The sequence below is a fragment of the Eurytemora carolleeae genome, unplaced genomic scaffold (assembly GCF_000591075.1).
Source record: "Eurytemora carolleeae unplaced genomic scaffold, Eaff_2.0 scaffold21, whole genome shotgun sequence".
Lineage (NCBI taxonomy): Eukaryota > Metazoa > Arthropoda > Copepoda > Calanoida > Temoridae > Eurytemora > Eurytemora carolleeae.
In genome coordinates, this window is record NW_019396207.1 from 118,056 (window position 1) to 190,144 (window position 72,089).

The 72,089-nt window shown below is 32.6% G+C and overlaps 2 protein-coding genes across 2 annotated transcripts; both read left to right on the forward strand.

Moving 5' to 3' along the window:
• Positions 1–7,313: 7,313 nt before the first annotated feature.
• On the forward strand, positions 7,314–25,435 carry LOC111698156 (patched domain-containing protein 3). Its single transcript, XM_023468414.1, has 15 exons — positions 7,314–7,418; positions 8,831–8,932; positions 10,040–10,086; positions 12,090–12,192; positions 12,982–13,088; positions 13,563–13,593; positions 15,437–15,481; positions 16,033–16,123; positions 16,844–16,909; positions 18,412–18,488; positions 21,641–21,747; positions 22,879–22,970; positions 23,770–23,805; positions 24,624–24,743; positions 25,395–25,435. The coding sequence occupies exons 2-15, from the start codon at positions 8,840–8,842 to the stop codon at positions 25,433–25,435; spliced, it is 1,056 nt and encodes a 351-aa protein (XP_023324182.1). The 5' UTR covers positions 7,314–7,418; positions 8,831–8,839.
• Positions 25,436–26,419: 984 nt separating this feature from the next.
• LOC111698175 (patched domain-containing protein 3) lies at positions 26,420–45,477 on the forward strand. Its single transcript, XM_023468434.1, has 22 exons — positions 26,420–26,474; positions 27,261–27,296; positions 27,400–27,472; positions 28,793–28,927; positions 30,413–30,484; positions 31,424–31,561; positions 32,686–32,808; positions 32,924–33,281; positions 33,640–33,751; positions 34,112–34,173; positions 39,297–39,369; positions 39,952–40,011; positions 41,233–41,355; positions 42,280–42,324; positions 42,513–42,557; positions 42,618–42,656; positions 43,243–43,300; positions 43,509–43,582; positions 43,888–43,929; positions 44,220–44,264; positions 45,003–45,117; positions 45,336–45,477. Exons 2-21 carry the CDS (start codon positions 27,280–27,282, stop codon positions 45,115–45,117), a joined length of 1,809 nt encoding a protein of 602 aa, XP_023324202.1. The 5' UTR covers positions 26,420–26,474; positions 27,261–27,279; the 3' UTR covers positions 45,336–45,477.
• Positions 45,478–72,089: the final 26,612 nt, after the last annotated feature.

Below are 72,089 nucleotides of genomic sequence, written 5' to 3' on the forward strand. Positions count from 1 at the left end.
TTATAAATGCTCAAAATTTCAAAAATTTGTGTCCAAATGTTTTGATTTTTGTAAAAGTTTGAAAATGTACGAAAATTTTATTAAACCCTAGAATTGTTTTCATTATTGTACAAAGAAAAGTTGCTCACATTTAGAGCTGCACAGTTAAAAGTTAAAATAGAAGATATCAATGTCAATGTTTCAGCATTTACGCGCACTCACGTAACAAAACTAGATTTTCTTTATAAGGTTAAATATTAACAAATTAGAAAATAAAAACATATCCCTTCTTTAAAAAAAACATCACGGCATCGAGAAATCAATTTTTTAATTTATTATAGATTTTTGTTCTTACAATTTATAGATTCACTAGGGAGATTACTTGTGAAAATGCTAGAGAATAAATCATTTGATTTCTTTTATAAAATGTGGTCGAACTTAGGTTCTAGAAATAATTTAGCACACTATGCCGAGAAGTTTATTATTTGACGTTTTTTATGTGATCGCACGAGAAAAATAAAATGATGCAGTGGTGTGCCTTCCCTCCCTCGCTCTTCGCCCAAGTTTTTAAGCCTCCCCCCCCCCGTACAAATTACTTAGTACGCCCCTGAATATATTGTAAGCCACCTCTGATTGCGACCCTAGCCTTCTGATTGGAAGGAACAAAGATGTAATGCAAAGAAAGTTATTTCAAAAGTGTACGCATCTTTTGTACTGCTGTGTACTGTCTCTGGGCGGTAATGTAAACACAAGACGGATGTTACAGCCTGACATGGGATCCATCTTTCACATAAAAAAATCAATGAAATATTCTGGTCATAGAAAACTATTATATGAATTATCAAAATTATCAAATTTAATGCTTTTAAGCTCCTCGGATACTAAGCGAACACTGATATGATGCATTATTCTTGTTTACAAATTCCGCCCAAGAGAACTGGTTTCAATATGTACGCAGAGTATAATTCACGGCCGCAATTAACTTTCCTTGCATTACACCCTTGGGAAGGAACAAATATTAAGAAGCAATATTTCAATTACGCAGAAGGTGGAACATAATAAATGCGTACAATAAAGGTCGGTCAATCGGTGTCGGGTGTTTGTGTATGTGTGTGGGATTATTGCATTGTAGATCTGTTGGTCTCAATCAAAGAATTATAATGTAAAGATATGGTATGTCAAAGGTTTACGCATTTTTAGTAATGCAGTGTACTGTCTCTGGGCGGTAAAAAATAAAAATCAATGAAATATTGTGGTCATAGGAAACTATTGTGTGAATTATCAAAATATTAAAATTCATTATGCTAATTGCTTTTCTCCTCCTCGCACACTAGAAGAATAGTGATGCATCATTTCAATTTTTTTACAAACACCACCCAGAGAGAGCATGGTTTCAAATGTGCGCAGAGAATACGCAACAGAGCAATTAACTTTCCTTGCACTATACCTTGGTGTCAATTAATTGCGTTAACCTCGTTCAACCGTACGATCACGGGTCACGGTGTACTCAATCTGAGCAAAAATATAAGTGTACTGAGTATTTTGTGCAACACGTAAGTACATATATGTACACTGATCATAGTGTACAGTCACTCAAACTCATTGAATTCCTCTTCTGAGTTTGATATTCGTCTTTTTCGAGAAAATTTCGAGGAAAAGCTGAAGAGTGAAGTGAAAGCAAACACGGATGTCCTGTGAGTATAAAAATTTTAATTGGTAATTTCCTAGAGAACGATTTTTGGACAACCCCCCCCCCCCCCATTCCTATCAATTTTGTACATGTGGAAAAAATGGGTCATGTGGCCACAGCGCCCCGCCCCTTAGCCTGTCCTATAGTCGCGGCGCTCGGCCCCATAGCTTGTCCTAGCCGTAGCGCTCGGCCCAGAAATTGTCGTAATCTAACCTAACCCTAAAATAATAAATAATGATAATTTTTTGCTTAAAATTAGTGGTCATGTATAAACTTTATAGGAGGGGGTGGGTTGGGGGGTTTAAAAATCGTTCTAGTACAGACCCATCAATTACGCATTTCTGTAAAGCCCTTACCCAGCGAATTCGACTTTTTGACCCCCCCCCCCCCCGCGGCCCCCATTCCTATCAATTTTGTACGTGGATAAAATGGATCATGTGGCCACTGCAGTGCCCTGCCCCCTAGCCTGTCCTAGCCGCGGCGCTCGGCCCCTAGCCTGTTCTTTTCGCAGCGCTCGGCCCCCTAGTTGGAATTAGTTCTAAATATAGATTTAGACTGGTATAGGTAAAATTAGGAATTCATGCAGAAGATATTAAAGCCTAGAATGTGTTGGTTAGTAAAGTAAAAAAATTGAACAGTCTCAGACCAATTCTTTTTGAGTTAAAACAACACTAGGGGGTCCTTGAAGGAATAAGGTTATGAACAAAAGTCAGTTTTTTCCAATTTACAATTTTTAGGCATTTTTTCTGCAGAGATAACAGGATCAATATGTACATCTGGATTTCAAGGTGAGTTTATTTTCAAGGAAGGAATTACTAGAAATTTCCTAGAAAATCAGAATGACGCGCAATCAACGAAACTGAGCGCCAAAATTTCGCAAGATTTTACCCAGATATATATCTTCACATCAAACTAATGTAAATTATTAGAATAAACATTTATTCACACACAAAGATATAAATACATATATAAATGGTGTTGTTTAAATTTGTTTAAATAAAAGTTTTGAATATATAGTTTAACAAAGAAAAAAGAAAAATATGCAAAATAGGCAACTTTGATCATTACTTATTACATAATATATTTATCATTTTAGTTATTACGTAATCATCGAATCCTTCAACATAAATATTAAATATTATTCGTTCTTGCATTTAAAAGTTCTTGTAAAACCGGAACTTTCCATGCATGGTCCAATGGGACATAAAATATTTCATTTGTTTCTTAACTAACATTTTACAGAGATCAGAAAGATTTACGTAGAACAATCATTTGCAATGGAAAATAAATTTCTGCCCAAAACTGTGTTAAGGTCATTTTTGCATAAATGAGAAAGAAATCTAATGCAAAGCTTAGAACTTGCTTCAATAGCCTCATAGAAAGACACACATCTGCTAGCTAACATAGTTTTTACATGTAAACATTGTGAAATTGCACATAAAATTTAATTAAATTAATTTGGTTTTCTCATACCTGTGCATAAAATCAAAACTAAAGAAGCTCCGATCTCACAAAGTCCTACCAGTCATGTGGCTGAAATTTTACCTTCCCTCACGGTTTAGTGGAGCCTGCTTACTACTCTGGGAACCGACCTTTCCCAAAAGACAATTTTTTTTCTATATAAGTATACAAACCAAGAATTTTTTAACCAATTTGGGTTTCGGTTTGAGGCACATCGTTAAAGAGGTTGATGAGTTGTAAGCGGACGAACAATGCAGAGATTACTTCTTAAAGGGACTGTAAAGGAAAAATGAAAGGGGGTATAGGATATAACCTGGGAATCTCAGGCGTTAAACGATACATAGTTATTATTTGATCTAATGTCTCGAGAAATTGATATAAAACTGTGTAAAATTTAAACTAAAATTCATATATATGGAATTTTGTAGAAAAGTTGTAGTATTAAGCAGATTAATATTTAACAAATACGTGATACAGACGGAAATCAAGTGACCAGTATACTGCACTGCCATTGGTAGAAGTTCTGGTGACGTAATACGGACTATACGGACTATATGTAATAATATTATCAATTATATCTAGTAAAAATGCAAGATAAAAAAATATAATAGGAGCAAAGCTGAGATTCTCAGGCTCCTGTGGAATATCGTCTTTTTCAGATTGATTGCTTATTTGTTGAATATGATCTGTTTGATACTACAACTTTTATACAAAATTGCATACATATGAATTTTCGTTTAAATTTGAGCCAGCTTTTTATCAATTTCTCAAGACAGGAACATCAGATAGATGTCTTATATGTATCGTTCAACGCCCGAGATTCTCAAGTTCCATTCTTTACCCCCTTTTATTTTTCCTTTACAGTCTCTTTAAGTCTAAAAAATTGAAGCTAATTTCGTTTCTTTTACTAGAAATATTCTTTGTAATAGAATTGCAATTATCAGTGTAAAGATGAAAAAATGGTATGAGATCTTAAGTGCTGCAAATTGACTAATGTAAAATAATCCCTTATCCCTGTTTAAGATTAAACGCGTTTTGTCGGTGGGATCTAATCCTGTCCAAGTATCTGGGTCTACTAGGAGCGGCTGTTGCTAGATCTCCTGGGGTTTTCATCCTTGTATCATTCCTCATCACAATCATATTTGGAACAGGGCTTCAGCAGCTGGAGTACGAGGTAAATAAATAAGGGACTGTACGCGTAATTTCAAGTGACAAAAATGGCAATGCCATGTATATCGGTACCCTGAAAACCATGAAATAGATCAACTCCATGTTTTTTTTGTTTTTGAAGACTTGATCATTTCTTGCTCTTAAGATAGACTGAAGAAATTATCATAATTGAAATCTTTTGATTCAGAAAATGGACGCTATTCTTCACGTTTAGATCAGATTAAAGGGAGTGTTCGCGAAAAATAAAGGGGGTATAAGCTTATTGCGATAAAAAAGCGCTTTTGATTGCTACTAATCTTACTTCTATCTGTTGCGTCTATAAGGAGAAAATTGTTAAAAACGACAAATACCGAAGAACGTAGTGTCCATACAAATTCAGAAAGATGCAACATACGACTTAGACCGTAAAAAAATCTTTTTAATTTCAAACAAATCATTCAGATATTACAACCTATAGTCATCGATTATCTTTCGCCACATTTGTATATAGTTGATTTTTCATAATATGTTTTAATTGTTATGATCTGAGAGTTATGATCTGAAAACATTTATTCCTGTTTCGAGGATTTTTGGTAATGAAGACGACATTTTAATATTTTCCAGGAATGTTAGAAAACAAGTTGTAAGCTAAATATTATTTTAAAAAATAAAATCAAAACATATTATGAAAAATCAACTTTATACAAATGTGGCGAAAGATAATCGATGACTATAGGTTGTAATATCTGAATGATTTGTTTGAAATTAAATAGATTTTTTACGGTCTAAGCCGTATGTTGCATCTTTCTGAATTTGTATGGACACCACGTTCTTCGGTATTAGTCGTTTTTGACAATTTTCTCCTTATAGACGCAACAGATAGAAGTAAGATTAGTAGCGATCAAAAGCGCTTTTTTATCGCATTAAGCCTATACTCCCTTTCATTTTTCGCGAACACCCCCTTCAAGGTTTTAAATTTGGGGTGAAATATCCCCACAACCTCAATGTTTAGAGGTTTTTGGATATTTCCTCCATATATTAAGGGTGAAACTATTTGGCTCTTTTTAGATGAAAATGCTCAAATCCACCTCGAACCAGTTTAAAACTTTCTTTGGTACATTTTAGAAAAAGATTTTAGAATTTTTTTTAAAACTCGTATATAGATTTTTGAAAAACTCGTATATAGATTTTTTTTAAACTCAAATATAGATTTTTTTAAAACTCATATATAGATTTTTTTGTGTAAATCAAATCATTAATGTACGCCTGGTAAAAAATGTCGTCCAAATAATTCATGATGGGTATGAAAATATCCGTCTTGGTTCAAAAATATTAATGTTTTTCCAATTTTTTTCTTACATAAATGTTCCTTATAATTTACTACTGTTTTGAAAAATACCGAAATAGAGAAAAAATTCATGTTGTGTGTTTTTAATTAGTAGATAAATTACTTCCTTACTTGCTTACACACTTACTCACTCCCTTGCTTTCTTACTTACACACTTACTCACTCCCTTGCTTTCTTACTTACTCCCTTACTCACTCTCTTACTTACAATACTTAGTTGTTAATATTTTTACAATTAAAAACATCTTGGTTTTTATGATTTTTTGGTGAAATTTTTTTGTTGAAAGATTAAATCAATGAATTCTGTAGTCCTATAACAAACCTACAAAATAACGAAATCTTTAAAGAGTTTGGGAGATTTTTAAGAATTTTCTAAGCTATTGTTGAATTTTTAAAAAGAGTGACTGAAACTTTTCATGAGACCAGCGTGGTTGGAAATTCGAAGGAAAAAAATTATCACACTTCTCTGATTTTGGGGAATTTTTAATTTAAAATTTAAACTCTTAAAACTTAAAATAAATCAAATTAAACTATAGAAGACAGAATTTATGAAATTAGTCAGAACCAATTTCGTCATTTGAGAATGAAGAAGATATCCCCCCCCCCTGGAAACTGGCATCTAAGGTTTCACAACTTATAATCTTAAAATTTTGACCGGCTACGCCATCCCCTTCTAAAAAAGTCGAGGCTAAGATCCTGATTTTTATAGACAAGCTAATTTTTAAAAATTTTATTTTTTTAAAAGCATGTCGGAAAAATTGATTTAGTTATTCAAAAATCTGTGTTAGAAGTATAGTTGTGTATTTTCTCCTGTATTTCCTGTATTAGGTCTAGTAGAGGAGCTAGAGTCTAATTGGTTTCATTGTCACGTCTTTGTTTTCTATCTTCTCCTGATTTTACAATTGATTGAGAATTTTTCACATCTTTAGAAAACTTGTTCTGAACTTATTAAATTTTGAGAATTTTTTACATAAAGGTTACATACTGATATCTCTGACTTCGTTTATAAAACAATTTTTACATATTTTACACACGGTGGTTACAGAAAAACAGCGAAATGATTGTCGTCTTCCTTTTCTCTTTTTTATTTGATTTCAATCGCTAAGGTTTTTTAATTTGCGTAGTATATTTATCTTCAAATATATGTCTAATTTTAAATACTTTGGTTTGCGAATTAGTCTTTCTGCAGGGTCATTGTATATCGAACAGGAGTTAAATTAATCCGCATATCTTCATAAGATTGAGATAAATGGTTAATCCCGAGATTCACAATACTAAATATTTTTAGACATCATCAGAAATATCAGTTACAAATTTGAAAATACTTGCGGTATTTCTTAACTATAAAGAAATAGCACTAAGCTTTTAAGTTTTAGGGCGCGACGCATTAACAAGAATTCTAGAAAAATTTAAGAATAAAATGAATGCAAAATTTAGCTTTGAACATTGAAAGTCGCCATTTTAATCTTTTTCAAATTTTCGCAGATTTTTTTTATTGACAATGCTGCATTTGAAAAATAATAAAAGTTGACATTTTTTTTCCTGCAAAATTTTGTTCAGCGGTTTATAGAAAAAAAACAGTCAGAACAGTTTATAGAAGAAAAAAAATATTACTTCACATTTGTCTGGTTACCGGGGCATTAATTAGTTTTTTTTCTCATTTGCAGAATCTCTTCTAATAGAATTATTTGGAATACGGAATTAAAACTTAGTCCTAAAAATTTAGATATTTGATCTTGTCAATATTTAACATTTTAGATATGTTAGAGGTGCTGAGACAGTTCTACCTCAGGTCATAGATTAAAATATCCTCTCATCGGTATTTTAAATATCGACCTACATTTCTAAACTATAGAACACTTCCTGAAGTGTCTGGCGTTGCCCGAGGAATGTATTAAAAAAATCGAATTTTGAAAAAAAATCCATTTAAAAAATTAAATTCCTCAAAAAATGTCAGCCAATTCGGTCCAGCTGTTTGACCAGCTATAGCTAACATTTATACATAATATATAAATATATTATGTTTATTATTATATTTGGTGGTTCAGACCTTTATTTATAATTTTAGTTTTGTTAATGCTTATCTTAGTAAATTAAAAATATTTACATTAAGTAAAAACAAAAAATTACTGTATTTTATGATAACCATGTTTGATGAGGTATCTATGTATTACAGGATGCCTTAAATCTTTATAGTAAACCCAACATGATGTCTTCTCTGCCCATCAGGGACCCCCCTCAATTTCCTTCAGGCCCTTAACCAGGGGGGTGCAAAGACGAACTTGCACCTCCCCCCTTCTTTTTTTTAGATAAGTTGCTTGGTATAAATTTCTCATGAAAAATTGAGATATTAGCATTTAAAGTTTTCTAAAGGTTTAATCATCCTGAATACTGTATTATGTATATGCTATTTTTGAACAATTCTTTACTAAAGCTGTTCCCTCAGACCAAGCAAATTAAACCTTTTTTGAAAAATATTTGTCCTGAGGTAAGATTTTCAGAGTGAACTTGTTTGTTGCTCTTTTGCCGTCAATATATATACAGAATATGTTTTAAAAAATCAATTTTTATTTTACAGAAACAAACTTTCAATAGTTTGTCCAGGCAATTCAATATTTGTCCTGGGGTAAGATTTTCAGAGTGAACTTGTTCGTTGCTCTTTTGCCGTCAATATATGTACACAATATGTTTTAAAAAATCAATTCTTATTTTACAGAAACAAACTTTTAATAGTTTGTCCAGGCAATTCAATTTTTCAAAATCAGTGAACGTGAGTAGTAAAATCAAAATTATCAACATTTTCTATCTTCCAGTTTTGTAAAATTTGCGCTAAAAACCAAATTATGAAAATTTTCCTTATCCATACAAACCATACAATGCATCAAATTCAGGGAAAATCGAATTTCCAATGTAACATTAAGTTCAAGCTTAAAAACTAGTGGTGTTGACAAGTTAGAAATTAGCCTACATAACATAAAATTCAAGCTAAAATAACTCGTTTTTATACCAAAATTCTGAACATTTTTGGGAAAATCCTGGTTACGGACCTTATTTCCTTATTTGTGATCAGTAGTATTTCATACATGTTTGGAAAGCCCTTTGGCTCTACTTCATTTCCTTCATTAACCTGACAAAGATTTAATTTGCAGAAATCCAAATATATGATAAATTAGACGTTTTTATAAAGCAATGTACAATATCTAGGTGTGTGATATGACAGTACTTCCCAAGGTTGGAAATGATATCTTTAATAAAGAGATCTGGACCGAAGCGAGTAGGCTGGTTCAAGCTATAGCAAAAATACAGGTCAGTATATAACCCAGGGTTATCAGTAAAACATGAGACTTTAGACAATTAAACAGATTTGATTTAATCCTAATTCTTCAACTCATGAGTCATCATTATTACAGTGCTATTAAGTAAGATTAAGACTGACATTAACCTGTAGATCTTGGTACGTAAATGTTTTAAGTTAGAAAGTCCGGTTTCTCGAATGTGACAAAACTTGTGATATTTTAAAAATATGTAATATCCGTCCTATCTTGTGTTGTAGGTTATGTGAAAAGTTAAAATATGGTATGAAGAAATCTCAACCAAACTTTGAAAAATGCAGACTGTCAGTTCAGGATAAAAAACAAATAATGTTGAACAGCGATCGAAAAGTTACAACCACAAAAAAGAATGGGGCAAAAATTTAAAAAAAAAAAAAAAAAAAAATGTTACATTGCAACTGCACTTTAGTCGAAACTTAGGCGGGGCGTCGATAATTATATGTTAGGTTGGCTAGTTGGTTCGTTGATTAGGCTCCCTAACTCGGACCCAAAGTAGCCAATAATTAGGCAAATAGGCATTATTTCAAACCTACAAAAAAAATACAGATATAGTAAGATAAATGTCGATGTAAAAATGTTTTTGAATGTTTAATTAGATAGCTTACTGGAAATACTTCTGAAAATATAAACCCAGTTTAAGTGGTATTACTATGGATTGCAAAGTTATTAGTGGATTTAATTTTTCACTAATTGATGTTTTTCTTTTTGTCGGGAGTACAGAGAAATTTCTGAACTATTGCTTTGGTTTGGACTTCTCTAAGAGGAAGGGTTGGTAAAGACGACATTACGTGGATTTATGGTCAACAACTTTGTCGTAAAAAAAAATAAGAAAGGAATGCTAGAAACGGATATTTATATTAGGATTAAATTTATGGATATAATATTTTTTTCTGGCCTTTTTTATCCACGGATCCTTGCCTCTGACTTTCTCAAAAGGAACAAACTGCATATTGCAAGAGTTATGACCCTTGCAACGAAAATGAAGTCCGACTGGGTTTGTAGTTTAATGTTGAGATAGGTGTGAAATTGGACCCCTATGTTCCAAAAACCTATTACAGGTCGTCACCAATATCTTTTATAGGTTATGCATGATGAGACACTGTACACCTGGGAGACTCTCTGTGCCAGGTTATTTTTATTCTTTTCTACCAGTAATAATAGAAATATATAGGGTTAATATAACCCCCCAAGCACCACCCCACCACGTCTCCCCACTTTTCTACTACTAAATATATAAGAAAGTTTCCAAGGAGGAAAATTGGGAAAAAAGTATGTTTTTCCTCGCATTTATTTCTGGTATTTGTTGTTAGGGATGTTTCTTTTACTCTTTTTTTTCAAGAAAAACTAGGACAACTAAAATAATGATTTGTTTTTAATATTTTGTTTACAAATGTGGCAAACATTTTAAAATCTATAAAAATTTAGTTTTGATTTTTAAAATATAACCGTATTCACAAAATGGCTATTTGGTGATAATTCATAAACTACTCTGATTTTGTTGCGGATGATCTTATCAAAGTAAAAAGTAAAATAAGTAGAATTCGGAGCTAGTTCATCTAAATCCCTCATTTATAAGTTTCGACCTCTAATGATGTTGCTTAAACCATTAATATTGTGACTGAAATTAGAAAAAGTATTAAAAGCAAATTGATCCAAATCTCTTCCTATGTATTAATAATACTAAGATGAAAAATAAAAGAATTAAGATAATATGTAAACATTATCTCCACCTTCCTCAACATAGACAGTTAATCCCAGATGGTTATATCTATGTACTGAAGGAAATGGTTTTGAGGCCCGTTTTTAGGCTTCATAAGAATCTTAAGATTCAAATCCTATCCTATTTCATAATTGCATTCTATACAAAACAATTATTCTAAACAGTTAGACAATCGTTTTCCGATTTCCGTTTTCCGTTTTGCATAATCCTTTTGGTCAATATTTTTGATCAGAGTTAAAATTTATTTTTGTGGAATGAAAGCAGACTTGTCTAGAACGGCATTTTAAAATAGAACTTGCATCTTGCATCTTGTAAAGCCTTTAAAAAGCCTAAACACTTTTGAACACGAGATAAACTGTTCGAGCACTGAAGGAGTAGGAGTAAGAATAAGATTGAAGTAGAACCAGAGCCCGCGATTTAAAAACTTCGACTCGAGCCGTAATTCCTTAAACCCGACTTTAAGACCCAATCTTCGACCCAACTCTAACAACAGCTTGTGTCACGTGATTGACAGCTGCGAGATCTTAGGCTCGACTTAAGGAGTTAAGCCCAATGAAAATAAAACCGACCTTGGTTGGTTTTAGTGGAGAATAAGGCTCAATGTTGGGTCTTCTTCTCATCAAAACCCGGAATGCGCCAATTCCAACTATGAAAATCCGCCAAATACAAAATTAAACCGGTTTTATGAACTAAACTCTGTTGAAAATTAGAGCAACTTAAATCCGAAAGCTCGAGCCGTAAATAAGGCTCAACAACAGCTTAGACCCGAGTCGTATTTTCTTGAATTTTTTAAATCGCCGGCTCAGGTCAGCCCAAAGACAAAGGTCACACACAATTCTGAAAATAGTCTAGGAAAAGAGGAAATAGGGCGGAGAGGCGCCAAATTCGTAAGGGCGGATAACATGCCTCACACAAACAGGTTGCCTCAGTAAAAGGTTGGTAGAGAATAAATAAAAATACCAAAAACACCGGAACAGAACTTGGGGTACGAGAAGGAAATAAGTAGGAAATAAGCGGCCCAGAAAAGTAACCAAGTAACCGTAAACTCAAAACTGTTACCCATTAGGGTATACTCTATATCTATGTTGATAATGTTAATTTGATTTATCCCTTACAACCCTGCTCACATTTCGTCTCTGTTTTCAGTATTTTTTCTTTTTTTCCGTCTAAATCTAAAGGAAAAACGAAGATTTAGAGAAGGTCTAAAATATTTTATTTAGATTTAATTAAGAATTACTAAAAATAAAAAATTGGACAACTGCAGTGTCAAGTTTTCCCTTTTGAAACTTTTTACACTAAAATATTCCTCTCGATTTAGTAATTAAAAGGTTACTTTTAGGAGAAATATGAGTTTCAAGTATTGTACCTCAAGTTTACGTGATAAATTGTAAAATTATTAGTTTTTTTTCAGGTTCAATGGAGTTTGTATCGACAACAGTTTTTTGGAGTTGAAAGATGTTTTGGGTTCAGTTAATCTTACTTATCCATTAATGAAGTCTTTGGAAAATAATAAGGTTTGTTTAATTAATTACTGGAGTATTTATATTCAAGGTTAGTTTGATGGAGTACTGGAGTTTACAAGGTTAGTTTAATGGAATACTGGAGTAAACGAGGTTAGTTGAATGTAGTACTGGGGTAAACAAGGTTAGTTTAATGGATTAGTGGATTAAACAAGGTTAGTTGAATGGAGAACTGGAGTAAACAATATTAGTTTAATGGAGAACTGGAGTAAACAAGGCTAGTTTAATGGAGAACTGGAGTAAACAAGGCTAGTTTAATGGAGAACTGGGGTAAACAAGGTTAGTTTAAAGGAGAACTGGAGTAAACAATGTTATTTTAATTTAGACCTAGAGTAAACAAGGTAAGTTTAATGGAGAACTGGAGCAAACAAGTTTAGTTTGATGGAGAACTGGAGTAAACAAGGTGAGATTATTGGAGTACTGGAGTAAACAAGGTTAGTTTAATGGAGTACTGGAGTAAAAAAGATGAGTTTAATGGACAACCGGGGCAAACAAGGTTAGTTTAATGGAGTACTGGTAATTTTATGGAGGACTGGAGCAAACAAGGTTATTTTAATGGAGTACTGGTAGTTTAATTGAGGACTGGAGCAAACAAAGTTATTTTAATGGAGTACTGGTAGTTTAATGGAGAACTGGAGCAAACAAGGTTAATTTAATGGAGTACTGGTAGTTGAATGGAGAACTGGAGAAACTAAGGATGAGATTGATGAGAAGGTCATTGCAAGAGTAAAATGATTTACTAGTCTTTTTTGCCATAAAGTTTGTTTAAAGATGTATTTTTAGACCTACCCCCTGGTTGCTCATATTGGTGGAACTGTAGTTCAGAACGGTATTCTTATCCGTGGATCTGCTCTGAAACTTACCTTTATCCTCGACAGAGCTACACCTAGGTGGGGAGGGGCATCTTGTTTTTTTGATCGAATGAAACGTTTTATGTAAGATCTGTGTTGTTCAAAAAGTTTACGAATGATGAACGACGAATTGGATCGTTCAGAGAAATTAAAAAGCTATAGTTTTTTTAAAACGTTTGAAATAAAAACGAGCTATTCAAAATCGTTTGAGATCGTTCGAATTTTATGGATCAGTCAGACCGTTAACAAATGACTTATAAATTGTTCGTTCGAATGAACTTGAAAAGACAATAGTTTTTCTATTGAAAGAACGTTTTTTTCTATTGGACTTTTAAATTATCAATTTGTTTTTCACTGAAGGAATTTTTAATCGAACTATCTTAAATTACAATATTAACGGCCGTTGGTTTAGTATAGGAACGAACTAATTCAATTTTTTCTGAACGAACTGGGTTATTAACGAACGATCGATGAATAAATTGAAAAAAAACTAACACGCCCATCTCTGCTTAGGAGAACAAAAGCAGGAGAAATATGGACGGAGGCAGGCCAGATCTTTTAATAAACTGTCTCATTTTTTAACAATATAAGACTTTGACAAAACATTTTTGAATTAGAATTCGCAGATTTTAAATCAATGAAATCGAAATAAGCATATTTTTGTCTCAAACATTACAAAATATGTTTCCATACCAATTCTTATTAATAGTTTATAGTTGAATAAATTTACAAATTCCGAGAATCCTTATTCAGTAAAAGTTATGCAAAAATTCGAAACTTTTTAGCTAAAAATATTTCCCTACGACATAAATTAGATTTTATTCATACTTTCTTCTGTACAATGTTGTAAATAACGAGTGTAAGTGTAAAGTGAATAAATACTAAAGTGGAACAGACTAAGGCAACAACGACAGGTTGAGCCATAAGGTTTTATTTGGTTTGGAAATAATTGCATGAAAAGATTTCTTTTGGAAAGTAAAGACTAGAAAAAATAGACTAAGACCCATGTAAATGTCGTCTTCAATTAGAACTTCGAAATTTTCATAATTAAAAATCTATAAAATTTGTATGTTAGCATGTAGTTTATATGTAAATACTACAGTCGCTTAAGCATTACATTGATTTTGCCTGGCACTTCTAATTTTACCCCCCTTNATATCTTTTCCTGGAGGGTGTCGAAACAAGACAGTGGGTGAATAGTTTAGAATGTCTTTGTTAAGTTGTTTGATACCAAAGATCAATAAAAATATTATATGGGAGTCATGTTATATTAAAACTGTTTTCAAAGTAAAAGATAATGAAGGAAAAGATTTTTTTTACTAAAAATAACGATTTATTAATTGTCATGTTTCGTGAGACACCCTGTATGTCTTAGTTCTCAACCACTCTTACATCTGTCAAAATACAAAAGTGAAGACCGAGAGATATATTTCGAAGATCTTCATTTTTCGGTATCACAAATTGTGCATTCCTTGTTTTACAGATTATGCATTCAGACATTATTGTGATGTCTGAAATTATTTATTGTGCAGTAAAATGGCTAAAATTCACTTCTTAAATCTTAATTTACGTCCAGTTTCTGTTGTACTGTGCACTCCGTACAGACCAACTTATATATATATATATTATTTTTAAATACTTGGGACATAAAATGTCGTCCTCCAACAATGAGTTTGGTCCACTTTAGTATTTAATCACTTTGGTTTAAGTGAAGGTGGGTGGAGTTACTCTCAACTTGTTAAAATTGAGAGTATAATAAGAATAATGAAAATAAATAAAAAAAAATTTGAAAATTTGATAAATCCTGAAAAAATATATATGTCAATGTGGAAAGAGATATAGATGATTACAGCCAAATTACTCGGATTAACTTCCACTTCTACTGAACAAACAAACGTTGTCTCTGCTGCTGTAGAAATCCGCGAGTTCTTTTCTGTATATGCTGCGGTTAAAATTTTTTATTTCAGTTTGAAAACTAACCCTTCAACTCTCGAATAACGGTTAAAAAATGCTGTTATCACTTAAAGATATTGTTTATTATTGAATTGGCTAATTCACTGTTATTAACATATTCTGACATTCCTGAAGTCAAAAAAAGTTCTGAATATTCTGAATCTCGGTTTTTTATTTTAAAAAAATTTATTTTATACTTGCATAATGTTGAAAGGGTACCATTCAAAATTATGCATTGAATTAAATATGTTAAGTCTGTTGAAATTTACATTGCAATTTTTGAGTTGTCGATTTAAACTAAGGCCTTAAAATTATTATTTCATATTTTCATTTAACTACAAAGCATGAGATATTACAAATAAGCAATCACAATTTACTATGCCGTCTGTACCTTCCCTAACCAGGTTTTTTTTTCAAAGATCTGCCTCTAATAGGTTGCAAAAATGTACGCAAACTCGATCCAATTCATCCATATAAAGGTCAGTAGAATGAGCTTATTATTTTGAAATTTTTTAAAATTTTAACAGAAAATTATTTATTTATGTACACACCCATAGTTATTTATGTACGTGTATATTTACTTATGTACACACCCATAGTTATTTGCTATGGATTTTTAAAAAATAAGTTCTTAGCTTTAATTATTTTTAGATAGGTATTGGTATTATTATTACTCCAAATTGCTTAATTTTGTTGGAGTCTAGAATAATAATTGTTAAATCTTGGAAAAGTATAACATTTTTTTTTATTCAGGGATATACATACAATTTCCGATTCAATGAGCCCAATTTTAGGCTTGTAGATCTAAAATTTTTGTACAAGGGTCTACAGACTTGTTTGTAATCGGATTTTAAAGATTGAACTATTTTTAATATTATTTTCTTGCTTAATGCAGTCTAATCTGTATTTGAAGATACTGGAAAAAAGAAGTCTATTTAGGAAATGAATCCAGCAGTAGCAATTTTTGTATTTTTTAGCCGCCCATTATTTAGAAATTTGGATATTAATTTTTTTCTTATATTTTAAATAGGTGTACGCAATAACAGACCAATCTATTCAACGGGAACTAAGCCTCAATATTGACAGTGTAGTGGATAAAGTCCCCATCACAGTTATTCTAGGTAATTATGTTTTGAAAGAAAATTATATTTCCTCCAACTAGTTTATTTAAAATAAGTTTCGTGATTTAGGTAATTATGTTTCACTTTTTTTATATAACATGATATTTCCTTCAACTATATTATTTAAAATAATTGTTTGTATCCAAAATATTCTAAATAAACAGATAAGCTTGGAGTTAAAAAATCTTATAAATTTTATTGGGCTCAATAATTATACGGAATTATGGGAAAGTAATAATAATTATGGGATAGTAATAATAATTATGATAATCATAATTTGATTCAGTCTTTCTTTCAAGGCTTCCTGTCGCAGTACAATTGTTTCTTTCTTTACTCAATCATTTGAAATGATCTAGAGGGTAAAAATCGTAATTAAATCCTTGAATATTTTTTTTAAAGAATTTCAAGACGACATGACCCTGAAAATGTTTTTTTTCCTCACATATATTTTTAGTTCAGCATAATTTCGTCAAGAGAGTATAATGGAGGGGGAGGCCCCCCCCCCATCGAAAACAACTTTTAAAGCCAATAACCCCATTTATTTATCAAGTTTGTCCACGCCTCTAGAAAAAAATTCTGTAGACATCCCTGTTTGTTGTAAATATTTTCTCATAATCTGAAAAATTATTTTATAGATTTCACCATTATATTCATACGTTTGTTTCTAATTGCATCCTATAACTCCTTACTCTAACTTCAGATTGATTTAAGTCTTATTAGTTTTGGCGTTCTCTGTGTACAATTGTCTCTCGACTGATTGGGTCCGTTCCAAACCTTTCATGGGAGGTAAAACGAACTAAATATTAAACAATCTTAAAGTCGGAAATTTTTTAATAAAAGAGAAACAGTTGAGCTCGCTAAGACTCGTTTAACTTCGTTTTATGTAATTCAGCAATCCTGTTGACTGAGACAAAACTTGTTAGGTTTCCTGAGGCCGAATTTTAAGAATTTAAACAGCGACGCTGATCCGCCAGAAACCGGTTCCAATTGAGCGCCAACTGAATACAATTTCAAGTGGAACCAACCCTGTTAAAACCGCGGCTCAAATTTGTTGAACTCAGCCTCTTGACTAGCCATATCTAGCTAAACTGCTTCTCGTTATTAGATCCAAATTTTTAATAACTAAATTTGGTTTTTTTTCGCAACATTTAGGAGAGAAACTTGTGTTAAACAAAATCTGGAATCAAAAGAATTGTTTAAGAATTGTTCTCAAAATTGAGAACAATTCCGAGCGTCTAAAATAGCAAATATTTCTCTATTCGTTTTAAATTTGCAAATATAATGAAGTTTAAATTTTGCTCAGTTTAAAATTTAACAAAGCAAATTTTTTCATATTTAACATAGTCCATGTTTTTTTTTACAATGAGATTTAATTACTTCAAATTAAGACGTAAATATTGAGAATTAAATCAGTTTGGAATTGACTATATTGTATTTCAGTATTGGGTTTGGCATTGTCTATTCCAGTAATAGGTTTGGCATTGTCTATTCCAGTTTTCGGTTTGGCATTGTCTATTCTATTCTAGTATTGGGTTTGACATTGTCTATTGTATTTCAGTATTGGGTTTGGCATTGTCTATTCCAGTAATAGGTTTGGCATTGTCTATTCCAGTATTTGGTTTGGCATTGTCTATTCTATTCTAGTATTGGGTTTGGAATTGACTATATTGTATTTCAGTATTGGTTTGGCATTGTCTATTCCAGTAATAGGTTTGGCATTGTCTATTCTATTCTAGTATTGGGTTTGACATTGTCTATTCTATTCTAGTATTGGGTTCGGCATTGTCTATTCTATTCTAGTATTGGGTTTGGCATTGTCTATTCCAGTTTTCGGTTCGACATTGTTTATTCTACTCTAGTATTGGGTTTGGGATAGTCTATTCTATTCTATTATTGGGTTTGGTATTGTCTATTCCAGTATTTGGTTTGGCATTGTCTATTCTATTCTAGTATTGGGTTTGGCAATGTCTATTCTATTCTATAGTATTGGGATTGTCATTGTCTATTCTAGTATTGGGTTTGGCATTGTCTATTATTCTAGTATTGGGTATGATAAAGTCTATTCTTATTTAGTATTGGGTTTGGTATAGTCTATTCTATTCTAGTATTGGGTTTGGTTCTATTCTAGTATTGGGTTTGGTATAGTCTATTCTATTCTAGTATTGGGTTTGGTATAGTCTATTCTATTCTAGTATTGGGTTTGGGATAGTCTATTCTATTCTAGTATTGGGTTTGGTATAGTCTATTCTATTCTAGTATTGGGTTTGGTATAGTCTATTCTATTCTAGTATTGGGTTTGGCAGTTTCCATCTTATCTGGGCTATCTGCTTACGGACTGGCTCTTTATTGTGGACTAAAATGGCAGGTCAGTAAAACTGAAAAAGGATACTTTAGAAGTACATTTATTGCTTCTAGATATAAATACGTGATAAATAACGAGTGTATTAAAGGAGAGGAAGATAAGTAGGTCTTCTCTGGTCCCAGGATCCGAAACTACTGATTTGCGGATTTCATAATCTTCTTTCGGGGAGTTCATCCTCTACAGAAGTGCGCCCTTAGTCTCGAGCATTGAGAGAGTCAAGACTGATAATTATCTCCTTGTTTACGAAAAAGGAGTAGAAGGAGTTCTGGTGATGATTGATCAATATTCCCAACTAGCTGTTTGTGAATTTCTGATCTGCCCCCTCCCCACGTCTTGATCCACATTGTGTTAGGCTGGCAAGTGGCCATTTGAAGAGATCAGTGGTAATGAAGGCTAGGCAGGCATAGATTTAACCTGTAGATACTGGCGTCCAGAATATCTATCAGTAGACTAAAGATGGCAGCTGAGTTTCTTGGTAGCTCCAGAAGTAGCTGATTAGCTCCAGGAGTAGCTGTTAAGCTAATTAGCTCCTGTAGTTGCTAGCTGTGTAGCTGATCAACTTCTGGAGGGCTGAAGTTTAGCTTATTAGCTCCAGGGAGTAGCAGAGGTTTAGCTTATTAGCTTCAAGAGTAGCTGAGGTTTAGCTTATTAGCTCCAGGAGTAGCAGAGGTTTAGCTTATTAGCTCCAGGAGTAGCTGAGCTCCAGGAGGTTTAGCTTATTTTGTCCAGGAGTAGCTGAGGTTTAGCTTATTAGCTCCAGGAGGTTTAGTTTATTTTGTCCAGGAGTAGCTGAGGTTTAGCTTAGGAGGTTCAGCTTATTTTGTCCGGGAGTAGCTGAGGTTTAGCTTATTAGCTCCAGGATTAGCTGAGGTTTAGCTTATTAGCTCCAGGAGTAGCTGAGGTTTAGTTTATTAGCTCCAGGAGTAGCTGAGGTTTAGCTTATTAGCTCCAGGAGTAGCTGAGGTTTAGCTTATTAGCTCCAGGAGTAGCTGAGGTTTAGCTTATAAGCTCCAGGAGTAGCTAATTGTAGGATGAAGGATAAGTGAATTAGTGGATAAGAAGTTTAAGCTTGAGATTGTCATCCTCGTCCAATTCTTGAGCTGTTTCTGACCAGTTGGCTGTGTATTCGATTATGGTTTATTTGCTGTTTAGAGTTACCACTTTAGAAGTACATTTATTGCTTCTAGATATCAATACACAATAAATAACGAGTGAATAAAAGGTGAGGAAGATGACTAGGTCTTCTATGGGTCCAGAATCCAAAGCAACTGATTTGCGGATTTTATAATTATTTTTTCGGGAATTTAATTGTCTACATTACTTATTAATTATTAATTATTCAACAGAATTATTTTTTATAATTTTCTTATTTTTTTTTGAGAAATTAAAATTTTGGTCGTATTCAGCTTCCAATCCTCTTTTTTTTCTCGTAAAAACATGACACTGACTTTTACTGACTTTTAAAACCATCATTCACAGTAAAACAAATTATCATAAATAAATGCAAAATTGCAATTTAAACTTCGTCTTCATATCTTTCATCTTCTTGACTATTCTGTATTTCATGCTGTCTCAAAGTCATCTGTAGTCAGTAACTTTGCAGTCCCCTGAAGTCTACTGGTCTTTCTAGTCTGTTAACCCTATTTTTTTTTGTCCTTGCACTCGCATTTTTGATACTATCACCGTGAAATTTTGTGACTTTTAATGAATATATATAATAATTATATGTATTTCGGCAACAAAACAATAACAAATCTATGATAAATGAAATAAATTTAAAGGATTTTTTGTGAAATTTTTTTTTAATGCATAGGGTAGGGCAGAGCGTCAAAAACTTCGGTCTGTGTAAATAAAATCTAAAACAGCCTAAATTGGACGTAGAAACATGTGTCACACTTTGATATTTATTAAAAAAACAAAAAAAAATATTTTCACTTTTTTACCCTTTTTTGGCCTTTTTAACCCTTTCTAGGACACAAACTATATAAGTTATTGTTCTAATTATTTTCAATTAGTTGGTCTTGAAAAAGTAGACTATGAACATGCATTTATATCCTAAGTCTATTTAGGCTACGCATAGATTCAGAATCCGCACCCTGTATACGGGTTAACATCAAGGTTTAGTGTTCCTCATTATTATCTAAAAACTTAATTCATGGAAATCATTACTTTTACAAAATTTCCTCTCTTCAAAAATCATAACAAATCTTATTTACAAGATTGAAATATCATAATAAAATAATTGATTGGTGAAATAACAAGATTAAATGGATCAATTACAAACTCCTTCAATAATAGAGGTGGATAATCAATTGGATGAAGTTAAGGAAGGTTCCAGAGTCTGTTTACAGAGTCGGAGAAGAAGCATTTTTCGAAGTGTGTCTTCATTATAAACAAAAATGTTAGACTAATGATATTTACTTCTAAACAACAAAAATGATTATTTTCATTTGTAAAACATCCATCTTCTGTAATTTCATCTAACAATCAATCTGATATCCATTCATCCACAAAACCCCTATCTTTAAATTCTATTAACATTTAACAATACATAGTACATACATCCATGCATATATCCACTATTTATTTAAAACCATATTTTATATTGGAATCATTAGTCACCAGAGTATGTTTCTTTCATGAACAAGGGCCTTACGTACTAATAACATACTTTTCGGGATAATAGTTTGGCTGCTAGAGTCGGAGACATGTTCGTCATCTGGTCGTCCATTGTAGTGCTCAGAATTTAATGCCTAAAATCCATTTTATCCAGATTGAATATTTATATAATATATCAAATTACGAGTTATATTAACTCACATAATTTAAAGTATTTATTTGGTTTTTTCTATTTCTTTCTTCAATGTTTTCATGGAGAAATAAAAAATATTCATGTAAAAAACGTAAATTGCTGAAATTTTGTTCCATTTTTCAAAATTCCAGATCCGAATCCTTAAAGAAATTGATTCGTTTTCCAATCCCTATATCTTGTCAACCCAATATTGTCGTAGACCTTGATAAATCAAATTATTAGCTCTGTTAGATCAAATAATCTGAGATTGAAATATCAAAGGTTTGCACCATCAGATTGCAAAGATATAGGCATTAGAAAACTTGAGTTTGTGGTCAAAAATATTATAATCAATGTTTTCCAGGCGATCAATCTTGTTTCGATCTTTTTGTTGATTGGTATTGGAGTTGATGATACCTTCGTCATGCTCTCCTCTTGGTGGAGAACTGAAGGAAACGATGTTGTCACGAGGTAAACAGTAAACCAACCTAGACTGTAACAAATTCAACACTTCCCGGGAATATCTGGTATAGTTTTTTTTTGGAGTTCATTCATTGGGTCAATTTTAATTTTGTCATATCTACATTTGGTCAATCTTTATTCGGTCAACTTTAAGAGATTTAAAAAAAAAACGATTTCCTTGAACATTAACACTAGGGTATCAAATTCGCAAGTGGATTTTACTTGGGTGGAATTGCAGGCCCTGTAATTTTCGCCCAATTCCGCACAATTCAGCGCAATACAAGAACAGTTCCGCGCAACGGAATTCTGATCACGGATCCGCGAACATTGGCGCACAAATTAAGATAAGATAATAATTCATTCATCTATCATAAAAATTAGACAATTATGTTAATTAATATTTGTAGCAGTGTAAATTTACGTATTGGAATAATTAAGTGTAGAAAGTTAATAAAACTTGACCATGTAAATCAGCATTTGTAACACGTTTGACTAAATGTAGTGGGATAAAATGTACCAGTTGATGTTTGGTACTGTGAAAGGTGATTAACTGTAGGGTTGACCAAATGTAGTCGGATAAAATGTACCAGATGATGTTTCGTACTTTGAAAGGTGATTAACTGTAGGGTTGGCCAAATGTAGTCGGATAAAATGTACCAGATGATGTTTCGTACTTTGAAAGGTGATTAACTGTAGGGTTGACCAAATGTAAATTGACTAACTGTAATTATACGTACTATTAATTAACTCAGGATTTACAAATCTTTAAAAAGTTTTATTTGTCTCAAGTGAATCCGAAAGAAGTTTTCCACAACACTGCATATTCAGTTCAACTACCTTACATAGCCGGTCAATCCCTTTAACCGAGTTCCCCAATCCAAATTTGAAGCCAATCTGGCAATGGGTTCCCGAGTTTTGATATACCATACATATTACATACATACAAACATAAATACTATCTTGAGAACCCAGCTTTGCCTGGAATTCTCCCTATAAAAGTCAACCCACCAAATTGAGATTTGTTAAACCAAGCTAAGATCTTCAGTTTTAGAGATTGGTCTGAGGAATAAGGAGGGAATTGTAACGGCGATAAGCCATCCTTCGTTTAGGTAATCCTATTTTCTTGATTGTTTATTTTAGGATGTCCTTGACATATCAAGATGCTGCGGTATCAATAACTATAACTTCAATCACCAACATTATCAGCTTCCTAATCGGAGCTTTAATGCCAGGAAACAAAACAGCTTATAGCTTTTTTACCACCGAGCTTCAGAAAAGCTATTTCTATTTTTGCGTAGCTTCAGAACCACCTAAAATAATCGAATTTTAGTAACATAAATAAACTGATGCTGATCGCTTATTCTTGTCAAGTTTAACAACTTAAAGGGCAGGGCAGACGTGCCGCGCCACCACCTGCAGCAGGAATGCCGCCCACCTCCTGCAGGACAGGGGGGCGCCAAGGAATTTTTGCTCTTTTGCTGAACAATTTTTCACTGTAAAAACGTCTTATGGGTCTCAAATGAATTATAAAAAACGTCTGTACAATACTGTACTCTCAGCTCAACTAAACTCCTTAAGTTTAAGAAAGAAAACTTTTTAATAAATTATTATAATACGACTTACACATTATTTTTCCATCCTGAGATTTTATTTTAATTTTAGATATGTGACGGTTTTAGATTGACAGGTGCAAATCATTGACGGTACCTTTTGAAAAGTGGAGATCTAGAAGTAAAAAGATTTTTTCAAGCAGTTTTAAACAAAAGAAAAATTTTTAAATCATTTTATTTCTTTATATGTTGTTGCATATTGTGCACCATTCAGAGATTAGGAAGCTTTCAATAATCTCTTTATTTAGAGAAAAAAGTTTTTTTTACGGTTATGTTATATTTTTCCCATTAGATCCGGATCTGTGGATCTGCATATTTTTGCAAATCCGGATCCAGAAAGCCAAAATGGTGCGGATCAAACGGATCCACATTCCGATCCTTAGCCGGATTTTATGATAAGAAAAAAGTTTTGTTGTTGAAGGGTTTCCCTGTGTCGAGATTTTCTGCTGGTATACAGGTTAATCTTCAGTATATTTAATTACAATTTTATATTTTAAAATACAAATTTTTTAATCCATACATTACATTTTAACCGATTGCTAATTAATTTGTCAAAAAGAACTTTTAACAAGGTTTATTTGACAAAATGATATTTTTCCCCGTATTAAGTTATCTTAAAGAATTCTGTTTCCTCCTTTCATTAAAGTTTTAAGTTTTGAAGTAGAAAAGTAATTATGACAGTACATATGTCTTCCATTAATAAACATGCATAAATTATTACTTTGCTTTTACCTCACATCTCGTATTCCCTAAGGGATATGTAAATATAATGCAGTTCAAAATAAAAATGAAAAAATCCTTAGATGCGTTTTTTATGCTTAATAATAACTCATATTTTTTTAAGCATTTTGTGACTTTTGAGTGAAAATATATATTCTTTTAATTTGAAGAATTTCAAGAAATGAACAAAAGTTCTTAAATTCATATTAATGCATTTGAAAATTAACTGGAAACAATGATAACAAACGAAGAAAACAGTTACGTTAACTTGTCTAAACAGTTAGCAAGCGGGGTTTGATAAAGTGATAACGATCTAGCCCAGCTCTATTGTTAACTAAAGTTTTTGGTCATTCAAAATTTGTGATTTATCAACAAAACTTCGAACTTTAATGATCTAAATTATCTTGAAAAAATTGTAATTATTGATGGATAAAGTAATATTGATAATTATATTATTAATGTTTAAATTACGTATTAAGATCAATTATCAAAATTAATAATAAAACTTTGAATTGTATTTGGTTTAATTTTTTTCTGCTAAAATTGTGTATTTAGGGCTGGGGCTGTTGTTCATTTACTTTTGGACTCTAACAATCTTTGGCGGATTTCTGACACTAGCAGGCCGGTTAGAACTGGCGAATAGGCACTGTGTTCTCTTTATAAAGGTCAGAATGGGTCAAATGATAACATTTATCTGTTTATTCATTTTTTTATTCATATCTTTTCTTTGCTTGTATCTATTGTACCTCTATTGTGTACGAAACAAACCCTGATAATAATAATAAATAAATTGAATATCAAAAATGATGATATATCGTATATGTAACTGTCATACTGTTATAACTTGGGCCCGATTGCTTCAGCCGTTTTGACGTTTATTGGATAGAAACGGACATACTTACAGACAGACAAAAAGCGAAGTATATATATATGTATACATATATATATATATATTATATATATAGGGCCATTAAAAGAGGTCAATATGGTCTTATTTCGAAGAAATAAACGATTTAATTTTATGCTTTTTTGGGCTGATTACTATTTGTGGTGGTGGAGATTACCAATTGAGGAGCGCGCTTGCCGCAAAACAGATTTGGGTGGCGGTGATTACTATTTGAGGAACTCTGGACTCCCTCCCTCGCCCTACACAGTTTGTTTCTTTTTATATATAGCTGGGTTAGCTGGGTATATATATAGAATATCAAAATAAAACTATCAACCATTGTCCCGTAGAAGTCAGGGTTATGCTCTTATCTAACCGCACCGCATCATGCAATTGGCAGGACGTCACTGGCATATGTTTCAAATAAGCAAACTGTGTAGGGCCAGGCAAGAGTCAGGCTAAAAGGCACGGGCAGCCGTAGTACATTTGAATTTCCGAGCCGGGTCAACCTTTCCGCTCCCAGTTTGTACTGTATACTGCACGGACATTGGGTTAATAAAGCAGACAATCAACAGGACTAGCCTGTGCAACAAGGTTGACGCGGTCAGACTATATGCTTCATATAGGTTGAATTTACTTTTACTAAAGGGGCAGAGGTGCGTGAAGGCATGATTACTTGTATTATCTACGTAAATGTTTCTTTATAAAAAACTATCATCTTAAAGCGATATCACAGAAAAGTCCATGTTTGTATAGAGATGATATTTTATGAATTTTATTTTGATATTGAAAACACTACTATAGGGTACTAATTTCGGTACCAAGGGGGGGGGGCCACAAAACGTATTACTCTCCGGAAAATTTAAACAGTGTTTAAACATAACTTAGAATTGTCGTAGGAGGCTGATTTTTTGCATGCAAACTCAGAATTATGTATATTACGTGCATTTTTTGGTTTTGAAGGAATCTGAGCAAAAGTGCGTGCGCGCGCGCGTTTTTTGTGAAAAAATGCGACTTTTTTGACAGTAAATCAATGTTAACTTCATTAATTGCACTTGAAAATTTTTCCTGACACTCTTGAAACAAATATGCGCTAAAAAAATTCAACCCCAAAGGCTTAAATGTCCGCGCGCGCGCGCAATAAAAGAAAATATCTTTGTATNAAGTAATGTAGCATGTGCCAGTTTATGTCCGTTTTATTGATCTTGATGTTAAAGTAATGTAACATGTGCCAATTTATGTCCGTTTTATTGATCTGGATGTATAAGTAATGTAGCATGTGCTAGTTTATGTCCGTTTTATTGATCTTGATGTATAAGTAATGTAGCATGTCTTGTTTTATAATGCCAAAGATTTTTTACTATTCTTATATTGTGAAATCAAATTTAATTTCAAGTTTTTATGTTATTAGCTTTACCTTTACAATTTACTTTCCAATATTTGGATACTTGGATACTTGTTTAGACTTTAGTTCCTTTATTCTAGGGTGGAATCAATCCTGATGATCCAAAGAATCCAAGGAAAATGTTATGAATTTATCATTTTTAGAATTTTGCGGATTTTTTCAGCTCATAATTTTGATGATTTTTAAAATTAAATACCATTTTTTCAAAGCTAAATGTTACAACAATTCAAAAAAATCTTAACACCCTTTTTTGACAAGTAAAAGAGGCAACTGGATATGCAATCTAAGCAAGAATCGTGGGTCGGGNATTTCATTTGCACCTTCAAATATGCGAATAAATGCGAAATAATTTTTCTGGAAACCCTACCTCCAGATCCATTGCCTCTTTTTCTTTATACATCTTTGAAAAAAAAGCAATTCACCTATTTAAAAAAATATATTTTTGACCCCCATGAAACCTGTTTTATCTGCCCCCAGTTCCTAGTGGAGATTAAAGATACGCCTTTGTACGGTGACGTGGTGTTCAGTCCGGATAAGAAGTCCATCCTAGCTTCAAGATTCTTTCTACAGAGTTCAAGGATAAGAGATGCCAAAGAAGATAGAACTCCAGGTAATAGAACTCCAGGTAATAGAACTCCAGGTAATAGAACTCCAGGTAATAGAACTCCAGATAATAGAACTCCAGGTAATAGAACTCCAGGTAATAGAACTCCAGGTAATAGAACTCCAGGTAATAGAACTCCAGGTAGTATATACTGCGCATCAATTAAAATAGTTTCTATTCAATATTGTTTTTAAAAAATCAATTTTTTCTTTGATAGCAGTTCAAGCAAAAACTACGTTCAAACGATAAAAATACATTTATAAATAAAATTTTGATAAATAATAAAATTATGTTTAGAGATAATAAAGAGGGCAAAATGATGGAGTACTTCAGGAACATCAAATATTTAGAAGGAATTGTCAAACTTTTAAAGTTTTGTTTTCTAAAAAACTGTTTGTTTTTATCCAATTCTATATTTAAAGATATTTGTCTATAGAGATGTTTTAGCTCCACTGATAAGTAATAAATTGAGTCAGCTTGTCATAATACTTGCTTTTACTGCATATTTGGTAAGTGTTAAAGGGACTGTAACCGCATTTTCAAGTGGCCCACCAGGTGGGCCACCATGCAAAAGAATAGACTGTATGATTTACAACGGTACCCATTTAAACTTCATGATCTTCATATGTTTTTTATCTCTAAAATTGTGTTCTAACTGCCAAACCTGTTATGAACCAGAAACGCTACCTATTAATGGAGAGTAAGTTTTGAAATTACGTTTGCGTAACTGCAGCCCCCTAATGTAAGCCATTTACTTCTATTTAGATTATATTTCATAAAGATCGTTAATTTTCACAAGTGACGCATATTTTCAAGAATTATCCAAGAAATGATGATGTAGATACTTTACTTCAAATTAGCAACTCACTGTTCACTTCAGATGAAAGTAGGTTTTAAAATCAGAAACCCCTGAGATTTTTACCGCTTTTGATAGTATATACAGACTATGTATAGAACTAGCAAGTAGATTTTTAAAATCAGTTCATTTCTTTATGTTTTGTAGTTTAGACTTAAGAAAGGCCTTTGATTCAAAGTTTGTCATGAGATTGTTAGGAAACCCGAAATATTTTCTCCTGAACTATTATCATCATATGATATACATGTGAATGTATAATTATCAGTGGTTTCTGTTTTTAAAGTCTATTTCACAACTAATATTTTCCGGGAGGACCTCTGTGTTATCATTTATGGCAAGCGTTAATTGTAGAGTCATCAAATTACGTTAACGATCTATTTTTTACTCCAAACTATTTTTTTATCAATTAAGTTAATAGGATAATTGGGCCTTTTCACAATCAACATCTTTACAAATATTTTGACTAAAACGAAAAAAAAATTACTTCTATGTCAAAAAAATATTATTAACAAATAACAACCTAAGTATAACAAATATATCCGGGAAAGTGAAATTACTTCAGAAATACCATTAAGACAAAGTTTACAATAAACAAGCACAATGATTCTTTTCAAAGACGTAATTTTGATTCATCCTTTATTCGCCAAGAAGCATTTCCTTTTAGTTTTAAACCTTACTCTGGGGAACAATTTGTTCATTGTTTCAGCTGCATAAATCCGCATATCGCCTTCAGTTTTACAGAGAAAAATTAAATGAAATCAGGCAAAGTTTTAAAGGCAGCAATTTTGTATCAGACATGTGACCATAAAAGAATGGTCAATTGAAATTATGTTTTCAATTCTGAATTTGGGACTAGCTGAAGTAAATAAGTTGATTTTTATTAATTTTATGGCAGTTAGTGCCAGTTCCATTGCTAAGCAGCGCTACTCGTAAGAACACATGTACTTTTATTACAGTTCTTTACATTGTACAGGCAGTTGCAGTTTACGGTATAACCCAGTTGACTGAAGGATTGGAGAGGAAAAAGTTGGTTGGGGATTTTTCCTATGCACTTCCCTTCTTCCAATCAGAAGACGACTTTTTTAGGGACAATCCATACAGACTTCAGGTAATAGGTTCCAGGTATTAGGACTTAAGGTAATAGGACTCCAGGCATTACGACTCCAGGTAATAGAACTCTAGATAATAGAACTCCAGGTAATAGAACTCCAGATAATAGAACTCCAAGTAATAGAACTCCAGGTAATAGAACTCCAGGTAGTAGAACTCCAGGTAGTAGAGACTCCAGGTGATAGGACTCCAGGTAATAGGACTCCAGGTAATAGGAACTCCAGGTAATAGAACTCCAGGTAATAGGACTCCAGGTGATAGGACTCCAGGTAATAGGACTCCAGGTAATAGGACTCCAGGTAACAGAACTCCAGGTAATAGAACTCCAGGTAATAGAACTCTAGGCATTAGAACTCCAGATAATAGAACTCTAGGCATTAGAACTCCAGATAATAGAAATCCAGGCAATTATAGGACTCCAGTTAATAGTAATCCAGGCATTTATAGGACTCCAGGTAATGTAAATCGAGGCATTAGGACTCCAGGTAATAGAATTCTAGGTATTAGGATTCCAGGTAATAGAACTCCGGGTAATTGAACTCCAGGTAATTGAACTCTATGCATTAGAACTCCAGGTAATAGAACTCCAGGTAATAGAACTCTATGCATTAGAACTCCAGGTAATAGAAATCCAGGCATTTATAGGACTCCAGGTAATAGTAATCCAGGCATATATAGGACTCCAGGTAATGTAAATCGAGGCATTAGGACTCCAGGTAATAGAACTCTAGGTATTAGGACTCCAGGTAATAGAACTCCAGGTAATTGAACTCCAGGTAATAGAACTCCAGGTAATAGAACTCCAGATAATAGAACTCCAAGTAATCCAGGTAATAGAATTCCAGGTAATAGAACTCCAGGTAATAGAAATCCAGGTAATAGAACTCCAGGTAATAGAACTCCAGGTAATAGAAAACCAGGTAATAGAACTCCAGGTAATAAAACTCTAGGCATTAGAACTCCAGGTAATAGAACTCCAGGTAATAAACTCTAGGCATTAGAACTCCAGGTAATAGTAATCCAGACATTTATGGGACTCCAGGTAATGTAAATAGAGGCATTAGGACTCCAGGTAATAGAACTCCAGGTAATAGAACTCCATTTAATAAAACTCCAGGCATTAGGACTCCAGTTAATTTAACTCCAGGCATTAGGACTCCAGGTAGTTGGAAACAAATTCATAATATTTCCTAATTTTGTTGCCATGTAATATGTATGTTCTGTTAATTATCAAAATTAACAAATTTTTTTAATTCAAAAAGAAACTTCGCCGTTGATTTAAACTTCTTTGTCCTAAGAAAAAATGATTTTGGCGTTCTTGTCGACTTCTGTTTCAGATAAAATGAAAAATCCTTATCCTCTGAACTATATAATATTCTTTAAATAAGATGCTTTTAATGTAAAAAGTTTAATATTAATTTAATATTTATATATGTAAAGAAAATAATTTCGATAATTGTTTTCAGTTTAAACTAATTTTCAGATTGTTGTTCATGAAACCTTGGATTATTCGAACAAAACTGTTCAAGGTCAAGTTCTGAACATGATACACCAGGTGAAGGCTGGGGTACAGTGTGCAGGGTAGTGGATAGGGTACACTGTACAGTGTACATGATGCAGGGTACAGGATAGGGTACACCGTACATGAGGAGGGTATTGGATGGGGTACAAGATGCATTTACAGGATGGGGTGCAGTATGCATGGTGCAGGATGCAGGGTAAAGGACGTTTGGTACAGCGCGATGCAGGGTACAGTACGCTTGGTACAGGACGTTTGGTACAGGATGTATGGTACAGGATGCAGGATGCAGCAGGGTACAGGTTGCAGGATGCAGGGTACAGTACGCTTGGTACAGGACGTTTGGTACAGGATGTATGGTACAGGATGCAGGATGCAGGATGCGGCAGGGTACAGGATGTAGGGTATAGTACGCTTGGTACATGACGTTTTGCACAGGATTTATGGTACAGGATGGGGTACATGATGGGGTACAGGATGCAATGCAGAGCAGAGGACGCAGGGTACAGTATTCAGGGTACAGGATGCAGGGTACAGGATTCAGGGTACGGGATGCAGGATGCAGGATACGGGGTACAGGATTCATGATGCAGGGTAAAGGATGCGTGGCAAATGATCTTGGTTCAGACTTGTATCCGACCCTGACTTTCGACGAAGAAATGAAGATCGTGGGTGGGAGTAGGTTTAAAGATAATGTCTCCTGGGAGTAACATCTCTTATTTCATTAGATGTAAAGATAAAAGTATATTCTACAGTCTAATATCTTTTACGTTATTGAGAGAGTTTTTTTTGTAGACAATATTTTCTTCATTGAATATGTCGGGCACATATGGGGGCATCAAGAAGTAAAATAGAATTTCCCTCCTCCCTTCCCCTTAAGTTGCTCTTATTTTTGAATCAAATTAGATGAAATCTCAATTGTCTAAAAGTTGAAGTAAACAATGTAGATCAAATGAAGATCTCAAGTTAATTCAGCTCGAAGACTCCGGGGTTATATCAAACATGACTGCTTTCCGTCAATCTTGGCTTCACGAGTTCTTGGCAGTTGTTGAGAAGAATTTTCTTCTGATTGATGTATCAACTCCTCAAACCTTCGTGGAAAATCTTTTCAAGGAATAAAACAAGTTTTTCTCAGTTTTCATAGAGAGCGTCCCATTTCATATTGTATTTTCTCCAAGATTTAAAGTTGAAATACGCACATTATTCTCGATAAACCTGATGTTTTCTGCGTTTTTTATATTAGGCTTGTACAATTTTTTCAAATGATTCATTTTTTTTAAATTTTATTGAACGTCCCGAAAATCGCATTTTAGATCCGATCCGAAATGATTCCTCCCTAGTTTATTCAGTAGTGGAAGGTAATTTCCCCAAAACTTCTCAATTTCCCCAGTCATAACTTTCCAAACCAATAATTTCCCCAATAGCAACTTCCCCAACAACAATTTCCCCATGCAGTAAAACTTTCTAAAATAATGAATAGTTTTTAGAAAATATTGAAATAATCTTTAATTAAATCGACAAAATGTTTGGGTTATATTAACATTTTTGAAACTTTACAAAAATACAAAGATATCTTTAGATCTTTTTGGGTTACATAGAATTTTAAATATCTGTCACTTGATAGATTATATTCATACTTGTTGGGATCACGAAAAATATTTTTTCTTCTTTATTGACAGCGATTTAGTGCTAAAATAATGACGCCAAATAACTATGTTGTAAATTTCAAACATGAAAATTTGCAAATATGTGCATTTTAGATGTATGAAATGATTAATTCACTAGAATAATCGTACATTCGAAAATACTTAATGTGTTTTACTGCATGGTGAAATTAACTTGGAGAAGTTGTGACTGGGAAATTACCTATCACATCTTTAGTTGGTCTTAGATAAATTAGATCACCATTCAACTATTCAAAAGTGATAAAAATCACTATGTTCTGACAATTAATAAAAATGCGCCCTTCTCATGTGGTATAACACTGACTCATAAGTATTACTCCAGATTAGGGTCCGGCGAAAAGAAGAAATCGCGAGAAACCCAAATTTTCGTCGAAAATTTCGAATTTCATTTGCACCTTCAAATATGCGAATAAATGCGAAATAATTTTTCTGGAAACCCTACCTCCAGATCCATTGCCTCTTTTTCTTTATACATCTTTGAAAAAAAAGCAATTCACCTATTTAAAAAAATATATTTTTGACCCCCATGAAACCTGTTTTATCTGCCCCCAGTTCCTAGTGGAGATTAAAGATACGCCTTTGTACGGTGACGTGGTGTTCAGTCCGGATAAGAAGTCCATCCTAGCTTCAAGATTCTTTCTACAGAGTTCAAGGATAAGAGATGCCAAAGAAGATGTAAGGATCGTTCCCCTCCCCCCCCCCACTTCCCTTCCTTCACTTTTACAGTTTTTAATAATAAAATATTATATTTATGAAACTTCTTTAAAGTGCAATAAAAAAATTCTTCTAGGTACATTTCCTGAAAACTGTGCGGGAAATTGTGGACTCGGCACCATTTAACGTAACCATCTTCCATCCTTTCTTCCAGTACTTTGATCAATTCAGTCTCGTCCTCCCAACAACCATCAGCTGTATCGTCTCCTGCTGCATCTGTATGTCCGTCATCACCTTCTTTTTCATCCCGAACAAGATCTGTGTGATCTGGGTGACCTTCACTGTCATCTCTGTAGAGATTGGTGTGGTTGGGTTCATGGCCCTGGCCGGGATCAACCTGGATGTGATCAGCATGATTGTGTTGATTATGGGAATTGGTTTCTCCGTGGATTTCTCGGCGCACATATCCTACCATTATCTCAGTGCAGGCGAAGGTATTAATGTATTATCTAATTTAATTTTTAATGCATGGTAAAACTAAGAAGAGGAGTAGAGAAACGGAGAAGGAGACTGTCAAAAAGAGTAGCAAAAACAGAATATTAAAAATTTAAATTCTAATCGTAAATATTAAGAGCAATAATGTTTTTTTAAAGATTTAAACTTAAGATTGCCTTTTTTTAATATTTAAACACATGGTTAAAATACTATTTCAAGCTGAAGATTTATCTACAATGTTTTGAAAATTGGTTCCCATTTTCTCTCGCTATAACCCAATCAATCATACCATGGAATTCACTTCGGAGTTTAGCTGGCATCAGGAGTATTCCTGAATAATGAATAAACCTCCTGTAGGGTTGTCTCCGGAGACGAAATTAAAGCACTGCCTGCATGCCCTGGGTCCTGCTATCATCAGAGGAGGTTCAACCACACTCCTAGGAGTAGTTGGTCTCATCTTTCATCCCAGGTAATCATTTTCAAATTTTTTTCTAAATTTGCATTATGATTTTCATGTATAAAGCTGCTGTATAGAAGCCGCATTCCGCTTCTTCACTCGAAAAATAACTTAAAAATTCTGTAATTCTTCCAAAAGATTGAATAATTGTAAACATCGTTCAATAGCAAATATTTTTAATTTCTCTGTGGTCTCGGGGGGGGGGGGGTCGATGCTTTTGATGATCCATCTAAACCTAATCTGAACTCGATTTACATTCCTTAATCCCCAAAAGAAAATTTTCTTGCGACTAGTTACTTTAAATGTTCCAACTTTTTCGCTGATTTTATCGATTTATATTTTAAGATTAAAATTAATTGATCTTATTTTCAGCTACATCACGATTACATTTTCTCGGATGATTTTCATGATTATTATCCTTGGCATGCTTCATGGTCTTCTGCTCCTACCCGTTCTTCTTGGTATTTTCGGACCCGGGTTCTGTTCAAACGTAAAGAACTCTCAAACGTAAGTAATGAACAATGAATAAACTATTAAAACACCCCCTCCCTACTTCGGGTAGAAATATGTATCCTTAACTATTAGCTGCAAGCTGATTCAGGATTTCTTGATAATTTAATAATAAATCTAATTTAATAATAATTTTGTATAGCTCATATTTCTCCTAATATTTAGTCTCAAATTATTTAAGTTCAAGGGAATTTTGAAAAAAGGTCAATTTTTTGATCCAACTTCTTTTGATAAACTTGATATATGCAAAAACATTTTATATGAACAGTATAACTCACGACATTCGATAGATTACGATTGAGAATATTGATTTCCAAATCCACCAGTCTAGAACCACCGGCGAGTAAACACATGATTATGTGCTAAGACCGTGTTCCTTCTGCCGGGGTTTCAACCAATCATAGCTCCTTTCTAATTTCTCTTAGCCAATAGAAATTCGCCAGAGCTTACACACGCGTAGAATTCTCTGACACACACTCCAACCTGTCAAACAAACTTCTATACTTATCAGCTGATAGGATTCTCTTCAACCCGGCTAATTATACATACCAGTCAGCAGCTGTTTGGTTTATTTCTTTGCTACTACTTGCAACTTTAAAATGACCAAAAAAGAAGATGAAATCCTGAAACTTTGCAGTAGTATTAAATCTGATACTGAAGATCTTCGTGAAAAGTTTGACGCACTGAAGCAGTCGGTTGAATCTAATACCTCGAAACTTGCGATTCATGAAGATAAATTATCGTCCATCGAAATGAAGTTAAACCACCTTGAACAGCATTCCAGAAACTTTAGTCTAAGGATTTTTGGTCTCAAGCTTGACCAGGAAACCTCCCGCCATTCCAACTCTACTGCTAAGGTTGTATATGAATCCGTACTCACTCCCATCCTGATGAAAGCCGTCGAGAGTGGTACCTTGCCCTCCATCCCCCCCCCTGCATCGACTTATTGAGCAATGCCATATTCTGAAGACCTCTAAATCCAAAGATTCCACTCCTGTTATCTGTCGATTTCAGGTTAGAATGATTCGTGATCTAGTTTTTACTCATAAGAAAACTGTTCTCTCTGATCCTCAGAACAAGCTTGAACATATCTCCATAGTGGAAGATCTCACCTCTCTAAATTACAAGAAGCTTCAAGGTCTGAGAAAGGATAATATTCAAGCATGGAGTCTAGGTGGAAATATCTTCTACCTCGACAAGAAAGGAGTTAAGAAGCAAGCTTAACCTTTACTGTTCCAATTCATCCAGCCCCTGTTCAGATTCATCCAGCCCCTGTTCCGATTCATCCAGCCACTGTTCCGATTCATCCAGCCCCTGTGCTAATCCATCCAGCCCCTGTCCCGATTCATCCAGCCTTTGTCTACCTCATCCAGCCCTAGTTTCATCTCATCCAGCTTTGTTTCCGATGAGTTATCCTTGTTCCAGTGTTCCATTGCTCCGGTGTTCCAGTGCTCCGGTGTTACAGTGCTCCAGTGTTCCAGTGCTCCAGTGTTCCAGTGCTCCAGTCCTCCGGTGTTCCAGTGCTGCGATGTCTTGGGTGTTAGTTTCTTTGTTCCAGCTCATGGTTCTGAGTTATGTGTTTCCTGTTCAGTCAGGAGTCAGGTTTCCCTAATGAGCTATTTATAGCTCCTGTTCCGGTATGTGTTTTACTGATTCTATCTATCTCTGAAATATTTTTCTCTTTTATAATCCTTTAAAGAGAATTAATGTATTTGTTTTTATTTTTGGTTGTATCCTGTGCAGTCACCTTTCTAAACTAACTTTTTATGATTTCAGATTTGTTTGGGTTTCTGGCTGTTAAGGGATTTGGGGTTCATGAGAGAGGTCTGGTTCGGCTTCACAGATTATATGCTAGCCATGGTTCCTGAACTGATTGCATCTAACGGGCTGTTAAACGAGGATAAAAAGCTTGATTTCACATATAATTATTCTCTCTTTTTAGAAAATAGTGTTGATAATTTTAATTTTATTGAAAATCCTTTACTGTCGAATAAATTGTCAAGCAATTATTACAATGAATCTTCCTTTAGTGACTGTTTTAAAAACTTTAAATCACCACTTGTTTTGAATTTAAATATCCAATACTTATTGAGTAAATTCGAAAAGTTTACAAGCTTGCTTTCTATTCTTTCTGAAAAGGGGATAATTTTTGATATAATCTCTCTGCAGGAAATTTCCTACATTAATGATGTTTCTCTGGTAAATATTCCTGGTTACCATCCTCTTGTATTTAAATCTAGAACCACCTGCAAGGGGGGTGGTGTCGGGTTTTACATTCGTAATAACCTGAAGTTTAAAGTATTACTTGATTTCTCTCCATTTCATGAGCGTATTATTGAATCCCTGAGTATTGAAGTTGATTTTCCTACTGGCAAATTAATATTTGTATCTCTGTATAGACCACCTGGGAACCATCCTTTTTTATCTAATACTGAGCTATCTAAATCCTTCCTTGAATCTTTCTCAGGCCTTTTAAGTTCTTTATCAGAGAAAGATTGTTATATTATGACGGATTCTAACATAGACCTTCTCTCAATTGCCAACTCTAATTTAAGCCTTGAATATATCGAGCTGCTCTTATCCTATGGATTTATCAACCTAATTACTAAAGCTACTAGACTCGCATCTTATTCATCTACTCTTATTGATCATATTATTACCAACAAAAAATGTTCTAGCTATAAGTCAGGTGTTATCGTTAATGATTTATCAGATCATCTTCTCACATTTACTTGTCTTGATTTCAAGAAATTAAAAAAAAATGCACCTTTAAAAAAGGCTTTTAGAAATTTTTCCGATGCTGCGATTGAATCTTTTAAGAGTGATTTATCTAATCTACCCTGGGAGAATGTTTACTCATGCTCTGATACTGACATTGCTTTTTTAAACTTCTGGGATGATTGGTCTACGCTCTTTAATCTTCATTTTCCTGTCAAATATGTTGCGCTGAATAAAAATTATCACAAGTTAAATGATTTCATGAGCAGTGGATTACTTGTATCCAGGAAAATGAAGCTTGAACTTTATCATAGATTTCTAATTTCTAGAAATCATGAAGATGAGTCTAAATACAAAAATTATAGAAACCTTTACAATAAAGTGTTGAAATCTGCGAAGAAAATGTATTTTGAAAGTAAGCTTGAGTCAAACAAAAATGATCCCAAAAAGCTATGGGCAACTTTAAATGAGATTTTAAATAGATCCTCGTCTAAATCCAGTATTGATAAGGTCTCTGTAAATGGTAAATCAATCGATGATGCTCAAAACATGGCTAATGAATTTAACTCTTTTTTCTCAGAAATTGCTGAGAATATTTTAAAGGATATTCCTGAATCGACCGCTAAACCTGAAGATTATCTTACTGATTCTGGATTAAATTTTGAGCTTGGACAGGTTGACCCCTCTGAAATTATTGAAATTGTCAAGTCATTAAAAAGTAAATCAAGTCTTGATATTGATGGTTTGAACTCGAAACTTTTAAAAAGCGTAATAACTGAAATTGCTGCACCTCTCTCATTCATTTTCAACTTATCTTTCGATCTTGGTCAGGTCCCTGAGAGTTTTAAAGTATCAAGAACTTGTCCGGTTTTTAAATCTGGAAATCCCGAGGAATTAACTAACTATAGGCCTATATCATGCCTCCCCGTCTTGTCAAAGATTATTGAAAAGATTGTCTTTAAACGTCTTTACAGTTTCTTAGCAAATAATAAACTCTTATACAGAATGCAGTTTGGATTTCAACCCGGTAAATCTACATTTCAACCAATTCTAAAAAAATTTTGTTAACACTGAACTTCAAAAACTAGGTATGTGGTTAAGAGCCAACAAGATTTGTGTCAATACTTCTAAAACTAAAGTTATGGTTTTTCATCCAAAGCAAACCTCCATTCCTGATTTTCAATTTCATTTTAATAATAATGACATCAACTCAAGTCCTGATTTAACCAGAATTTTTCCTATTGAACGTATTTCAAAGATGTCCAAAGTACCAGCTTTTAAAATGCTCGACAATTATTTTGATGAGAATCTAAGTTTTGATTATCACATCAAACAAACTCGTAACAAGGTTTCTAAATCTATTTTTTACTTAAATAGAGCAAAGAATATTCTTACTGTTAAAGCCTTAAAGTCATTATACTTCGCGCTCATCCATCCTCATATTCTGTATTGCCTGCCTATTTATAGCTGCTCTAGTAAATCAAACATTAACTCACAATACTTGCTTCAGAAAAAATGCGTACGCATAATTTCTAAAGCCTCATATAATTCCCACTCTCAACCTTTATTTTCATCATTAGATATTCTGCCTCTTCCTGACCTAATAATTCAACAGCAATTATTAATTATGCATTCTATAGATCAGAAATATTCTACTGTTAACTACGATGGGTTTTTTATAAAAAATTCAGCATTAACGGATCACCCTTATCCTCTAAGAAATGGTGATGATTTTTTTCTACCAAGGGTCCGAAATGATTTTTTAAAAAAGTTTCCTTTTTTCAGCTTTCCTTTGTTATGGAATAATTTTGATCCTAATATTAAACAAATTGAGAGCAAGATTGGGTTTAAATTAAGTGTCAAAAAATTCTTGCTTGATAAATATTTAGACTTCAGATGTGATAAACTTTATTGTTTCAGTTGCTCAAATACTTAATTAATTCTCAATTATAGCTTTGTTTCTCGCTTGACAGCCTGTGGATCTTTTCAGCCAGGAATCATATCTTTTATTTCAAATGCTAATTTTTAGCCACCAGACTTCTTCAAGGAACCCTCACCTTTCTCTGCCAGGAACTCCAACTTTTCTAAATCTAATTTTTGTAAAACTTTTCAAGTTAAATTTTTTGATTAAAGACTGATTGTTCGGGAGACCGACTGAAAACAGTTTCGGCTAGTTCCGTCTCCCTGCCATAAACTGTAATCTCAACTAATGTTAATTATAAATATCCATTTTAACATGTATAATTTATGGCTAAATATATAATTTGATTTGATTTGATTTGATTTTCTCGGATGATTTTCATGATTATTATCCTTGGCATGCTTCATGGTCTTCTGCTCCTACCCGTTCTTCTTGGTATTTTCGGACCCGGGTTCTGTTCAAACGTAAAGAACTCTCAAACGTAAGTAATGAACAATGAATAAACTATTAAAACACCCCCTCCCTACTTCGGGTAGAAATATGTATCCTTAACTATTAGCTGCAAGCTGATTCAGGATTTCTTGATAATTTAATAATAAATCTAATTTAATAATAATTTTGTATAGCTCATATTTCTCCTAATATTTAGTCTCAAATTATTTAAGTTCAAGGGAATTTTGAAAAAAGGTCAATTTTTTGATCCAACTTCTTTTGATAAACTTGATATATGCAAAAACATTTTATATGAACAGTATAACTCACGACATTCGATAGATTACGATTGAGAATATTGATTTCCAAATCCACCATGACAAATTTTCCTTTAAAGAATGTCTAAAAAGGTGAAGATCGGGCTGAAAACCTTGCAAAGAAAGATTTATTTGAGACAAATGTTTGTAGACTTTTAAGTCAATAGATGATTTTTGAAGCTTGTCAATTTCTATGTTTGTTGGAGCTCCCTTGAAGAATCCTGGTAGTTAGAGTAGATCAATGAATGGTTTCCTATGAAGTTAAACATCTATTTATTGTGATACCTTCATGACTATAATCAATATACTCGTAGAGATCCAGGTTTACTCTCTCCAACAAACCTCTCCGAAACCTTCACTTATCAGTCTAATAGGTAAAATTGGTATAATTAAAGGGACTGTACTTGTATTTTCAAGAAATCTACCAATTAAAAAAAACGGTTCCCTATTATTAATTTGATAAATATTCTAGAAGATATCGTCGTTTTTTCTAGCTTCATGTATTCAATTCTAATCGTTTATCCCCTATTTGAATTGGCCATGGAGATTCACTTAATTTACGACTACAGTTCCTTTAACTAGTTAGCAGTAAGGTCGGTGGCATTTAAAGCATCTACTTATCTCGAGGTATTGACATTTTGATAAGAAGTGTTTTCTACTGAATCAATTCTGAATGAAACGGTCACAAAATCTATATTAAGATCTTGCCATTTGTGAACTTATAGTCGTTTTTCTGAAGCTATTTTCAATACGTTTAAATCTATACCTTATACAATTTACCCTTACAATTATTATTATAATTATTCATTACATTTACATAAACATATTCATTACAAAATATATAAAATCTGCAAAACTTTCCATTTAAAGAAAAATACATAGGGGATTTGTTTACTTTCTGTGTATAGTCATAATTCATATAAGTATGATAAATATTAATCTCATTTAAAAATTAAGTGAAACCATTGAGAAAAGTGTTTTAAGTCTTAGTCTTAAATGTCTTTTTTTTTTCTTTTTAAGCCATGTTCTTAAGGCCAAATAAAACATTTTATAAGCCGTACTACATTATTAAAGAATATTTAATTTTGCTCCGAAATGTGTTTTCATGCTTTCATTTTTTATATCCAATCCAAAATCTCAACCAATTGGAATTAATACAAGTACATCCATTAAACATGATTTTTCTCAAAAATATCTCGATGAAAAAAAGTTGAGATAATCACATTTATCAATGATATAACTTAAACTTACAAACTTCACCAATTTTTACTCCGTGGTATTTGAAAAGTCTTGATGTTGTTGAGCGCACTGTGATCTAGCTGTAATGTAAGATCTTTCTGAGACAAATCTTTAAGCTCTAAGGAACTTTTGTTTGCAGAGTATTATTAATCTTTCACCCTTGATTTAAGTATATAAAGGATAAATGCTTGATCCTCCAATTAAAGTTATCCCTGCAGGTTATGACAACCATGGGATATCGAAGAGGAATTTAATTAATCCGCCAAGTCTGCATAAGATTGTCTGATACATCTCAGTGGTAGACATCGACTAAGCATTACCTCATTAAAATTGCTGATTAATCCCATTTTTTTAAGAGCACGTAGTGGATCTCTGCGAAAACTGGTTTTGACGGAGAATGCCCTTGAACGGGTTCGACAAATCTCCGTTCAGAGACAAGATCTTAGTTTTACTTCTCCAGAAACCATCAATTCTCTAGAGTAGGATATTTTATTAATTTTATAAAAAGGTCTCTGTTTTTTTCCAAGTTTGTATAATAAGATGCGCTCCAATGTACGGGAAATGTCGTCATTTAAACATAGATAGATAAAATCCTCGTATTACATCACTGATTATAGAGCTGAGAGTGACGTCATACTCATATGCGACATCATTTTCTGTACATTGTAGCGCATCGAGAGTAAGCAACCTTATAATACAACCTAGATTTGTTCTGTGCCTGCTGAATATCTAAATTCATTTTTTCAAAATTGAGAAAATGAAGGACAAACAATTGAATTTTGTTAACATAGAATACCGTTTTTTTGTATCTCATGCTGTTGTTTTAAGCGAATTAGCGAATTTGATTCACTTCTAAAAGAGGTGTGTATCATCACATGATTTGGTACGGAAGCAATTTTGAAAAAAGTATGAAGCTATTTAACCACTATACATTTCTGCCGGGTTTCATCTCACTGAATCAAAGAAAGTATGGAAAAAAGATATTTTTGTTATCATAACATTAGAAATTCTTAATGTTTTTTTTTCAAATTCAAAACAAACAATTTAGAAAAAATACAAGACGCAATAATTTATTTATAGATTTCTAAAATGGAAAATATATAGAAATTACTAAAGAACTTATATTCAGGGCATCATAATGATAACATTTGTTTTTTATGAAAACTTTGCAGAGCAGGTGATTATTTTACTCAATTGTCCCAAGGGACTCCTTAACGTCCCTCTGTTGGGGAAATTTTAGGTCGGTAATGTTTGTCAAAAGGCGGTAAAATTGACTAATTTATAGATTTATATAAAGATATTACAGCACTCAAGTATTTCGAGTAGACCTTGATATTTTTTTTATGCCTTAAATTCTTTTTTTCTCTAAATTCAGATTTTTTTTTACTTTCCCTTTTGTTTAGGTCTGACCAGAGTGATTGGTCGCAGTTAGAAACACCAAACTACAGGTTTAATGTTTTAAAGTAATTGTTAATTTTTTTCGTAAACCATTTTTGATGTGGCGAAAAATTCATGTTTCACTTATCGAACATTTTGCTGTTCATAATATTGTAAACCTGATAGATTTGGCGGAAAAAGTTGATTAATTTAGTTAATTGGATTTAACATAATTGCATAGCTATTTTTATTTAATCAGAAACCTTCGTGGGTATACTCCTCCTCAAAACTCTCCAGATTCCAGGTAAACGAAAACGATGTCAAGAAATGTCGTCTTCTTTAAAAAAAAAAAATTTATTTTAAGAAATGATTCTCTGGCTCGGGATCTTGATTTCAGACCTAGGTAAAACAAATTGAATTTCCATTATTTATGTTTTAGCGTAAGTGACCCTCCAATAAGAGACGGTCATTTCCGATTCACAACCCTAATTACCTAATAATCAATTTTCAAATAAAAACCATTGGATAACTCAAAACTTTTTTGATCAGAACTAGCTTTCAAGTGTACTGTTGTGAAGGTATATGTCAGTCTGTAAATGTAGGATTACTAAAAATTACGTCTTAACCAAGGTTATAATGCAAGGAAAGTTAATTGTAGTTGTGATACTCTGCGTACATATTGAAACCGGTTCTCTCTGGGCGGAATTTGTAAACAAGAATAGATGCATCAGTGATGTTCGTTTAGTACTATCCGAGGAGGTTAAAAGCATCAAATTTTAATGATTTTGATAATTCACATAATAGTTTCCTATGACCAGAATATTTCATTGATTTTTTATGTGAAAGATGGATCCCATGTCAGGGTTCGACATCCGTCTTGTGTTTACATTACCGCCCAGAGACAGTACACTGCAGTACAAAAGATGCGTACACTTATGAAATAAATTTCCTTGCATTATAACCTTGGTCTTAACATTGCTTGTATTTAGATCTAATACTGATGGCCTAGTATTCGTTGATAAGCGGAACAACATTAGTCCTTCTAGAGTAAGTTTTTCTATCTGCATTAAACAGTTTGACAAAGGTTTTTCTCTAATATTTTGCGATTTTTGCGGCGTAATTCGCCAGTGGTACACAAACCAACGTCATGTTTATTTTTAACAGATAGATTGTAAATAAAAGAAAATAGCACAAGAGGAATCTGCAAGGAAGAAAGATAAATGTCGTCTTCCTATTTCTAAATATTTTTATTTAGTGTATTTCTGATATAGCAGATCCTCTACCCTACTACAAGTTTGCACATGTCAAGCGATCACCCTCTGTTAGAGAGTAAGCTTTTTGCTATCAAACTTGTAACATTTTTTAGGTTTTTTACATTGCATGGCTCATTTCTCTAAATTTTCAAAAAAAATATCACTTTTACTCACAAAAATGTGTTTCAAAAATTAAAGGGGGGAGGGCAAGGGCACCACTCCAATGATATTTTTATATTTATGAAATATTCTTCCTGAAGTGTTGTTAATATTAGGATCGTAGTTGCTCAATCTTTGCGCATTTTGGTTTGTTAGAAAACAAGGTGTAAAGTGTTTTCTCTTAGAATTTAAAGTGCAATAATTTACTTATTTACGTTTTAGTTCTCGCCACGAGCATATTCAGTCCGAAGATCAGAATTCTAGGTAAAAAGATGTTTTAAGTTGCCAAACCAAATGAGAAAAATACTATCGCCATTGAACTGGTTCGACGACATTATCTTGAAACTCCAGCTGTGCCTGGAGTTAACTCTAGCTGTGCCTGGAGTTAACTCCAGCTGTGCCTGGAGTTAACTCTAGCTGTGTTGGAGTTAACTCCAGCTGTGCCTGGAGTTTTCTCTTGAAAAGTCAACCCACTCAATTTTGAATGTTTTGCCTGACAAAAACATTTCAGCTTCTGTATTTTCTAATTAGTTAATTGGTTTGATTTTTTATAGAAAGGCAGATATTAGAGTACAAAGGAAATTCCCAGAAGGAATTAGGTAATTAGCTTTCCTCTTCGTTTTGAACTCTTAGGTAAATCCTTAATTTATATATGTCATATTTTCATTTAGTTTTATTTTTGACAGATTTATTTTGTCGCATCGCTCAAAAAAATGTTTGACAACCAAATTTTGGGGGGGGGGATCCTAATTTTTTTAGCCTATATCAACCCCCGGCCACCCATGAGTGTCCACAGCCCAATCGGGCCATTCGTTTGGCCGGCTATTGGTGACATATATGAATGTTTTGTTTTATTATATAGATTATTAATACATTAGATTTTTTTCCATTTTTTTTCGTTGCCGCATACAAGAAGTTTTTATGTGAAAGTTTTTCTTTAAAAAGTTAAGCATTATTTGCTAAATCCATGTTGATTGTTGCACAAGTTGACTGCCAGAATTGCTGCAGACACTCTTCTACTCTAGCCTAGGAATATCCTTTTTTTCTGGGTCTGATTTGTTTACTGTAAACATGATGTCGGGTTTAGTTTATATTTGGATTTTAATAAGAACTCTTCATTGTCAGTCAAAAAGTGGCGATCTGCCGGCAAAATTAAAGTAAAAGATGCCTGCTCTCTCTTCTCGGACTTCTTGCGCCCCTAATTTTTCCAGGGGCGGGGACAACCCTTTCTTACACCCCCCCCCCGTAGCCGCCTCTTGGTGGATACTAGCTTAACTCCTGATGTTAAAGTTAGTCGTGTTGAAAATATCAGATTGTAACTTAATAATTTTACCTAGATATTCTGATTGTCAAGATCTGGAAGACATGGATTCTACTTACTCTAGTAGTGAGGATGACACACTTGAGGTCCAGCCTCGTATAATCGAACAGCCTCAGACAATGGAACAGTAGGTACAAAGAGAATATTCCAAACCAGGACCAGTTTCTTTTCCCCAGTTAAATTTCAAGTTTTTAACCAAGAATTTTTAAATGTAAAGATTGAGGTTTAGTCCGATATTCCATTTTTTAAGAATTAAAATAATATTATCCAATATTTCAATCGCATCTTGGTCATTTTACGTAGCTATTTACTAATCAAGAATCATAAACAAAGATTATTTTTTGCTTAGGAGACGCCTGTTCAGATCTAACAAGTCGCCCAGATCTAAGCTTTAGTATGGCTCCGATATGAAATCAATTTTATATTGTTGATATATTATTTATATTTTATGAGATATTTTACTTTCGATTCAATAAACTTTACTTAAGAAATTTTCAGAATTTTTCACTGAGAAGTGTACCCTTTTTACCCTAATCTTTTTTATGTCCTGAGTCCGAATTTAATGAATTTTAGCCGCGTCTCAAATCCGCCAAAAACCGGTTTTAACCATTCTGCGCCAATGCATTTTTCGGAATGTATTATTTTTATAATAAATTTAAGCCGCGGCTCAAATTCTTTAAATTCGGCCTGTGGTTCAATAAACTAATTCAACGAATTAAAAGTTTTCTTCCAATGATCAACTTATTTTGCAGTTTTCAAGATTTTAATTAATATCTTGTTGATTCACAAGAAATGTAAGTAAATGCAGTAGTTTGACAGCATTAACATGATTTATTGACAAATATCTACGTTTCTTTATAAATTTGGCTCGTCAGTCTGTTCGTTTTTCTGTCTGTATTCAAAAACGGTTGAACCGATCGGGCTTAAATATTTTATGCTTACTCGCATTTTTGCGATTTTTGGATCACATTATTTGTGTTACTTGTTTATCATTAGAATAAGACTTTATGATTTGTTTCTTGTAGAAGTTGATCCCTAACCTCTACAATACAACCCCGCCCACTCAACCCTTCATGTACCATCACTTGCATTAGACTAAAGATATTTTAAACAAAAAGAGTAATTGTTAAAATTTGTTCAACAGAGATGGAAATTTGTGAAGGAGAGAGAAGTAATTAGGACTTAAACTAATTTGGAATTTAAGTAATCTCAGTACAAAATTAAAATTTGTTAAAGCACCATGATAGTGATCCAAGGGAACCTGCTCATACGATCTAGAAGAAACTGACCTATGGGTTTCCGACCTAAAATTGTAATATATCTTGGGGTTAGGTTAGGTGAAGACATTCATATATATGTTGTGCATAGCCGGCTAAACGGCTGGACCGATTGGGCTGAAATTGTTTGTGGACACTCATGGGTGATCAAGAATGTTATAGGCTAAAACAAATCTAAATTTTTTTGTTCAAAGCTAAAAAAATCGATTTTTTTTCGTTCCTTTTTTCCACGGGCAACGCCGGGCCCTTTTTCTTACATGTTACAATGAGCGACTTGACTTTGCTTGGTTGTTAATGTTCCGTGTTGTAAACCCCACCCATCAATCAATTAATCATGTTTTTACTAAGCTAATTACTCTCTGTTAAACATAGTCGGGAGAATCTAGTGCAGTGTAAGGTGTTTATAGTAAATTCATTGAAAGTCCACTTCATAAAATTTAAATTATTGTCTGTCCAAAATATTTTTTTTGACAAAAAATTAATTAAAGAGCTGGGCAATCTGTCCCAGAATCGTCCATGGGTTTATCTATTCCAGTATAGTTTTCACCATCTTAACACTTGTTTGACTTAAAAAGTAATGAACTAAAAAAGTTTTTTCCTCTCGAATGTCGTCTTGTTCAAGATTTCAAATAATAGTTATTCGAGACATAATTTATTTCAGATGTGCTTCTTTAAGTCCTTTAAGCAAAATACAGAAATAAACATCGGCAAGTGTTAAAACATTACTTTTGATGTCTATAATTAAGTGTTGAAATGGTTAACAAACTTGGGGGGGGGGGATAAACTGATGCACGACACAAACCTTATTATTGCATTTTGATTAAAAATAATCTATCTCATGGTAATACCTATACTATAACCCCCCTTCCCATCCCACCCACCCACATCATCAATGAAAGATGATGTTAAAAGTTAGGTGATACAAACAGGTTTAGGAAGATTGATGAAAATCCTAAACTTGTTAAAAATGTTGAGAACTCCTAAAATTGTTTATTAATTAATAATTGGATGTTGGCAACGTTAAAGTCCCGCTGAGATTCAATTTGCAAAATGCTAACGGTTAAATAATATTTCTGGACTTTTTACCTCGTTCAGGGACCCATGAAAATTTTGTTCCACCCATGAACAATGTACAATTGTACATGTACAACATACATTATATCCTGTAAGTAACACAGTAGCTTTGAATATAAAGAATAAAAAACTTGTATTTTGACAAAGTAAAGCTAATTCGTATACCCCCTTCCCGTTTACCCCGCTTTACTGAACGGTTGAATCTTGAATTTTAAAAGAAAAAAGTTGTATGAAAAGTTAAATACCATCAAATTACCATGCCAAATTTTAAAAATTTGTTTAACCGCGTAAAAAGTGACATTTTGGTAATTTCGGTTAAGCATTCAAAGAAAACAACTCCTCGAATTTGGGTTCTTATAACAACAGAGGAGAATTCCTAAACGCATAAAACGTCACCATGAAATTTTTCTTTGATTTAAATAGAAATTCTCTTATTAATTAATACTCGTAAGACTATAATTTTGTATTCATATTGTATCCTAGTTTTGTCATGGAAATAGAGAGATTATACTTTTACTGCTCAAGATTTTTCCTCAGATTTAAAGCTCTGAAAGTAGTGCTTGCTCTTGGAGCGGAAATTGTTATCAAGGAATGCATGATAACAATGCTAAGATCTTATCTCCCCATCTAATCAGCTGGTTTAAATTCTATTGTACACTTTACTCTCTAATTTTAAACTTAGCCATTTTTCATTTGGCAATAATACAAACCAATTTTTCCTGGATTATTAGTTTTATTTTCTTCTATTTTGTTTCTTAAACTTGCACTGTACGAACTGTACACGGTGTTCCACAAAATATGAAAGCTGAGAGGCGACTGTGATCTTTGAAATAATCAGTGTCTTTAAAACAATAATTACAAATTCCCCTGGGGCCTGAACTGCAATTTCTAATATGTGGTTTGTCTTTTTTGTGCTTTCAGAATTACTGCAATAATAAGCATTTCGTTAAAATATCAATTTATTAATGGATTATCATTGACACGTGGATGTCGCTAATAATTTTAAAGATTTAAGACGATGTCTATGTTTGTCTCTTAATTTTCGTGTTTTTGTTGAACACCATGCACGCTAGTTTTATATTGAACGAAAAGTATTGGTACAACTAATTATTTACTTTTCCAAATTATAAATATATTGACAATTAACATATTTGAGATTTCTTCTTAATTACCCCGAGTCATTTCTCCTTTTTGATTTTGTCATTCTTTTATTATAAATGAGTTCAACGCTTGAAATTTTTTAAATTCAATATAAAATATAATAAGGTTCAATCACTTCATGAAGATGTCAATTTTATATCAAATTGTTGGTACCACTTTGCGACCCACTAGACCCTGACTCTTTTTGTTGACTTTAAATTTCCAAGGGTGAAAAAAGCAAACTTTTTTATATATAATGCATATTAAGAGCTCTATAGCTAAATTAAGTGTGTTTTAAACTATAAATTTTAATTTCATGTTAGTTTGAAATCTTGCATGCTTTCAAATACAACTTTTCTTCGGATGAACTTTAAAAAGGAAAAAAATGTTAAAATCTTTATACTATTTAATAGTCTAAAAACACGCTGCATGAATACAGGGTGTCCCACAAAACATGACAGATTTTGACAATTTTCGTCTTTTTCAATCCTTTATTTCTAAACAAAATTCTTTAGTAATGCAGTAGTTTGAAAGTACAAAAGACAGGCCACAGTCTAATGGATTATTTTTACAAGAATCAAATATAAGTTGATAAATGATGAATAAATGCCACAAATATTTTGTTCCAATATCAAATATAATCTTCCAAGGATCGTCTCGACTCTCAATTCCAACATCTTTTATAAAGTTTCGTTCGTATATATAGGGTGTCCATATCATATTTGATTATCTCCAAGCGTTAGCGCCAAAATACGCAAATAATACTTGAAAAGCCTAGTATATTCTGCATGCAAACCTTTATATTAGCAATATACAATTTTTTGAATGATTCGTTCTTTTTAGATTTTCTGATTAGTCCCGAAAATCGCGATTTAAAGCTTCAACACGATCCAATACCATATGGGACACACTAACCTTTTCTCCTGGGACATCCCGTATAGAGTAGGTACACTCCTACACCATCAAATAATCCTTAATTTGTTCATTAGCAAACCCTTGATAAGTTTTTGTTATAAAAACATTAGATTGTATCCCCGTTGACCCGGGGTAAAAAACCGACTAATGATGGGATAAAAAGTGTCCCAAGATCAATCTTCAAAAAGGTCTAAACATGTAATCACACAGTTCAAGAAGGGAGAAAAACATTGTATTAAGGGACTGCAAACCTAATTTCAAGTGACCCTTCATTGTAAATTAAATTGGCATGGCCGATTTGGAATGGTTCCCTTTAAACCTTTGTTTGAGTAACAATGAGGAAGATATTGTTGTTACCTTCATAAATCAATCTTCAATATATATATGTATACTTGCTTGTCTGTTTTTGTTTGTCTGTTTGTATCATAGACGGCTGACCTGATCGGGCCAAAATTTTTGTGGGACATTGCATGACCCTAGGGATGGTTTATGGATGCTCAGAATTACAGAAAGTTGTATCCAAAAGCTTTTAATTTTTGTGAGATTTAAAAGATATTTGAAAATCCGCGAACTTTTTATGTTATTGTTTTCTACTGTACAAAGAGAAGAAGCTCACAGATTTTAAAAGTTAAAATAGAGGAAGCCTAGTAAAAATACAAATAGTAGATACAATACAAATGGAGGGTTACAGTCCCTTTAAAGAGGTCCTGTGTATTTTATATCTATTCATTTCTAACTGCTATCCCAACTATTTGTCTTATCTTAAATTCATTGAAGGTGAGAGGGGGGGGGGGTTCAGGAGAAATAATTATAGAATGGCCATTAAATTGTTTTCTCTCTTTTTAAGGATTCAGATAAAAGTACAAAATACAAATACAGAACTTATAATATTTAAATACAGGGTGTCCCACATAAAATTACCGCGTCAATGGGTCTAAATTACGATTTGGGGGACAAATCAGAAAATTTTTAAAAAATGAATCATTTTGAAACATTTGATAAGGCTAATAGAAACATTTTTTTGCAGAAAATGCTAGATTTTTCGAGTATTATGTGCATATTTTGGCGTTAAAGATTGGAGATAAACTAATATGATATAGGACGCTCTATAAACAATCAAATGAGCATGCAGCCACAGCAATTGTACAGTGTAAACAGACCCATTTTGCTTAATTAGTGATTTGATGAGTGTCTAGTAAAACTACTTGCTTTGTAACAACATCAAATACACTTAAGTATTACTATAAGTCGTCTTCCTATTTTAGAGTTTTCTGTTTATCACTGTAATTCCTGGAGTTTTTAGGTGGACAATGATAGTGTCTAAGATGATATTATTATTAGTAGTAGTTTATATACTATTTTATACTATTATAATAAATACCCTACCTAATTGTAAACATATTTTTTATCCTAGTCCTTGTAATTGAGCCAGATATCTATATCTGTAAAGATCTCCCCCCAACGACTTCCAGTCCCTCCACCCCCCCACCCCCCGAGACAAATATGTCTCTGACTCTACTGAACCCGATTTAGAACCTTTTACACCATAAATCCTTCTATTCACACCTTTTTCTTATAGACCGGCCACTGTATTTATGGCCTCTCTACTCTAGGTGTATATAGAACTAGGCGGATTACAAATATCGGAAAGAGCTAAGAAAGTCGACGGAAAAATGACTTATGACAAAAAGTCCTAGATTTGGTTTCGGAAAAATCAAAACCAGGACTTTAAAGAGATTTTTTTGGGGTTTGGGACTTCAGCTTCAGGACTGTTTTATATTAATTCTTTTTTCCAATTCCATAATTTTACCAAATTCTAGAGTTACTTTCACTTTTAAAAAGTAAATGCTGAATTTAACTCAAAGACTTTGCGCGCTTTTTATTGCCTTAACTTTCAGTTTTATTCCTTGTTAGCGCAGAGCTTGGAATCTGCATGGATCACAAATTAAAAGTTCTCGCAGTAGATATCGGGATTATGAATATCCAGCACAAAAGTTCCAAATTCAAAGAACCTTGCAATTTTATTTGTAAAGTTGTATCTAAAGTTCATCCTTTGTCTGAGTATTTTTCCTCTGTGTACTTTCTACATACTCCTAGGTTCAGCTCTCTAGGAAAAAAATACTTCTGTCTAAAGAATAGTTTACTATTTTACTACTACTGATTCATGTTCAGTGTTTACAACATACTAGCGACAAGATTCTAAAATTAACATTAATATCAATATTTTTGTAAACTTCTTAACATCAAGTTAAGCAACACTTTTTTTGTATTAGAAAGGGAAGTTATTCTGCTGGGGTTTTTAGATTTCATATTTTCATTTAATTTTGTATTTTTTTTCAAATTACCAAAATGTCAATGCTTAAAAATTGAATTGATCTCTGCCCTGTATTTAGTCCAAGTTCTGGAGGAGAATAATAAAGGTTTTAGATTGTATATTGTTTTCCGATAGCAAGGTTAACCTTTGAACTTTGAAAACTCGTATTTACAATGCGCAATGTTCAATATGTACAAAATGGGTATTAGATACTTTCCCAAAGGCATTTTCCTGAGGACGATTTCCCAAGTGACAATTTCCGTAGTGGTAACTTCCAAATGTACATGGCTTTCTGAGGCGCCGCAGGCTGCAAAGAGGATAGGATGGACTCGGGGGCCGAATGCTGCGGCTAGAAAATTCTAGGGACAGAGCGCTGCGGCTAGGACAGACAGGGAAGTTGCCGCTTGGGAAATTGAACATTTTGGAAGTTGCCACTTGGGAAAATACCCTCATGGTAAGTCGCGCTTAGGAAAAAGCCTTTGGGAAAGTACCTAACATGATAACATCTTACAACGTACAGTACAATGTAAAAAGTGTACTGTATAATATAAAGTGTTTAATTAGAGAGCCCAAAACTTAAGACAGTGTATCGTTATTAAAACCAGTTTTGGAACCCGGGTTTCACGACTGGCCGGGGTTAGGCAGTTTTGTGGATATCTATATTTTTGTTATGATATATTATTTTATTTGGTTTCTTCATATTCTCCATTTTTTAGAATCTCTTAAATCAAAATCTATACAAATGTTAAGACAGAACTCGGGAGTTTCGTTTAACCATACTATTTTAAATTTAAAAGAGTATCGTTGAACGAAACTCCCGAGTTTCCTTTTTGGGGTCTTAACATTTGTGTAGATTTTGATTTAAGAGATTCGAAAAAAATGGAGAATATAAATCAAGTGAAAAAAATAATATTTTATTACAAAAATATTGATATTCATAAAACTGCCTAACCCCATTTGTGAAACCCGGGTTTTAAAACTGGTTTTCATAACGATACCCTGTCTTAAGTTTTGGGCTCTGNAAAAATTTTTTTTGGTACTCCAATTGCCAAAAAAAAATCCGCGAACTTTTTTTTTCTCTCAAAATCAAAAGTTTAGAAAAGCAAAAATGTGTATATAAATTATTTCTATCGAATACTAAAATTTCATACAGATTGAATCACAGAATCACAGAAAATTGGCAAAATTATCAAAGAAAATACGCAATTTTCAGTCCTGTTCTAATTTAAAGGAAAAGTTGTTTTTCAATGGTTCTTCAAGTTTCAACTGAACAGCGTATATTTTTTAACTTTTGAATATACTAAGAAGAAAGGAACTAGAGAATTCGAACTTTTCCTTTAAAATTAGACCAAAACTGAAAATTGCGAATTTTCTTTGTTACAATTTTGCCAATTTTCTGTGATTCTATGATTCAATCTTTATAAAATTTTAGATTTCGATAAAAAAATTTAATATACACATTTTTGCTTTTCTAAACTTTTGCTTTTGAGAGAAAAAAGAGTTCGCGGATTTTTTTTGTACTATTAGAGTACCAAAAAAATAAAAATTTTAAAAAAATATTTTAAAAACTCCATGCAGAAGAGTTTACAGAAAAAGGTACACTTTAGTACCAGGCGCCGTAAATCACACTTTTTTTGACTCACTCTGTAAATATGTCATCTCTATTCTTTATCTGTATGTTACTCTTCATTAAAAAAAATGTCGAAGATTTAACCCTTTCTGTAAAACATCCATATATTGTATGGTGTTAAACCTTTTGTATCGCGCTGTATACTACATTCATACATAATCAAAATAATTTTGCAATACAAAAATATTGAATTAAAAAAAATTTAAGAAACGTTCATGCGGTTGTGAATAAACGATTTAATATCGGAAACATCACTGTAAGGCCCTAAAAAAAATATTTTGAAAAATTTCATTTTCTTGGAAATTTTATGCTGATCGATATTCAAATCTGAAAAGCGCTTTTAAACATATTAAAATTAAAGAAGTTTTACCCAAATAACGGTCCAAAAATCTTTTCTTTAACTTTTAAAGTTTTTGATGAGTTTTCTAGCTCTAACTCATTCAATTTTCATCTTTTTTAAAAGAGCTTTTCATATTTCAATTCAGCAAAAAATTTCCAAGAAAATTATGTTTAACATGAAATTATTCAAAATATTTTATTGGGGGCCTTACAGTGATTTCTCCGATATTAAATCGTCAATTCGCGACCGTATGGACGATTTTAATTTTTTTTTTGCAATATATTTATTAAGTGAAAACGCAACAATCTCTGGTGGGCGGTTAGCTGATTTCTAAAAAACAATCACCCTTATTATCAATAAAGGATGAGACGACAACCTGATACTCTATATTAACCTATCGATCAGTTAAAGAATGTTAACAAACGTTTGACAATTATTTTTTTATTTATTTTCCAAAAGCTTTGGAATCCGCGTTTTACTGTCTGTTATACTCCATCTGTTAATTTATGCCTCAATGTTTTCTGATTATTTGCTTCAATTTGCTACTTTTTATTTTGCAGATTTAAAATACGATTTGGTTTCTTCATATTCTCCATTTTTTAGAATATTGTGGAGATACTAGATGAAGTGTTTGGTTTGGTACAGGGTTTACCAGTTAACATGATTATTGAAAGACAACTTTAAGATTTCTGACTTTTATTCCATTTATTGATTCTTCAATCTATAGACATAATTTACTGGTAGGACTTTGAGACTTTGTGGCTCCTTTAGTTTTGATTTTACGTCCAATTAGTAGAAAGCAATTTTTCTTTAGGTTGTATCTTAGACATTCAAAACATTTTAATCACTCTCCAAAAGAGGCGCCATGATTAAAAACATGCATTTCTATTGAACAAATTTGATTTAAGTCAAGTAATTATTTTTTGATAAACATGTTGTCTTTCGAGATATGAAAGACAATCTTCAAGTCGTCTGTGTCAGCGTGAATGTATGGGACACCCTGTTAAAGAAAGGGAGGGGTCTAGGGTATAGTGTGAGGGGTGTATCCCGATTTCTCGGCCCTAAATAATACTTCATGGGATCTTCACAATACATGTATTTTTATGTTCGTCTCTTTTACCAATTCTAGAACTTTTTCTTTATCTATGGTCTCAACTAATTTTTTTGTATGTCCTCAATTGTCAATGTCTTCTGTCTACAAATATGTCTATATAAATTCATGTCTGTAGTTTTGTGCATAAAATATGTCTGTGTCTGCATACATGTCCTAATATTTCTGCATTAACTTCAAAAATTTTAGTATACAAAGCAATGTACTTTGCATTGTCTATATAGTCTCTGACTACATATCTGGTGGTTTATACTGTCCGTGTCTATAACTTATGTGTCTACCTATATGTCTATATAACTGTCTGTGTCTACTACATCTATGTCTATATTAATATATTATTAGAGTGAGATGTACAAAGTTTAGTGTAGGATATATTGGAGCCATTATCCGGCCCTAGTTCAATAATTATTATCATTATTCATCAAGTATAATAATTAATAATAATATAAAGAATACATGCAGGGGTAGATAGATACATTTCATGATAATCATACCAGGGGCGTTTACAAGGGACCTATACCTCCCCCCCGCTAGATTTAAGTATAAACATGGAACCAGGGGTTATTTCTTCTTGCAAAACATTGGAAGCCTCATATGTTTTCTTCTTTAAGATATTTTTCTAAAAAAACTTTACCACTTGAGTAGAACACATTAAACATTGCCCAAATTTAATAAAAACCAAAAAACCTTGAATCCGAATAAAATTTTACTTAAAGATAATTTTTCGTCTTTTTGAAACCAATTTATTATTATCTGAATTAATATGTTTGTCATATTGGTAAAAGCATTTATATGTTTATCTATTACAATTATATATTACTTAATCTCTGGATACATGGTATAGATGATCTCCTTAGCCTCTCCGTCCTGGCTTGAGCAACAGTGAACAAATTCTGTTCTTTAAGGTTATGATTATGGAGAGGAATATTTCTCGGAAACAGGGATCTGTGGTTTGAGCCTAACAGACATTTTTTCTCAAACAATAGACAGAGTTTTTCTCGGCGAACTTCTAGTGTTTCAAGGTTAAACACTTCAAGTGCAGACTCATATCCTATATATTCTCATTCTCGACCAAGTATTACCCTTAGACAGTTTTTTCTGCACTCGTTCGAGTGCACAAATCTGGTTAACCGTCAGTTTGGGTCTAATTCTGTTTAAATTCCTCAAACTTGCAAGTTTAGTGGTATGGAGCAAAATATGAATAATATCCGTGTTTAGAGTTCAACTATAGGGCCAGGGTAGAGAATTCAATACAATTCAAATCTAACAATTTCAGGAACTACAAACTTTAATCCCACAGCCCGGTATACGAAAAATATAAAACAGCAAAAGAATATAAAATGAATCGGCAAAAAAGGCAACTTTTTTAATTTGAATTCTAGGTCCCAGACTATGGCGTTGAGAAATTGGGACAAAATAGAGTTATTTTAAAATGTTTCATGATAAAAAATTGAACTTGAAATTATCACGTTTTTTGCTTAAAATCTAAACATTCAAATTGGGTATTCTAATATCGCACATGTCAAAATGTCCGTTTTTTTATTTTATTCTTATATACAGGGGTTTTAACAAACGTTCTTTAAGGTTGTACAACTCTCATTATGGTTTTAATTTTAGCCTGTTTAGCATCCATGGATCGGAAATAATACGCAAGTTTTAAAAATGTTCAAAACTGCCGAAATTAACAGAAGCGCCATGATGACTCTGCAATATCTAAAAAGCGTTTGTTGAGACACCCTGTATGTTAATTTTAAAAAATTAACATTAAACTTTTGATAAATTTTGAATATTAGTGTGCAGTTAGTATTCTGTGAAAACATTTCAGATTGCATGCTGAAAATCCTTTTAACCATTTTTTTACATAACAGAAATCTCTACTGTAGAATTTGTAAAGAATGAAATAAATAATTGAATTGTGCAACAATTCTTGCCAAAACGTCCATTAGTGAAAATTTATGGGCCAGGCTACTGCCGACTCTACGCAAATTTGAGGTGTTTGTTGCTAATATACGAGGGAGTTTTTACTGTCTTTCCCGCCTGCTACTAATGAGACCTATATATCTTATCTTGAACACTATATATTTATATATATATATTCTTCAGTAAATATATAGTCTTCCACCTGACAATTATTAGTGAGGATAGACCGATAGTTACAGGATATAAGGTTACATTATCTTCACTTGATCATCAGTATTGGATTATCTAGATTATAATTTTCATACTCAGAGCTAGAACTTGAACCAGAATTAGAACTAGAGCTAGAGTTACAGCTAGAACTAGACCAAGAGCTAAAACTAGAACTAGAACTAGAACTAGAACTAGAGCTAGAGCTAAAACTTGAACTAGACCAAGAGCTAGAACTAGACCTAGAACTAGAACTAGAACTTGAACTAGAACTAGAACTAGGACTAGAACTAGAACTTGAATTAAAACTAGAACTAGAACTTGAATAAAAACTAGAACTAAGAATAAAGCAAAATCGCCAAAACACTAATCTAGAATAAGAAAAGGTTTAATTAAAACCAGAGTTTGATGATTAGAACATTAATCTAGAACCTAAATTTGAACTGAATAGTGATCTGAAACTTGAATTTTATCTGCAGTTTTGCTGGAAACTGGAAATCGGAAACTCTAGAACCAAAACTCAAAGGTATAAACCGTAAACCACATCAGAAACTAAAACCTAACAGTAAGACCTAATAGTATATACTGCCCTTACGGCTGGTTCTACAAATACGACTGAAACTGAAAAAGGAGAGTAATTTAAAATTTGCATATATGGAACATTAATGTTGAAATATTTTAAAACTAAAGGATTTTAACTACCTTTCTTGAAAGTACTTGTGGTATACTTCAACTACGTGTATTTTATGAATCTGTAATTGGAAATTGGAAATTTTACGGTTCCATAACTGTCATGGAGAATTGGGAAGAGTTTGGCAAAAACGTCAGAACACCAAACATCTTCTTGCTGGACACCTTGATTGGGAGAATTCAGTTTCAAGAATCGAAAATTTATTTTATAACAAACAAGAAGGGATGGGGAGTGGACGGNCGCTAGAGACAGAAACAGTTTTCCTTATATGAAATCTCCTCATCTCATATTAATCCTATAGCAACATCTTAATCCTGTAAAAAAGCATCTTGATCCTTCAGCAACATCTTAATCTTGTCGTAAATATTTCAAGCCTGTAGCAACATCTTAATCCTGTAAAAAAGCACCTTAATCCTTCCGCAACATCTTAATCCTGAAAAAAAAGCATCTTAATCCTTTAGCAACATCTTAATCCTGTAAAAAAAAAACATCTTAATCCTTCAGCAACATCTTAATCCTGTAAAAAAAGCATCTTAATCCTGTATCAACATCTTAATCCTGTCGTAAATATTTTAATCCTGTAGCAACATCTTAATCTTGTCAAAAATATTTTAATCCTGTATCAACATCTTAATCCTGTTGTAAATATTTTAATCCTGTAGCAACATTTTAATCCTGTAAAAAAAGCATCTTAATCCTATAGCAACATCTTAACCATGTCGTAAATATTTTAATCCTGTAGCAACATCTTAATCCTGTAAAAAAGCATCTTAATCCTATAGCAATATCTTAATCATGTCGTAAATATTTTAATCCTGTAGCTACATCTTAATCCTGGAAAAAAGCATCTTGATCCTTCAGCAACATCTTAATCCTGTTGTAAATATTATAATCCTGTAGCAACATTTTAATCCTGTAAAAAAGCATTTTAATCCTATAGCAAAATCTTAACCATGTCGCATATTTTTAATCCTGTAGCAACATCTTGATCCTGTAAAAAAGCATCTTGATCCTTTAGCAACATCTTAATCCTGTCGTAAATATTTCAATCCTGTAGCAACATCTTAATTCTGTAAAAAAGCATCTTAATCCTGCAGCAACATCTTAATCTTGTCGTAAATATTTTAATCCTGTCGCAGTGTGTTAATTTTGTCGTAAATATTCAAGATATTATGTTGAAAAGAGTTCAGAGAACTCTGGCCTCACCAAACCTGGATATTTATTAAAATGAGTTCTTTAACCTTATCTTTCTATAGATTGGAGCTGCGAGGGGGGGATGGCACAATCTCCAATTTCTGCAAAATTAAAGGAAAAGATGATAAATCTTAAACCTTAACCAAAAATTGGAACCGCTAGCGGGATTGGAAAATTCTACATATCTCAAGAAATTGAGGCAAGAAGGTGTGAGGGCAGATCTGTGATTCTAGCTGGTGGTGATTACAGGACAGAGAGGGAGATGACAATTCCCCTACACTGGATTTACAACTTCTGGAAAGAGTGCAGGAAATATTCAGTACCATGAGTTCAAATTAAAATATCTAGTACCATGAGTTGTCATCTAAATATCCAGTACCATGAGTTCTCATCAAAATCTTCTTTACCATGAGTTCTCATCCAAATGTCGTGTACCATGAGTTCTCATCCAAAGCTCCTGTACCATGATTTCTCATCCAAATATTCTGTAGCATGAGTTCTCATCCAAATCTCCTGTAACATGAGTTCTAATCCAAATATCCTGTACCATGAATTCTCATCCAAATATCCTGTAGCATGAGTTCTCATCCAAATATCGAGTACCATGAGTTCTCATCCAAATATCGAGTACCATGAGTTCTCATCCAAATCTTCTAATGTCGGGCTGGGCAAAGTTCCGTTAACGAAACGGGGGTTTTCGAAAACTAACGGAATTACGTTAAAGAACGGCAAAAACCATTAATCTTTAAATCGTTAATGAGTCAGATAAGCAGTTTTTGAAAAATAAATGAATGGTTGAAAAAGAAAAGGAAACGGATGGGTTAAAAAATTATCATTGATAGAACTAGAAAATCAGAGCTTGCCGATTTTTTTTCGTTATTATAACAGTTAGGGCTGTTGTTTACAACACTTTAACTTCTGCACTCTCGGTTCAAATATGTTACCTAGCCCAAGGTTATAATGCAAGGAAAGTTATTTCAGAGGTGTACGCATCTTTTGTACTGCAGTTTACTGTGTCTGGGCGGTAATGTAAACACATTACAAGACGGAAGTCGAAGCCTGACATTGGATTCATCTTTTACATAAAAAATCAATGACATATTCTGGTCATAGGAAACTATTATGTGAATTATCAAATTTATCAAAATTTAATGCTTTTAACCTCCCCGGATTCTAAACGAACATTGATGCATCTATTCTTGTTTACAAATTCCGCCCAGAAAACTGGTTTCAATATGTTCGCAGAGTATAAGCAATTGCAATTAACTTTCCTTGAATTATAACCTTGACTTAGCCAGTCTCTCTCTTTAATTAATTATTTTTCTTCCCCCTGCTAAGAAAATTGTGAACCCCGTGTTTAAAATGGGACATGCATTGAATGTATACAGACAATATATATTCTTAAATATCTCAGATAAATAGAATATTCAATTCTTCCCTTTTACATCCATATTTTATTCTTTATTTATAGAAGCTTAGCTTGGTAGTATATCTTAGCTATACATCTATCTATCTAACTATCCATCTTTCTAGTTATCTATCTTTTCTTTGCAAAATCGTTTTGGCTTTCTTCGGCTCTTTTGCAAACATCTCTAAAACATGTAAATATCTATCCATCCACATTCACCTTTTTTATACTTACTATTCACTTTTTATACCTTACTTACTATTCACTCTTTTATACCTTACTTACTATTAACTTTTTTATACCTTACTTACTATTCACTCTTTTATACCTTACTTACTATTCACTTTTTTATATCTTACTTACTATTCACTTTTTTATACCTTACTTACTATTCACTTTTTTATACCTTACTTACTATTCACTTTTTTATACCTTACTTACTATTCACTTTTTTTGTTGATGTAATTAACTTATTTCATCCAACTTCTGCCAATTGCAAAAAAAAATCCTCCATTTTCTCCTAGTTTCCTACTGGCTATCTGTCTATCCATTTCCCCTACTTTCCTACTGACTATCTGTCTATCTATTTATTTCCTCTAATTTCCTACTGATTATCTGTCTATCCATATATTTCCCCTAGTTTCCTACTGTCTATCTGTCTATCCATATTTCCTCTAGTTTCCTACTGATTATCTGTCTATCTATATATTTCCTCTAGTTTCCTACTTACTATCTGACTATCTATATATTTCCTATAGTTTCCTACTTACTATCTGACTATCTATATATTTCCTCTAGTTTCCTACTTACTATCTGACTATCTATATATTTCCTCTAGTTTCCTACTGACTATCTGACTATCTATATATTTCCTCTAGTTTCCTATGAAATTTTTAAAATTTTCAAAATCGTCAATACAGTTATTGTAGTAACCCAAATATAACTATTTATAACACTGTTATTTTGGTTCACAGTGTTTTTGGGCAGAACTTTTCTCTTTATCGATTATATTTTGTCCCTCGCTAAAGCTCAGGACAAAATTAAATCTAAAAAGGCTTGAACCTTCGAGATATAGAGAAAATTCAAGTCCAAAAACTTTTTAGCACGTAGTGCCAAAATAATAGTATTAAAGGGAATTTTATGACCTTTGAGTACTTGTCTTATTTAAATGGGTATTTCTAGATCAAATTAGCTTTAAATAGTCAAAATATAAAGTTGATTTCAATTTTATTTTCATTTCAATTGAACATTTTTTTAATATTTTGGAAATATCCTATTATTTTGGAGAAAATCCAGGAACCAATCAAAACTTTATAGCACACGTGCTACATTGTACAGCTAATTTAACTTTATAACACGATGATTACTTTTTAACACGTTCATTATGAAATTTACGATGAAGTGAGGAAGAATGATAAAGTACACAATAGTTTCATTAAACAGTTAATGTAGAAAAATCCTAATCTTTTACAATATGTGGATATCTAGGTCAATCGTCAGGTGTCAGAAATCAGAGTAATATATGAGTTATGTCTTAAATAATGTTTTTTGGAACACCATGCAGATACATGTTCAATAAATCAAATGCAACGCTTGATCTCTAAGCGTTAATTCTAGTTTAAATAGTTTGCGAGGGAAGGGGGGGGGGATATTGTAATTTTTGTATTTACATAATTTGCATAATTAATTAGAAAAAACAATTCCGAAGTTTTTCCAATATTGGATATTCTTTCAAAGCACTTACATTGTTACACATCACAAAACCTTACAAAAAATCATTTATTTCTTAGCTTTTCAATTACAGTTTTTTTAGTTCCTTGATTTTCTTGAGTTCCTTGAGTTCCTTGAGTTCCTTGAGTTTCTTGAGTTTCTTGAGTTTCTTGAGTTTCTTGAGTTTCTTGAGTTTCTTGAGTTTCTTGAGTTCCTTGAGTTTCTTCAGTTCATTGAGTTTCTTGAGTTCCTTGAGTTTCTTGAGTTTCTTGAGTTCCTATCTCTTTCACTGATTATTGAAAAGTTTTGATATCTATAGAACTGCTTGATTTGCTGTATTGAGAAGTTTTAGCGGAAAGTTTAACTTGATCTGGCCAAACTAAACCTAACCAAACCAAACTTATCACCAAACCTAACCAAACCAAACTTATCACCAAACCTAACCAAACCAAACATATCACCAAACCTAACCAAACCAAATTTATCACCAAACCTAATTTTTGCCTGACAAGTTTTATCTCGTATCACTCAGATTTAAATAAATATCAAGAGTTATCTTTCAATACAGTTCTAATATAGATTCTGCAGGAGGATCTAATGTTCATGTATGTCACGACATTTTGCAAATTTTAATACAGGGTGTCACTTGTTCACAATTTGTCACTTGTTCACAATGTGTCACTTGTTCACAAAGTGTCACTTGTTCACAAAGTGTCACTTGTTCACAAAGTGTCACTTGTTCACAAAGTGTGTCACTTGTTCAAAAAGTGTTACTTGTTCACAAAGTGTCACTTGTTCACAATGTGTCACTTGTTCACGAAGTGTCACTTGTTCACAATGTGTCACTTGCTCACAAAGTGTCACTTGTTCACAAAATGTCACTTGTTCACAAAGTGTCACTTGTTCACAAAGTGTCACTTGTTTACAAAGTGTCACTTGTTCACAAAGTGTCACTTGCTCACAAAGTGTCACTTGCTCACAAAGTGTCACTTGTTCACAAAGTGTCACTTGTTCACAAAATGTCACTTGTTCACAAAATGTCACTTGCTCACAAAGTGTCATTTTTTCACACAATGTCACTTGTTCAAAAAGATTCACTTGTTCACAAAGTGTTACTTGTTCAAAAAGTGTTACTTGTTTTCAAAAATACTCACTTGTTTGCAAAGTGTCACTTGTTCATAAAGTGTCGCTTTATTAGAGTGAGTTGGTGTAAACATACATATTGCTCCATGCAGAGACGTATACACTATTCACAGAGGGATGAATCTGTGAAATCCATAGTTTTTAAGGGTTTCCAGGCCCCAACAGATGCTGAGCCCTGCCCCCCCCCCCCGGAAATAAAAAAATATCATCCCTCACGTAGATTTAACGGTTCTGTCAATATTCCAGAAAGCTGTGACTTTCGATCACAATTTGACCCATTAAACATAATTTTAGCCTTTTTCTTAACTACTTTTTGGTGACATATGCATTTTGAATGAAAATGGATAACATAAACAAATCCGTAAAGTAAATGATTATTGAATTAAAGACCAAAAGACGTTTGATTTTAAATAGAAGAAACCGAATGCTGTTGACTCTGGTTAGTCCGGTGTGCCCCAGAAGTTTGAAAATATTTTTAGTAAAATGGGTCTGTGTACACTGCACAGTTACTGTGTTTTATGTTCTGTGGACTAGTTAAATTCATAACTTGAGTCCAACAGTAGTCTTCCTACTTCACTATTTCACAATTGTATAGGTCTCTCTACAGTCATTTAAGGGATGACTGGTAATGTATGGTAGCTGAACTGAGAATGTAGTATTGTGGAGAATTTTTTTTAGGAATCTCTTACATCTGTCGATTAAACTGTATAATTACAGGTTTTTTTGTATACTAATTAGTTTTAAAAAGAGTTTAACAATATGAAGGTGAAGGTTGAATTTGTTGTTTTGCCTGTAACACGTAAAGGATTCAGAACTATTATTTCTCGGAACGAGAATCTTCCATTATAAACATTCTTGGAATAAGATAACAATAGGCCAGACTTGGTCAGTTAGTCTACAGTTGTTTGGTGGTGCATTACGTAGTTGAATCAGCTCTAGACGGTTCAACCAACTCTTTAGAAATCCGACCTCTGATCTTAATTCATTTAGATGGAGAATTATGCATTTTTATTCTATTCATTAATTTTGATTTTTGGAAGATTTTATTTATATATATATTTTATAAATCTATTCTGCTATACCTTGCTTGTTTTTAGACCTTAATATGATGCATTGTTACTGCACTGTTTTGTACAACCGCTCTCTCAGAATGTATAACACCATCATGGCATGTTTTACATTTTATTAAAGGGAGTGTTAAAAAAATACATAAATACAGACACATATACAGACTGTTATGAAAATACTGGATCAACCTTGAAGTGTCGCAACGCCTTGGGTGTTGAATGTTGATTTTAGCTGACTAACTCAGTTTTACTTTTCTTGTATCCCTAACAGCACTGAAAACCAAGATGCGCTCGCTCTAAGGCTCTTACGCAAACATCAATTTTTACCAATTATTAATTTTTAACTTAAAGGGACAGACCGGCTATGTAAGGTAGTCAGGGCTAAAAAAAAAAATAAGCGACACTTTATTTCAGTGTCATGTATTTGTATAGTTTTGACATGTTCATAGTTCTGGTTTTAAGAAGTAATTGTTAACATTCTCCACAGACTTGAAATATTTCATCATGAATAATTTATTACTGTAGTTTCAGTAGAAGTAAATATTTCCATTTACTGTTTAGCCCCGAAAAAAGGATTTATTTCTAATTGGATGATGAGATAGATAGAAAGATAGTTGAAACTGCCATGCAATTTCTATTGATTCATAATAAACACCAAACGCATTGCTGAACCCTGATTGGATTCTATTTGAAAGAAGTTATATATTTTTATCCTAGTAGAAATAAAAAAATGTTCAATGATTTTTTCTGATTAAAATAGTTTTGTAATGAAGTTTACAAAAAGGTTTCCTCCAGTATATTAATATTACACAAATAATGCATATATTTATATATATATATGTAAATGTATAAACTTGATATTCGGTATAAGGGCTGACAGCTTTATGCAGGAGTATAAAAATCTGAACCAGAGTATGAATAAAAAAAATAAAAATGTTTTTTTCTAAAATATGGAAATGTTAAATCTTTTCAACGTAAAAGACCTTAATTAATTACGTTTACTTAAAGAATTAATTTCCGTTGGATTCAAATAGTCAAAGATTAACACCGCCAGGTCGCAAAGATTTAAGGATGAGAACGTTTTTGTTAGAGATTTTAGATTATCTCTTTTTACTTTTTTTATTGACTTGTTTTATATACTCCGAATTATAAAGACGTATAGAAGATGAATGTCGGAGCGAAATTCCGCATTGCGTTCCAGAGCACAACTTATCATCATTTATAATCATCATACAAGTATACCAGAGTATACCAGAGTATACCAGAGTATACCAGAGTATACCAGAGTATACCAGAGTATACCAGAGTAAACCAGAGTATACCAGAGTATACCCGAGTATACCCGAGTATACCCCAGTATACCCGAGTATACCCGAGTATACCAGAGTATACCAGAGTATACCAGATGTATAACAGAGTATACCAGAGTATACCAGAGTATACCAGAGTATATCACAGAATACCTGAATACACCAGAGTATATTACATAATACCAGAATATACCCGAGTATACCACAGAATACCAGAATATACCAGAGTATGTGAACTTCATCAAAAGAGGCGTTAATGCTATCAATATAATTTTTCTCTATTTGGAAATATTGAAGAACAAATAAACACATAATACTTGATATAATGATATATATATATGGTTGTGAAATCTGATTATAAAATATAAATGATATAATATGCAAATAATAGATAATTTATTATCGAGGGTGTCCCACCAAACTTTATAATTTACAAAGAACTTTTAATATACAATGATTACCAGAAAACTGTAGAATATGATGACGACATTAATGCAATACTGAAGTACATTTGATGTTGTTTCAAAGCAAATACTTTACTAAATCACTTATTAAGCGAAATGGGTCTGTTTACACTGCACATTTACTGTGTTTCATGTACATTGGACTATTTAAAGTCATAACTTGAGTCTAAAAGTCGACTTCTTAATATTTAGAGCTTTTAGATCTTCACTGTATAATATTATAAATATATATATTATTATTTAGAATTTCATATAAAATATTTTATTTTATTTCCTACTGGGGCTCTTCATGCATCCTTGATATTGTATTTGGTCGTCTTTAAATTCTCATGTTTAGTGAAACATCTGTTTGTAATAAATATCCATTTGTAATAAGTATCGTGTAATACGATATTCTGTAAATTTGCAGTACGTTGTACATTATTTTGACCGAAATTTTTACGAAAAAAACCTATATATTCATTTGAACTCTTTGAACTGCGCAGGATTAGTTTAATCATGTGATATATGACGTAAATTTTAAATTGCGACTTTTTAACTGTGCTGTAATTAGTAACATAATTTGCCTTGATCATGTGATATAGATCCCGAAATTTATGTTATTGAATGAAACTCCCGAGTTTCCATTTTGGGGTCTTAACATTTAAGCAGATTTTAATGTAAAAGATTCAAAAAAAGGAGAATATGAAGAAACTAAATAATATAATATTTCATTACAAAAATATTGATATCTACAAAACTGCCTAACCCTATTTGTGAAACCCGGGTTTTAAAACTGGTTTCTATAAGGATACCCTGTCTTAAGTTTTGGGCTCAGAGACTTCATGGTTGATCTGAGAGGAATGAACAGAAGAAAATAGTTTTTATTCAATAGTAAACTGTAATTCAGTATTTTTTTAAAAAAGAATATTGTATATGTTCAACTCTTTGAGATTTTAAATGCCCCTTTATAAACANAATCGTTAATTAGATCGACCCCCACCCCCACTTTATAATCATACGTAAATTTAAACTTGTTTGGAATCTTCATGAAACAAATCTCAAGGAATATAATAATTGTCTTTTAAACAGTCTTTAAGAGAATATTTAATCCAATTTTTTATTTGACAACCAATTTTTTTTATAAAGTTTTTTGTTTATTTTCTTGTGATTTTTTAACTTTTTAAATATTGATTTTGATGGTTATTATATCGTTAGAACTGAAGTGGGTCAACCCAGACCGAAATATATTTTCAAAAAATGTGGAAATAACATCTACTTTTTTTACTCTGTAAGGTTTGGAGCATCTTTAATACCGAAGTTTAAACATGTAAAAAGCCAGTAAATTTCGTCATTAGCATAGAAGCTATTTTCTCATTTATTATAGTAAATATATATATCTCTTGCTACGAATTTTTTTTTTCCTCTTTAATGTCATTGACTAAAAATTAAGTTGGCCCTTACAAAAATGTCTTTAAAAACATGATCTATCTATACGTACCAAATAGATTTTCAATCTATTTGATCTATACTACTTTTTTATCCTTGACTGAGATATATAATATCCTATATTTAGCCTCGTTCGTAGAATATGTATTTTCAGTAAAGAATAAATATAACAATAAATAATCCTTGGTAGACAAATGATACTCTCCTGCACAATCATTGAGTACAAACAGGGCAAAATAATTTTTAAACAAAATTAAAAAATATAATTTTCAAAAATTGTTTATGAAAATTTATCACGAAAAAAATATTGTGAAGAAATATTTCTGAAGGAATATTTACCCCTGCGGTACATATCAATTCTATGTAATGTATACAAGCAAAACCAATAAAAAGTCAGATTAATCTTGACCGTTATACAATATGTAAAAAGGTCCCAACAAGGCAAGTGCTTAGTAGGCTTGTGTGCTAAAACTGCACTTTCACGTTATAATAGTATAACAGTTAAGTTTCAAAAATACATCTTACATATCTTATATATCTTATATATCTTATATTTCTTATACAGGGTGTCCCACATCAAATTAGACCGCGTCAATGGGTCTAAATTACGATTTATGGGACAAATCAGAAAAGTTAAGAAGAATGAATCATTTTGAAAAATTTAATAAGGCTAATAGAAATTTTTTCTTGCAGAAAATGCTAGATTTTTCGAGTATTATATGTGTATTTTGGCGTTAAAGATTGGAGACAGTCTAATATGATATGGGACGCTCTGTATATCTTATATATCTTATATGTCTTATATATCTTGCAGTAATAACCAGAAAACTGTAGAATATGAAGACGATCTTAAAGCAATACTAAAGTGCATTTGATGTTTGATGTTCACTCTGGGCCGTAGTAAATTTGAATTCGAACAGGACCTGCCCAGTTTGTACCGGCCTGCCAGAAAACAGCGTGTACTGACCTGGTACAGTACAGTACGTCGCCCTAACCAGACTAACTATGTCGACAGGAGTCAATATTCTTGGCATAGTCCCGTGAGACTATGCCGTAACTATGAAACTCCCATGGCGCATTCAGACTTTTACAGTACCCGGCCTAATCCTAGGCCTATTTGACCGACCCCACTGGCTTAGTCCACAGTGTGTTGAATGGTTCTGTTTGCACAGAACAATTGCTTATTAGACTATTCAAAGTCATAAACTGAGTCTAAAAGTCGACGTCCTATTCCAGAGTTTTATTGTTATCACTGTAAATATCTTATATATCTTATATAATAATTAGAAATCACAGTGACTGCTTCAAGTTGTAGCATGGTATAATTAAAAGTGATGTATTATTTTTTAATTCAAGATTTCCCCATTTTTGTTACACGTTTACTTTTTATACAAACAAAAGCCACAATGAACAAACGTTAGCCAAGGATGGGGAAAGAAGAAAATTTTAGTTTCATCCTATATTTATATATAGGGGTTAAATATAAGAAAAAATTCAAGCTCTCCCTGTTTTCAGGAAATATGTAGAAAAAGTACAGATTCAAACGGTATTTAAAGAAAAATATGCGGAAATTGTTTTGGTTGACCTTGTATTTGAGGTTAAAATGTGGATTAGTTCTGATTCACCCTGTAGTTAAAGATAAAGAGTGTTCAATAGTTCTGATTAACCCTGTATTTAAATATAAAGAATGTTCTGGTTCACTCTATATTTAAAGATAAAGACAAAGATAAAGATAAAGAGTGTTCAGTAATTAAGGTTCAACCTGTATTTAGACATAAAAATAAACAGTTTTCAATAGTTTTGGTTCAACTTGTATTTAAAGATAAAGAGTGTACAATAGCTGAGGTTCACCCTGTATTTAAAGATAAAGATGAAGAGTGTGCATTAGTTTTGGTTCACCCTTATTTAATGATAAAGATAAAGAGTGTTCAATAGTTGTGGTTCATCCTGTATTTAGATATAAAGATAAAGAGTGTGCATTAGTTTTGGTTCACCCTGTATTTAGATATAAAGATAAAGATAAAGAGTGCACAATAGTTTTGGTTCACCCTGTATTTAGATATAAAGATAAAGAGTGTCAATTAGTTTTGGTTCACCCTGTATTTAAAGATAAAGATAAAGAGTGTGCATTAGTTTTGGCTCACCCTGTATTTAGATATAAAGATAAAGAGTGTGCATTAGTTTTGGTTCAACCTGTATCTAGATATAAAGATAAAGAGTGTCAATTAGTTTTGGTTCACCCTGTATTTAAAGATAAGATAAAGAGTGTCAATTAGTTTTGGTTCACCCTGTATTTAGATATAAAGATAAAGAGTGTGCATTAGTTTTGGTTCACCCTGTATGTAGATATAAAGATAAAGAGTGTGCATTAGTTTTGGTTCAACCTGTATTTAGATATAAAGATAAAGAGTGCACAATAGTTTTGGTTCAACCTGTATTTAGATATAAAGATAAAGATAAAGAGTGAGAATTAGTTTTGGTTCACCCTGTATTTAAAGATAAAGATAAAGAGTGTTAAATAGTTGTGGTTCATCCTGTATTTAGATATAAAGATAAAGAGTGTAAACAGTTATGATTCACCCTATCTTTAAAGATTAAGATAAAGAGTGTGCATTAGTTATGATTCACCCTATCTTTAAAGATTAAGATAAAGAGTGTGCATTAGTTTTGGTTCAACCTGTATTTAAGATAAATAAAAAGAGTGTGCATTAGTTTTGGTTCAACCTGTATTTGAGAATAAATATTTCTGTTGAACAATTAATATTTAGGTTTGATGTCCTTGACATTGAAATCTTGTGTATACAATAAGCATTCTACATCATTTCTTATTATTCTACTTATCTAATCTCTCTCTCATCTCAGCCCACCCCTATGAGGTCTAAGTATGGTTTGACACCTACACCTGGTTAAACGTGAGTTAAACTAACTATTTCAGAAGAACAACAACAAGATAATTATGCGGTTCAGGAATAACATCAGGAACACAATAGATCTAAGACGGAGTAGTTAATAGACTAAATATGCCCAGACGAAGTAGAAACTCTCGTCTTTTGGTTTGGTTCTTTTACCGATCCTGTTGGTGAATTCCTCAAATCTGATACATTTTTTTGTTCTGTTTATTCAACTATAAAGCACGAGACAATACAAATGAAAAATCACAATTTACTATGTAGCTTGGACCCGCCTAGCCAGAGTAGGTTGTTTTAATTGGTTGGCCCATTATAAGCGAATGAGGATTTGAAATAAATGGATGTACATTGTAGATTGCACATTTTAAACATAATAATGATGATACTCAGCGGAAGGGTTGGAATAGAGGGTAACATATGTTATTAAAATAAAGGTTATGAACTACAGGGTGAAGAAGATAGTAAAGATTAAGTTAATCCACAATATAAACCGTATTTTTAACAGATATAACTTTCACAAAAAATCTTGGTGATTTTTCTTTTAAACGATTTTGTAGATTCAGTTTTTCAATTAAATTCCACATTTTTGGAAATACAGCGGATGGAAAACGTTCTAGTGGTTTAAAGAGAACCCGTTCAAGTTTATATGAATTTGTTCTATTTGATTCAGTTAAAGAATTAATGCAAAAAAGATAGTTTATTTGTTTGATCAAGATTAAGAAGTTCTAATCTGAAAACAAAAATTAAGCTTTTTATTCTTAGTTTACCGCCATTTCACGTTTTTTAAAAATTGTCATTTCCTTTCAGAAATTTTTTTACTTTCCTTCTTCCTGTTTTTGGAACTGTTTATGAAAATAGTTTTGCATTTATCGTAGATTGGAGGATCTTTAATTACTTGCACTGAATTATTAGCAGCATAATTAACTATAATGTTAATTAATGAGTTGACATCCACTAATTAGCATAATTGCTTGTTCCAATCCATATTTAGTATTTAGTAATCAGGAATATTTATTACATGCAACTGATGGTGTATACAGTGTACACTGTACGGAGGGATTTTAAATCAAAGATTTTATCTTTAAAGGCGGGTGTCGCATGAGTGTCGCGCATCAGCTCCTCCCACCAAAAAATGTTACCATTTCAACATATTGTTAGACACAAAAAGCGATGTTAAAATATTGAATATTATTATTATTATTATTATTATTATTATTATTATTATTATTATTATTTTATGATTATGGCTAATTTGCGAAATTCATAGAACCATGAAGTAGAAGAGAACTGAATATGAACTGAATCCACTATGAACTAAAATATTCCCTATAATTTGTGGTTAACGCTGATAAGTTTTTTTTCGAATTTGTTGAATTTAATGAGATAAAAAACTGGTTTGCAGATTGTCTTCTTGTAATTCAAATCAAAATTAAACAAGTCATTGAAATAAATTAAAGATCAAAGCTTCATTAAAGTTTGGAAAAGATATCAAATTATGCTTGAGCGTCTAAGTTTAAGGGTTTTACAAAATTGTTTTTGAATTAAGGTTTTTCAGAATTCTTTAGTTTTGCGTCCCATGTAACCACCCCCCCCTCCACTTCTACCTCCACGGGGGGGGGGCTCCCCTTAATCCCCCAGGGGGGACCCCTGTGAATTAAAACTCATAAATCTCTTCCTATACGTTAAACTCTTATATTTTAACCTTACCCCTTTCTCAGCGCAAATAATGAACCTTCAAAAGCAGGGGTGAGGGGGCCGGGAGGAAGGAATATCGAGAGGTGAAGGGGGGGGAGAAGGAAGAAATGGGANGGGGGGGGGGGTGCGATGGGTTGATAATCAGATAACTGATAA

Bases quoted from the DNA above. Each gene is read 5' to 3' on its own strand.
- LOC111698156 (XM_023468414.1), top strand. From the start codon at position 8,840: ATGACAGTACTTCCCAAGGTTGGAAATGATATCTTTAATAAAGAGATC. The intron at 8,933-10,039 runs GTCAGTATATAA...TATCTTTTATAG, and splicing joins AAGCTATAGCAAAAATACAG to GTTATGCATGATGAGACACT. The intron at 16,910-18,411 runs GTAAAACGAACT...ATTCTATTCTAG, and splicing joins TTCCAAACCTTTCATGGGAG to TATTGGGTTTGGCAGTTTCC.
- LOC111698175 (XM_023468434.1), top strand. The intron at 41,356-42,279 runs GTAGGATATTTT...CCTTTTGTTTAG, and splicing joins GAAACCATCAATTCTCTAGA to GTCTGACCAGAGTGATTGGT. The intron at 43,583-43,887 runs GTAAGCTTTTTG...TTTACGTTTTAG, and splicing joins CGATCACCCTCTGTTAGAGA to TTCTCGCCACGAGCATATTC.